General features: G+C 37.3%; 8 protein-coding genes and 1 long non-coding RNA gene across 11 annotated transcripts in view; 3 read left to right on the forward strand and 6 right to left on the reverse strand.

The window, feature by feature from the left end:
* LOC112568482 (ornithine decarboxylase-like) overlaps positions 1-63 on the reverse strand; it is a 14313-nt gene extending 14250 nt beyond the window's left edge. The window contains exon 1 of the mRNA XM_025245790.1: positions 1-63. This exon is cut by the window's left edge and continues 156 nt beyond it. Within this exon, the coding sequence (XP_025101575.1) occupies positions 1-50 (50 nt within the window). The 5' untranslated portion in view covers positions 51-63.
* A 4675-nt stretch (positions 64-4738) lies between these two features.
* On the reverse strand, positions 4739-7602 carry LOC112568484. Its single transcript, XR_003100107.1, has 2 exons — positions 7393-7602; positions 4739-6275 (listed from the first exon to the last, which is right to left on the reverse strand). It is a non-coding gene; the product is annotated as an uncharacterized LOC112568484 (long non-coding RNA).
* A 207-nt stretch (positions 7603-7809) lies between these two features.
* Positions 7810-22011, reverse strand: LOC112568602 (ornithine decarboxylase-like). Its single transcript, XM_025245977.1, is given in 10 exon segments — positions 7810-7832; positions 8135-8191; positions 8194-8256; positions 8259-8286; positions 8379-8544; positions 8799-8936; positions 9233-9405; positions 9576-9652; positions 10066-10162; positions 21834-22011. Coding segments are annotated over 10 exon segments (963 nt in total). The 5' UTR covers positions 21975-22011.
* LOC112568481 (ornithine decarboxylase-like) lies at positions 18021-21547 on the reverse strand. Its single transcript, XM_025245789.1, has 9 exons — positions 21307-21547; positions 20791-20866; positions 20444-20616; positions 20163-20300; positions 19660-19825; positions 19241-19394; positions 19013-19140; positions 18482-18693; positions 18021-18272 (listed from the first exon to the last, which is right to left on the reverse strand). Exons 1-9 carry the CDS (start codon positions 21342-21344, stop codon positions 18215-18217), a joined length of 1143 nt encoding a protein of 380 aa, XP_025101574.1. The 5' UTR covers positions 21345-21547; the 3' UTR covers positions 18021-18214.
* Positions 22012-23149: 1138 nt separating the features above from the next.
* On the reverse strand, positions 23150-27817 carry LOC112569437. 3 transcript variants are annotated; one of them, XM_025247204.1, is made up of 4 exons: positions 27646-27817; positions 26693-27037; positions 26447-26500; positions 23150-23602 (listed from the first exon to the last, which is right to left on the reverse strand). In XM_025247204.1, exons 1-4 carry the CDS (start codon positions 27704-27706, stop codon positions 23484-23486), a joined length of 579 nt encoding a protein of 192 aa, XP_025102989.1. In that variant the 5' UTR covers positions 27707-27817; the 3' UTR covers positions 23150-23483. The 3 variants fall into 3 exon arrangements, with proteins under 3 accessions (XP_025102989.1, XP_025102990.1, XP_025102991.1); XM_025247205.1 differs by lacking the exon at positions 23150-23602 and adding an exon at positions 25314-25557; XM_025247206.1 differs by lacking the exon at positions 23150-23602 and adding an exon at positions 25314-25611.
* A 1113-nt stretch (positions 27818-28930) lies between these two features.
* LOC112569205 lies at positions 28931-35589 on the reverse strand. Its single transcript, XM_025246932.1, has 9 exons — positions 35426-35589; positions 35148-35194; positions 34587-34687; positions 33706-33842; positions 32590-33327; positions 31864-32075; positions 31223-31705; positions 30547-30941; positions 28931-30140 (listed from the first exon to the last, which is right to left on the reverse strand). The coding sequence occupies exons 3-9, from the start codon at positions 34684-34686 to the stop codon at positions 29743-29745; spliced, it is 2463 nt and encodes an 820-aa protein (XP_025102717.1). The 5' UTR covers position 34687; positions 35148-35194; positions 35426-35589; the 3' UTR covers positions 28931-29742.
* Positions 35590-37304: 1715 nt separating this feature from the next.
* Positions 37305-41846, forward strand: LOC112569513. The gene is made up of 8 exons (XM_025247319.1): positions 37305-37354; positions 37650-37738; positions 38133-38255; positions 38746-38946; positions 39262-39387; positions 39652-39846; positions 40196-40286; positions 40538-41846. Exons 2-8 carry the CDS (start codon positions 37672-37674, stop codon positions 40632-40634), a joined length of 900 nt encoding a protein of 299 aa, XP_025103104.1. The 5' UTR covers positions 37305-37354; positions 37650-37671; the 3' UTR covers positions 40635-41846.
* A 1566-nt stretch (positions 41847-43412) lies between these two features.
* Positions 43413-48650, forward strand: LOC112568604. Its single transcript, XM_025245979.1, has 6 exons — positions 43413-43684; positions 43875-44219; positions 44635-44922; positions 45034-45333; positions 47247-47404; positions 48645-48650. The coding sequence occupies exons 1-6, from the start codon at positions 43606-43608 to the stop codon at positions 48648-48650; spliced, it is 1176 nt and encodes a 391-aa protein (XP_025101764.1). The 5' UTR covers positions 43413-43605.
* A 507-nt stretch (positions 48651-49157) lies between these two features.
* LOC112569515 lies at positions 49158-51268 on the forward strand. Its single transcript, XM_025247322.1, has 4 exons — positions 49158-49263; positions 49669-49745; positions 50042-50082; positions 50417-51268. Exons 1-4 carry the CDS (start codon positions 49229-49231, stop codon positions 50576-50578), a joined length of 315 nt encoding a protein of 104 aa, XP_025103107.1. The 5' UTR covers positions 49158-49228; the 3' UTR covers positions 50579-51268.
* The last annotated feature ends 5635 nt before the right edge of the window (positions 51269-56903 follow it).

A 56903-nucleotide genomic window follows, 5' to 3' on the forward strand; every position in this document is an offset into this window, starting at 1 on the left:
ACGAGGTCTATTTCAGCCTGGAAAAAAACAATCATTTTCATCATCATCATCGTCGTCGTCGTCGTCGTCATCGTCATCGATATGTTACTTCTTTCAAATCAGCCACGAAACAACAACAGATTGTTTTCAATCAATCGATCAATAAATCATAATATTACCTGGCTGGCGCAGTCAAAACCTGCTCCAAGATGCGCCAACAGCTTGACCACAAGTGGAGAAGGGTTGCACTTGACGGCTTTGCAGACAGAGATAACAAGTTTGACTAATTTGTGCATGTTGTATGGACAACATAGTCATAATACAACACAAGCACAACAAGGCTACTGCAAAATAAACTAATGAATCTTATTTTTTTTTTTTAAAAAGTTGTGACTTGTAGCTTTTGCCTATAACTGTTTACTTCAATCAGTCTTTTGGAGACGAAGTTTTGTTAAAAAATGTGCAAGCAAAAAGTTTCTTTAATGAACTTTATCCTGTGATGTGCTAAAACTAAAAGATCGAGTATTGACACAATGCTGTGTTACATATGTTTAAAGCCGAAAGTGAGCAAACGGAAATAAGCTGACTGTTACCATAGAAAGGTTGTACCCGGGGTATCAGTCTCAGCCATTTCTCGTACTTTCCCACCACGTCACCGAGGTCAAAGACATAAAACGCATCTTCTTTTTTCTGTGACACAGGTCAGAGTGTTATCAATTTTACGCAAATATACTTAACTTGAAACATTTTTAGACAGGCAGCAGTTTCATAACTTTTATATTTTACATGCTTAAGTCTTAGCAAAGCAGATTTAAATAGCAACCAAAAATATACAGGAAAAAACCCCCAGAGATTATCAATGTCACAGATAGTCAAATAAACCTTAGTTTTAAACATCGAATTTTACGAATAGGTGCTTAAATAAATATTAGAAATATACATCGCTAGATGTACTGATTAAGCAATAATAAAGATTAACCAGCAAGGCAGCTTTTTGTGACAGTCGAGTATTTAGTGCGTTTGATCTCTAAGCAGAAGTTCTGGAATTCGATCGAAGCTCGTTTTGTCCGGTAACGATAACAATCCTTCTCTGTATGCGTTCTTTCTTTCTTTTTTTTGCAAAAATTTGACGGGACACATGACTTCTGCATGTATTTCAACCCTGCAGGGGGACTTATACGAGGTCAAATTATACTGGTATCTAAAATAGCTAACTTTTACATTTACCTATAAAATTGCATTAAGAAGCAAAATTTCTGCAACTGTAAGTACAAGACCCTCTTACCTTTTAGGTAGCTGAGTTTCGTCATAACTGTTACTCATCTATACAGTTCCCTCCTCCTTCCCCTAACTCACGGTCAGTTTTCACCTTTAAGGAGAAAACACACAAATATTGTGACGATGAGCCTCGTTAGTGTCTCACCTGCTGTAGCATCTCCTCAGCTTTTGCCCGCATCACCTCCAGGGTAGGCAGCATGTGACCAGGGACCAGCTTTACCTTGTAGGTATTTCTGGCCTGACATAGTCTCTCGTCCGGCCTGTCACCCAGGGTAACCCAGTCCATGGTACTTCTCTACAGGTGTACTGATGTATGAAATATTGTATTATTTTGATGGTACTCCCCCTTCAAAAAGTGCAATGGCCCCTTGAATAAACTACTCATGACTTATGACTTATGACAAAAAAAGTGCGAATTAGTCTTATAGTAGCTTGAATGTTTCACTGTTAAGTATGAAGAAAGCTTACTCAAAATGTAGCGAGGGTTCTCGAATACTACTACTACTAATAATAATGAGTACTTACAATGCGCAGACCAAGATATATTCTACTCTCTAACCATTGAGTGAACACCTTAGTAGAGAAAATGACCACCAAACTCAATCAAGCGTTCAGTTGACTACTAGCTTTACAAAAGCAGTGAATTCCTGAGGTAATGTGAAGCCTACCTTTCAGCAGCTCTGCACACGGAAGACGGAGTAACACTGAAAGAAAGTGAACTCTGTGCACAAAATGGGCCTCACCTGACGACGAAAGTGAAATGACATTAGCATAATATAGATATTAGCTAACGATACTAGCAATCCGCAAATTGTGTGTGTTTAGAGGGTCGGTGTGTGTGTGTGTGGAGGGTCTGTGCGTGCTGCATATATTTGCATGTGCATGTGTCTGATGTATGAAAAGGCAATAACGAGTGACACCACACTTATACAAGACCCAAGTCCGGTTTCGCTATAAGGCGAACTAGACAGATAAATAGGGCGCAGTCACTGATGGAGCTGCGAATCAATGGAATGCTGTTTTATTTTTAAAGATAAATAATGTTAGAAAAAATATTATTTTCATAGAGTGACATTTTGAGGGCACTTTCCAATTCTTGTAGGTTAACTTAATCACTCTAGTTTTTCTTTACCTATATTGCAGGTAAGCCCCATCAGTCGAAGGCACAGTGACCAGCTAACAAGCAAGGAAGTAGAAGTGGAAGAGTTTCAGGACGCGGGGAGGGGTGGCTTCGGTGGACGGGGACGGGACTGGTTGGGGTGGATACCTAGGATGAATACCAACCTCATCTTTCTCTCTTCTGTCCTGAGTGAGAAGAAGTTCCTCAGTTATATTGTCTTTTTGGCTTGTATTGATACAAGTGGTTAAGAGTGGCTGAGTTAGTGACTGTAAAGCTTACCAACACATTCCATTGGGAGAGGGGATCCGTTAAAGTTGCATACATAATCTTTGGTATTAATCATGTCACAGTCACGCCTGGTGACGTCTGTAGACGAGAAGGCGACGGGGAAAAAAATCTGAGTGACTAAGCCTCTGCTATAGGTGTGAAAGGAAGGAATGTTACACGTGATGCACATTCACCTAAGTTATAATGTTCCCTTCGTGACCAAAAAATCGTTCTTTACAGATCGACTGGCATTGTCTGTGGACTTGTCGAATGACTGCTAATTGTTTTGACTACATGTGGGCTCTTGAATGCAAATCTGCTGAGTCCTGAGACAGGCCACGACAACCATGAATAGTGATAATATGTAAGCCTATGTTTATTGTTTAAATTTTAAGAATGCAATTTTACTGTTTAAACTGTGGAATGCTGGTCAGTGAAATGACTGAACACACAAGTGAGCAAGCAGATTATGATCACATTTACTATGATAATACAAATCTGACCCAAATGTTAATTCTAACTGCATTTTTAACTTATCTATAAAACACACACTAAATGTGTTTTATCTGAGTTGTATATCTGTTCTGTCACTAACGTAAAGAATGCAACGGGATTTACACGTTTTCAGAAAATTGTCTCAGCGAGACTTTACACCAGTCTGCCAACCTACAGTATATTTTCCTACAAAGGACGTTGTGTGGACGGGTCTTTGCATAGTTTACAAAATACCAAAGGGAAACTTAAACACAGCACACAAAAAAATACAAACAGCAAGCGCTGAATAATGACGAGGTGAAGAAAAGGTCACGATCTTTTTGCTGTTCTTTTATGTCAAATTTATGGTTAGGTTTTATGTCACATTTAATGTGAGGTAATGTAATGCTAATTTCGGGTTGTGTGGTTCGCTGAAGCATAACTTCAAGGGTTTCTAAAACTTGTTTTCGTTATCATTCAACTAAACTCTGCAAGGGTTAGAAATTCTGAACAGGAGCTGGGTGAACGAGAGGTTGTGTCTGTTAAAAAAAAAACCACTTTCTCCTGCCTGTGCGGGTGGATTAAAAATTTTTGTGAGATATTATTTTATTTTTTTCTCTATTTTTCTCAATGCAATTGTAGTGAAAAATGGCCCTAAGTCAAAACAACTAATGAGGGCCCTATTATACATTGATATGTAATCACTTTTGTAGAAAGCGGCTGAACTGTGTTGTGCCCTGGCGGTGGTACGTTTGTGTTGATTGTGCTTTTATGCTTTTAACAACCGAAGCAAAGAGAAAAAAATTAAACTAGCACCGACAAACGTACATTTGGCACCTCCAAACACACTCACAAACACAAAATTTGTAGAATTCCAAGTAACAGCATGTCGGGGTAGTCTTAGACTACAAGCGCTGGACTCTTACGACTGTAGAGAGAGTTGCAGAGGTCAATGAGAGACACCTGTCCGCTACTAAATTATGGCTACCCTTCACACTCCTATGTATGACATCTTTGTTAGGCAAGTATTCCACAGCATTTAGTACACCCCGCAAGATATATGTGACCTCTAGCTCTATACACAACGTTTGTGTGACTACTAGCTCTATACACAAGATATAATAATATGTGACCCATAGTTCTATGACCAGATGGATGTGACCGCTATTTCTATACAGAAGAGATATAGGACCGCTATCTCTAAACACCAGATATATGTGACCGCTAGCTCTATGCTAAAGATACATGTGACCGCTAGCCCTATACACAAGAAATAAGTGACCACTAGCTCTATCCACCAAATATATGTGACAGCTAGCTCTAAACAATAGATGTAGGTGACCGCTAGCTATATACACAAAGTATGTGACCGCTAGCTGTATACACAAGGTATGTGTGACCGCTAACTATATACACCAGATGAAGGTGACCGCTAGCTATATACACAATGTATGTGTGACCGCTACCTGTATACACCAGATATATGTGACCGCTAGGTTTAGCATGAAGTGTGAGTATAAAGGATCTGACACAGATTAGTTAAAAAATTATCTTCAAATGACAGTAGTTTATGTTACATTCGTAAATAAGTTTATAAACAGATGGAAGTGAAAAACACAATTTTTTTCTTTCAAACTTTAAACAGAAAAATTTATTTAGAAACGAAATTGATGACTATTGGGTAAAATTGATTTAACCTGAATAGGAAAACTGAATCCAAAAGACAAACTTCCATTTCCTGAATCAGTTACGAAGAGAAGTCCCTTAAATGACAAACATAACAGGAATCTTCCAACATGGATGAGACTGCGCATGCGTAGTTTGACTAAAAGCAAAGCAAACAATCTACAATACAGCAAACATTTAAAAAAAGATAACTGTATGTAATAGTTGTTTGAAAATTTCTTATTAAAGCCGACTTTGGAGAAATTTGTAATACCCAAGTATCTATTTTAAAGCGCTATCATTTTTTTATATTGCTAAGTACAAATATTGAGTATTTTTACTAACATTTTGTTCAAACTGTTGATTACTACTTAGGAATCTTCTTCCTTAAGTGTCCATAGATATATAAAGATGTTGTCTGAGATTTAGAATGTCTTTCGTTTCATTTATTCCTACTCATTTTTCATCTTTTCTTCTGTTTCTATCTAATATTTTGTGTTGTGTTTCCGTCCATTATGCATTTATTACTTTATAGAACAGTCTATTTTAGCAGTATTGTAGCTGATTTTTATCAACTTCGTTTAGCAAAGGAAAACAGCTTTTTATGTGAACAAATGTAATTTCAAAAACAGGTAAAAACTTAAAAGCACATACCTCCTGAAGAGAGTTCTCAAAATACATAATGAAATATAATACAAATATAAAAATATAAATAATTAATAAAAATATAATACCAACTACAATATCAAGACAATGAAAAGCAAAAACTGGAGAACAAAGTACAAAAGCCTTACAATACAAAAGGGAACAAATAAAATGAGACAAAATAAAAGTACATCATAAAAAACAATACAAAATAAAAACAATATATTTGAATTCACAACGGAGTGACTCCTACAAAGAAACTCTTTTACCATGTTCCTATAGTGAAATATATTAAATCTTATTTTTTTCCCCGTGCCACACACACAAAGCCTGTAAAGAAAATTTACGGTTCCTTAACAAAATATAGAGGTAGTTATTCACTCCACCCAAACAAAAGCTTCATTTAAACATTAATATTAACAACAATTGTATTACAAAGTTTTACATATTTTGCGTAGATTGGGTAGATTTGGGTATCATGAAAATGAAAGACAAGTAAAATATAATAAATACAACAATGTTTCCCCCCTTTTTTATTATCAAATTACAGATACGAAACAAAATAAGGAGTTGTGTCCCAACAAGTATAAGGTCTCTAAAAACATCGAAAACGATGATCGAGGCAAACATTTACAATGCAAGCTTAGCCAAACAGTTTATTTGTTTAAAACAATTAATAAAATCATTTCATATCTAGAAACTGGTTTTTAAGAAAAAGTTTGTATGGATAATTTTGCCGTGTGCGTTCACAGTGGTCATCTGTCTATGAATCCAGATTGTAAATTAAGTCAGCAGACACAGAGAACCTGTGGGATGGGGTCTCTTCTTCTCGGGAAACACGCGCAGCCTGCAAAAAACAAGTAAAGACTTTAGACACAAAATTATATTCACTAATGTGTTATTGTTATGAACACCTCATCAGCCTGTTACTTCCCTTGGCTGCAAGCACAATGGGTTTAAAAAGTAGTGAAACTTAGAGATATGACATGGGGAGAGGTGGATGAGTAGAGCTTAGAGATATGACATGGGGAGAGGTGGATGAGTAGAGCTTAGAGATATGACATGGGGAGAGGTGGATGAGTAGAGCTTAGAGATATGACATGGGGAAAGGTGGATGAGTAGAGCTTAGAGCAGACCTGGGCAAGGTGCGGCCCGCCTCCTGTCTCTGACCGGCCCGCCCGCCAGTATTTCTATATACACAGCATTGGGTAAAACTGAGTTAACTATATTAGTCTGGCCCTCTAAAACAATCCCAATTTCTCATGCGGCCCCTTGGGAAAATTAATTGCCCACCCCTGGCTTAGAGATATGACATGGGGAGAGGTGGATGAGCCGTCCTGTGGAGGGAAGGGCAAGGGATGCTCAGAGATTTCTGCTCCGCCTTGTGTCCCTTTTTACGGAGCAAGGTGCTAGATTTATCGTTCAGGGGCTGGTTCCACGACACATTTTTAAAATGTCAGGGTTAATTTAAAAAAACAACAACTTAAAATATTACTCTTATGCCTATAATAAACTAATGAATTTTTTTTCCGACAGGAACGAAATATGACTTTTACAGTCCACCTCTTTTCTTTTAAATTCTAAAATGTTCTAAAGCTGTGTTGTGCGCTGTGTTGCTTTAAACTAGTATTAAATAAATGGTTTTAATGTTTTATTGTTTAAAATGTCTGAAATGCACATTTAGCTTCTGATCTGTAATCTATTAAAACAATGATGTCATTAGGTACCAACATTTCAAATTTATGTATAGATGAAGTGAACCATGTACTCAGAGGGAAAAAAAAAGTATTTATATATATATTCAAATATATTCAATTTGAAGCGGACACATCAAATCCTACAAGCAGGATAATGTTGTTTACAACTAACGTCATTAACGTAACCAGCTGTAAGTATTAATAAATGCAAAAGAAATTAAAAAAGGTAAAGAACTAGAAAAGAAAACCATAAGAACAGTATCTCACCAGATGTCTTCAGCACAGTAAAGGAAGACCTCAGGCATGGGCATGCCATTGAAGCCGCTGTACAAGCTGGTGGTGTAGTAACCCATGTTACGGACACACAGGTAGTCGCCCACCTTCATCTCAGGTAGGTCCACCTGGTCACGGATCAGATCCATTCCGGCACACGTGGGCCCCCACAGGCTGCATTTAAACCTCAGATGGCTTGGATGTGCCTGCCAAGGTAAGATAAAGATCCATTCATCGATCCGCTTTTTGTCTATATATATATATAAGTAAATGTACGTGTGTTACTTTGTGCGTGTACTTGAAACAAAAAGTGAAAATAGTCAGACAACGTGTACAGTACTGTGTGAGTTGAAGTAGACATGCATAGATAAACACATGTACGTTAAAACTTTTGTAGTGATGTGAGCGAAATTAGTTGTTTAAGTTGTGCATGTCTAATTTCACATTATTATATAATCAAATTTAACCACCACCACGATACACACTTCTGTAACATCAGAGAACTCACATGAAGAGGCTCTACAGTCAGCTTTAGTGTCCGAGTGAGGAGAAAGTTCAGGAACGATCCAAAAACACCATCATTCAAAAAATATCTGATTTTTTTGTTACCGTTCTTTGGCATTTGATTTTGTTGGTCTGCAAAATAAAAGGTAAACAAATACATCAATAAATGATAGAAAAAAGAAAGAAAAAAGGTCGATAAAATGTAAGAAAGTAATAGAAAGAGTCAACCTACCTGGTGTGTCACGTGACTCGACACGTTTCCCTATGACGTTGACGGCGAGGGTGAAGCAGAAGCAACAAAGTATGTTCCTGGCTCGGCGATGAGGCGGATGTTTCTTTCTGGAGGGAAATACTTTGTAGAGCCTCGTTCACTACCTTGGCTGTCTGTAAATTAAAAAAAAACCCAATGATTGAAAAAAAGATTGAACTGTATGTTTTCATATTGTGTTGGTCGTAAATATTACTTGTTTTCTTACCATTTCGAACTGTTCTGTTTCGTGCGTGCAGCCCAGGAATCCTCCACCGATGTCAAGAAGCTGAAAACAGAATCCGAGCTCTTCTGCCATGTCAAAGGCTTTTGCTGCCATTTGTATAGCTGCTGAGTAGGCCTCAGGCTCCATCACACCTGTGCCCACGTTGAAGCTGTAAAATAGAGACATTATTTTAGTCAGTCTGTATGTTTGTCCTAAAGTGTGTATCTTTTGGTGTCTGTTAGTTTACGCGTTCATCTTCCTTTTATCTGTCTTTGTAGCCATCATTCGCATGTGTGTTTGTCTGAATGTCTTTATCGTTACTTTATACTTATGTTCGTTCAGTCGTGTGTCACTTGGTATCGTTCACTCAATACTCCTACCCTCTCATGCATTGTATTTCCATCTCTCCTAAGCACCACTCACCTGATGCCAATGACACTGAGTTGCAGCTCCTGTGCTTTCAGAAGCAGGTGTGGAACATCCTCCAGGTGACAGCCATATTTGTTACCTAGCTCTATATGCTTCTTGAATCCTGACTCGGGCAGAATTCTCAGTAGAAGACTTGGTCACATGACAAAAAAAGCTTAAGTCAATAAACCATGCAGACTATTCCATCTTGGACTACAGAAAATTTAGAATAAACTTGTGTGAGTTTTAAAATAGCTAAGAATGATCACTCAGTACATGATGTCTGGTTATCTACCCTTATAGCAAAAACTTTATGAGATGGTAACATTACTAGGCACTCAAGGTGTGAATGGTGAGCCTCAAGTGTGGTAGCATTTTCAGTAAAGCCACATTTAGTATCGATGTACATTTGAGGAGGTTAGTGAGGTCACGTGGTGTCTGCTACTAACCGACATCGTGGGAAAGCGTCTTTGATTTTCTGCAGCTCATCCTCGTTGTCAAAAGTCATCATCTCCACACCTTTAGAGTTAGCGAAATGGATGAAGGAGTTTTGTTTGCATGGATTGGCAAACACGATACGGGAAGGTGCAACACCCATCGCGAGAACGAGGTCTATTTCTGCCTGGAAAAAAACCCATCATCATCATCATCGTCGTCGTCGTCGTCGTCGTCGTCGTCGTCGTCGTTGCTATATTACTACTTTTAAACCAGCCAATGAAAAAACAAACGAGAGTTTTCAATCAATCAATCAATCAATCAATCAATCAATCAATCAATCAATCAGAATATTACCTGGCTGGCGCAATCAAAACCTGCTCCAAGATGCGCCAACAGCTTGACCACAAGTGGAGAAGGGTTGCACTTGACGGCTTTGCAGAAAAAGATAACAAGTTTGAGTATTTTGTGAATGTTGAATGATAAACATATTCATAATATTACACTCTGACACAGCAATGCTTTAAATCTCTAAAAACTTAATTTAAATTTAGTTGTTATAATGACTGTGTGTTTGTCCAGCATTTTATACCAGTCCTATAATAATAAAAAAAAACTGCAGCCCAGTAATTTTAGCCTTAAAGTATTTATTTATATTAGTTTTTTGAGTGTCAAGTTCTGCTCAAAAAATGATACAAGAACAAGTCGATAATAAGAACAGCATTTCTATAATGAATGTTATCCTCTGATTTAATAAATTTCAAAGAGAGAGTAACGATACGATGGAGTATCCAATGTGTTCAAACCCAGAAACTATGGACACATAAAGAAATAAGCTGACTGTTACCATAGAAAGGTTCTACCCGAGGTATCAGTCTCAGCCATTTCTCGTACTTTTCCACCACGTCCCCGAGGTCAAAGACATAAAATGCATCTTCTTTTTTCTGTAACACAGGTAAGAGTTTTATCACATTATTCGGGTCACTTAAAATATATAACTTTGCGGGTTACATTGACCTAGTTAATTTAAGGACAACATTTTTTATAGCTGTAAGTACAAGGGTGTCTTACTTTTTAGGTAACTAATCTCGGGTAATAAAGGTGTGAGTGGCAGAGGTGTAAATACTGTACTTAACGGTCCCTAGCATGATTATGTCAACGTGTGAGCTTATGAATGAAGTCTTAACAGTTACTCCACTACCCATCCTCCATTCACCTGGCTACAATGAGCCTCGTTATCGTCTCACCTGCTGTAGCATCTCCTCAGCTTTTGCCCTCATCACATCCATGGTAGCAGCGTGTGACCAGGGACCAGCTTTACCTTGTAGGTATTTCTGGCCTGACATAGTCTCTCGTCGGGACTGTCACCCAGGGTAACCCAGTCCATGGCACTTCTCTACAGGTGTACGACAGGTGTGACTACGTCTGACTGCAACACCTTTATGAACACCTCGTCACCTCGATGTTACACGCCCACTCCTACAACACACTCTCATTCCCACACAAAGTAATAACACAAAGGTAAAGATTAAAGTTTTAGTTGCATCAGTGGTGAGATAATGAAGAATGCTACTGGTGCTACGAAGTTTAAGGTAGGTATTTATGCAGACATGAGAAATATGCTAATAAAAAAGTCAAACGCTGACCGAGAATGACACCAAAGTTGCCGAATAGTTGTTTATAGAGTGAGGGAGAGAAGGATGACACAGAAATTTTTTTAGACAAGTAAGTAGCAGTTCATTCTTATCTTCATTCAGTAGTAGTCTATTTTGGAGCATCCATGACTTTGCATCATCTACGCATTTCTTAGTCCGTGCTCCAGAGAGTTAAGTAGGTGGAACTGACTGTTAAAGCTGTGTATCATCAGCATAACTCACATTTGACATGACATGACATCACACTTGTCATCGTTATCACTGTGAAGTAGATCATTCACAACTTTCAAAAGAGCAGACTCTGTACCATGTCCTTTTCTATAAGCCAACTGGAAGGAATTATGGAGATGGTTTTGCTCCAAGTGCACAATAAACTGAGAAAAACAATCTCTTCCAGAACCTCAGACAAAAATGACAGGTTCAAAACTGGTCTGTAATTGCTTAATCTGTCATAATCTAAAAATGGTTTCTTTATAAGTGGTCGGACAATAGGGGATCTGAACTAGAGAGAAGAGTGCCCAGAAGTGAGAGAAAAATAAATAAGATTATTTAGTAACAGGACATCTAGACAATCAACATCAGAGAGGAGAGAATAGGAATAAGTTCACATGTTTTGGTGTTTGCTCCTCACACAAATTTCCATAACAAATTGTTCACTAACTGGCTCAAGGCAACAAAAAAGACCGTTGTAAAGTATATCTGACACAGACGAAGGTGAAGGTGGAACAAGAGCAAAGTCAAGCTTCTGGCGTATTAATACAAACTTTTTGGTGAAAAACTCCGCAAATGTCTGTGGGAGAAAACACTGACAGGAGGGACTAGTAATAGTTTTGCTGTCATTAAATAACTGTTTTTGTTTTAAAGGCAAGTATTTAGTAATTTTTTTCCAAGTCAAATGTAGACTTTGCATGGTGGACAATGAAACACGATTTCTGGACGCCTGAAAGATCTGACAGTGCAAGTGAGTATGTATACTAAACAAATGGCTACATTCTTTATGCCTTTGCGCTAACTAGTCAGACTTGTATAAACAAGTACAAATTAATCTTAAAGTGGGGCTTTTTGAATTTTTAACTCTAATGATCTCACTCTAAAACCTTAAATGAACATCTTAGTAAAGAAAATGACCACCCAATGTAATAATGCGTTCAGTTGACTAATATTTTCATAAAAAGAAATGATTTTCAGTGGTAATGTTAAGCCTACCTTTGAGCAGCTCTGAACACTGAAGAATAAACTCTGTAAGAAATCTGTGCACAACATTTAACTCACCTGACGATAGGTGAAATATAAGAAGCAAAATGTAACCTATCAGCAAACGATACGAACAATCCCCCAAATACAGTGTGTGTGTGTGTGTGTGGAGAGGGTCTGTGTGCTGGATTTCAGTGTGTGTGTCTGTGTGTGTGTTTTCGTGTGTGTTCTGAAGTATGAAAAGATCAGTAAAAAAGACACTACACTTAAATGAGATCCGGGATCGGTTGTACCAGAAGACGAACTAGACAGATGAATAGTGTGCACTCACGGACAGGGGTGTGGCTATAAATCGTCTACTTTTTTAAGATGAGTAATGTTAGGGAAAAATATCATTTTCATAGAATGACATTTGGAGGACACCTTTCATTTGCGTGTAGGTTGACTTCATCACGTGAGTTTTCCAGTACATGTATAAGCCCCAGTATTCCAGGGCACCCTGACCAGCTAACCATCAGTAGAGTGCAGAGAGGTAGAGGTGGCGGGAGATGGAATGGTGAAGTGGGCTGGTCTAGAGACTGGACGAATCCCTAGGATAGAATGAACCACATGCAGTCTCACCTTTCTCTCTTCTATCCTGAAGAAGTTTTGTATAGGAAACATCTTCTTAGTTCAGGAACAACAACTGTTTGGTGTTCAATATTTTTTTACACTTACGAACTTTGAGGGAACTTAGATAACATCACGATTGAATTCTTAGTTAATAGTAGTATTAATGCCTTTAGAGAACAAATATCAAGGTACAGTTCAGTTGAAGTTAAATAACATATCTATCTTTTTTGTCAAATTCAGATAAATTTATTTAATTCACTGTCACTGTCTTGTTAGTACTGTGTACACTATTCGACCAAAAAAAAAAAAGACTTAGTAATCAAGGACGGAGAGCGAAATACTTGAAAAAAAGTTTAGTTTGAATAAGCCATTCTTTGACATTTCTTGGTTCTAACACTTCTCGAAATGAGTTCATGTAGAAAACCACTTTTCTACTATTTTTCACACACATGTGCCTGTACAAGTACACACATACATCATCACACACACTAATACATACACACTTTGTATGAATCGACCATCGAGTCTAATCTAAGTGATCACAACCTTGTCCGTAAAATGAGAAAGAGAATTCTGTAGGTGGGAAGGAAAAGAAGAAAAAAAAAAACCTGAGTGGATCAGGTTGTCACTGCTATTGTGTAGAAGGAAGGAATGTTACATTTGATGTACTTTTATCCAGGTATAATGTTCGTTTGTCAGCAAGAAGAGTTTTTCTTAATTTTATTTTTGCTTGAAGTCTGGCGGTGGTCACGGGTCAGAGGACCTCTCCCCCCCCCCATAAGCGTCAGGACCACTCGAAATGTCGTGCCTTTGTTCTGATGATGGAGTACAAGCAAAACAAACACACCCATACACCCCACACACACACACACAGAAAACAAGCATTTACAGAAAACAATCGTTTGTATGAGGGTCCTGTTTGATTCACAACAGGGTCTTTTTTTACGGTTCCTTTCTGCATTCTCGCAATTATTTCTTTACATTCTGGACACATTTTTCTTTGTATATTTTTGATGATATAACCAGGAATTTAAGTTAAAATATTGTCCTTAGACATCGATACTCACTTGGCACACCTTGAATAAAAATCCGTGTAGGTGTAACATGTTGTAGCATCTCGTTTCGACACAAAAAGTAAACTGAAAGTGGTAAATAGTCAGAGAAGAGCAAATTTTTAACATGGTATGTCGGTTGGCAGTAATGGAAATGACAACACAAGACTCGTGAAACTACTTAACAGCAGCCAATGCAGTAAAAACAACAATAAATGCGACTTCATATATATATATTAAATAAAGGAAATTTTGTTAGTTCACCTTTCTTTATCTTTCGGAAACATAGAACAATAAAATTTTTTAGTTCCAGAGTGTCGACAATTACGTTCAGCGCACCGTTAATCACCAGGCATCATCGCGAGAAGAACGGAAGTCAGTCCAGGGGGCGTGGCCGAGGTCATACAGGTCAGCGCGACTTCCTTTTCCAGATTGGTGGGCTCTCTTGCTCCTCCTTAGGGAAAGGAAAGTAAATCAAAGCAAGAGGGAAGCTTGATAGAATTTTCTCAAGTAATTTCAGAAACAATAATGGGTGGTTTGTTTTCGTTGTATTGTGATACACATGCAATAAAAAACAAAACAAAAAACAACAAACAAAACAAAAAAAAACAAAAAAAAAAAACAAGAATTTTTCTTCCTCGTCTGCCTGCTGGTGTTCGATTTTTAGTTTAGTCGCTTGTAATTTAGGTTTGCATAGATAAGTTCAGAATAAAGCATAAATTTCATTCTTATAAAATCTGACAACTCAATAAGATCTCTGCCATGCCATTGATTCTAGTTCGAACGAAGGAATATTGCTTAGTTATATGTAAATACACAAACACATGTGCACAAATCATTACTCATGTATAAGCTTTAACTGATCTTACCATAACACAATGTAATAATAATAATATTGCAGAGAAAAACATGTGAAAAACTTCTCGTTTGTCGAGAGTGGGTTTTGTCTCCAGTCTAAGTCGGTACATACAGTCGCGCATTCAACCTGATTATTCATCCGTGAAGGTAACATGTGTAGCACTCACACACAAAGGTAAAACGAAAGTAGGAAAGTCGGTTTTGAGAAGAATGCAAATTTGTAACTGTGGTATGCAGGTAAGTAAAATGACTGAGCGCACAAGTGAAGAAGCAGGTTATGATAACATTTACTATTATAATTTTTTCGATAGTTCAGGTTGCTAATAATTAAAGATAATATCAACTGACCGTAAGGGTTATTTCTATTTATTGATATATTTTGAACATTATTTCTAAAGTACTTCTACTGACCATTCTGTCTGTGTGCTTGTCTTAAAGTGTGTATCTTTATTATCTACTTTTTGTGTCTGTTCGTCCACACGCTCATCGTCTTTTTTTCTTTCTCTTTAACCAATATTCCCTGTATATTTATTTTGAATTAAGAAGCGATTTTTTTTCGCACCTGTAGGTGCATTTAGGTAACTAATATAGGGCACTAAAGTGTGTGACCGACGTGTCAATATTATACTAAACGTTCCATACCACGATTATGTAAACGTGTGGAGAATTTGGTCACAGCGGTTATTCACCCACCCACCTCCGAGCCACCACTCCAACCACCATACGCCGGTGTAAAGTATTGTCTCACCTACATCTTAGCTTTTGCTCGCAGCACATCCGTGGTGTGACCAGAAACCAGCTTTTCTGGTCTGACATAGTTTGTCGACGGGCCTGTCACCCAGGGTCACTGTGTCACTGTGTCTGACTGCAATACCTTCATCTCGCTGTTAATATATTAGGAAAGGAATGCAGTCTCAGCAGGTGTAGGCAGAACTGATCAGCTAAAAGCCGTTGTTCTCAGCCGTGCATATGTCCAATTAATTAATTCGATAAGCTTGATAAAAATGTCAGTTAAAGTACTTAGTCAGTCTGTGAAATTGCTCCGCTTGCTAAAATTATCTGAACGACTAGAATGGACATGAAATACGTTATGATTCTATAGTAGGGCGTGAAGATTGATTAGAAATGCAGACAGAAAAGAAAAAGAATAAATTACTAACGAGATTTTAATGGCAACAAAGCCAGTCCCCAGTCAAGCCAACAACAACAACAGCTACGTTTAAATAAACAATGAATTAACACCAAACAAGTCGCAGACTTTTGAACTTTGTGAACAATTAGTCTTTATGAGAGTGAAAAAAATAAATCCTTTCAAAATGGCGACCTGCGGACCCTACTTACAGAGGTCTGTCCTTCCGCAACAACCACAGGCAATGAGAAGGTGTTTAGTATAGAAAACTACAAAAAGAGACTGAAGTCTTGAGACAACAAGTTGAAGATGGCTATCGCTCATTTACAAAGCATATACAGAAGAAAATTTCATTCCTAACAAGCAGTCTTTTCGACCTGAAAAAATCATGAAAAAGAACTATAAGCACACAGACAAGAGAAGGTACTACTCTTACAAAAGAACGAAAAGGAGAGATAAACGTTTTGAAGCAATAGTCCAGAAGAGATTGTGTAAGTATACACAGACTTAGAATAGGTAGGCGCACAAATCTACAATAAATTTTTTTGTTCATATGGACATTCAAAATCAGTAAACCTTTGTCTATGAATTTAAGCAATGCAATTTTTGGTAAAAAGAGTATAACATGGGAGTGAGTGTATCCGCTGATCTCCCTTTACTTGTGCCCTTTCATTGATGTGAACACACTTTTCACACCATCATGGAATAGTTAGTGATTATATTGTTTTATTTATTCTTCCCTGCTATTTTTTTGCTTTTATGTATTCTTCTTCTTGTTCCTATTCACCCCCAGTGGAGCAAAGGGCCACAACTACACCACGCCATCGGATCCGAGTCTGGGCGTCCCTTTCCAGTTGGAACTTATATGAGTGTTATGTGTTTTATATTTGTCCATGTAGTTGGGGTTTGTGTTGGAGAATCCTCATACACATTAATAACCACACACCCGCACATCCCTTCATGCATGAGAAAAACAACAAAGACCAGGTGAGTTCACCATACATCTTCAACACAATAACGGGACATTACGTTGAGTCCATAGGAGCAAGCGATTGGTAGACATGTGTACACACAATATCACTGTTTTAAATTCCTTGAATTAAAGCACAACGCAAAATAAAATACAAAGTAAAATAACTCTACAATACAAAATCTGACAAATAAAATATAACAAAGTACGTCATAAAACAAAATACAAAATGCAAATAATATATTTGTACTCACATGTTTTTTTAACATGTTCCTAGGGTGGAATGTATTACATCTTATTTTCTTTTTACGTCCCACACAGAAAGCCTATAAAAAAATTTGCGGGTACTCAACAAAGAGATAAACGTAGTTATGTAATACACCCGAAAGAGAAGAACTTCATGTAAACATGAATATAATTTTTTTTAAACTTTATTTCAGAGTTACAGACATTTTAGATATATTTTCTTTTCATAAAAATGAATGGCAAGTAAGATATGATAACTATAGCAAAGTTTTCACTTTTTAAAAGACAGTCTGTAACTCAGTCAGTCGTCACATAACCGGCACGCGGGCCGTAGGTTGTGCATCCCTGACATAGGTAATTGATATTTCTCTACCTAATTGTTCAGTAGATTTAGAATAAGGGAGATAATCAATGCATGAATAGGAGGATTGGTTGTCTTTCCCTACGCGATGGCGAGTTCGCGCTATTCCCGACGTAGTGGCGAATGAAATTTAAACCAGTATTTAAAAAAAATTATATCTATTAACCTACATTAAAGAAAACTATCTGTGATACTCCGTTTTAAAGAGCATTTTAAAAACATTTACGTGGTGTGAATTTTAACAATTATAGGTTTTATTTACATACAAACAGCCATTTATTCTCTCGTTCATTCGTATTCGTTTGTCACCTTGTTTCCTTTTTCTCTCGAGCTATTTCAGTCTTCTATTCGTTATGCTCTGTTGTTTTCCCGTTCATCATGCCTTTCCTACTTTGTGGAACAGACATTTTTGCAGTAAGGAATTGTTTTGAGATTTTTACAGTTCATATAGCAGCTAAAACACAAGAGGTTCATCAAAACATTAATGTTAAGCATAACTGCATTAGAGAGTGAGGAACATAGTGTTGATTTGATTATCTCTAAAATGAAAGGCAAGTAAGATATAATAAATATAGCTAGCCCTTTACAAATTAATTCATAAACCAGTCAATTCAACAACAGAAGCGAAGGAGTATTGTCTCCTTACAAATAAAAGATATTGGCTAAAAAAAAAACAACAAAACACAACAGTACGAAACAGTAATAGAAACGCATATTTACAATTAAGTTAAGCCATACTTGATTCATTATTTTAAGTGATTAAATAAGTTGTTTCACATCTAGACACATCTTAAAAAAATTTTTGTAATGAATAATGCTGTTGTGTGCGTCAACAGGGGTCAACTGTCTATTAATACATTGCTTGGCTTTATTTATCTCCATTCAAATAAAGCTTGTTTTGCGCTTGTAATGGCTTTAGTCAGCAGACTAAGAAAACCTGTGGGATGGGGACCTTCCTCTCGGGAAACACGCGAAGCCTGCAATAACAAATAAAAGACTTTAGACACGCCCAAAAATATCGGTAAAGATAGAATAAGATTTATAAAAGATACATTAACTACTTGAAGAGAAAAATAAGCAACCATCACAACAACGCCACAAAGTTCACAAATATTAGCAAAAGGAAACTAATTAACAAAAAATATAAAAAGACCAAGAAAAGACAACACTAAGAACAGCATCTCACCAGATGTCTTCAGCACAGTAAAGGAAGACTTCAGGCATGGGCATGCCGTTGAAGCCGCTGTGCATGGTGATGGTGTAGTAACCCATGTTACGGACACACAGGTAGTCGCCCACCTTCATCTCAGGTAGGTCCACCTGGTCACGGATCAGATCCAAGCCATCACATGTCGGCCCCCACAGGCTGCATGTAAACCTCTGAGAGTTTGCAGGTGTCTGCCAATGGAAGTTGAAGATTCGTTTATCTATCCATCTATCCATACATCCATCCCTTTGTTATTTATATGTTCGTGCGGAATAGTGTGTCTATCTGTGTGTGTTTTGTGTGTGTGTGTGTGTGGATGAAACAGAAAGAATGGAGAGAAAAAGTGTGTATTATTGTGTGGGTTGAAGTATACCTGCATACAGGCACACGTGTAGTAAAACCTGCGCAATGTTTTCTGTGAAATTAGTTTCTTGAGTCACGAATGTATATTCTGATATCACTTCATATCATGTAGACACATACACACTGCTGCAAACGTGGAGAACTCACATGAAGAGGCTCAAAAGTCAGCTTTAGTGTCCGAGTGAGGAGAAAGTTCAGGAACGATCCGTAAACACCATCATTCAGAAAATATCTAAATCTTTTGTGACATTTGCCTGGCATGTGGTTTTGTTGGTCTGCAAAATAGTAAAACAAGTAAATAAATAAATAAATAAATTATATTAAAAGAAGAATGATGATTGACAGAATATAAAGTAATACAAAGAGTCAGCATACCTGGTGTGTCACGTGACTCGAGACGTTTCCCTATGACGTTGACGGCGAGGGTGAAGGCAGAAGCAACAAAGTATGTTCCTGGCTCGGCGATGAGGCGGATGTTTCTTTCTGGAGGGAAATACTTCTGTAGAGCCTCGTTCACGACTTTGGCAGTCTGTAAATTAAAAGAACTAATGACTGGAAAAAAAATTGAAATGCTTGTTGAATAAACATCGGTAGAGGGAGCCTGTAACACACACACACACACACACATATATATATATAGTTTTGTCCATTCACTGCAACACGTACAATAATACACACATCAACAGGTATATACATGTCTACATACACAGACATAACCTTGCATCAGTCCAATCAGCAACTAGCTGAAACTATTTCCGACATTTGTTTTAGTAATAAATTTTGTTTTTACTTACCCTTTCAAACTGTTCCGCGTCACCTGAGCACCCCAGGAATCCTCCACCGATATCAAGAAGCTGGAAACAGAATCCGAGTTCTTTTGCCATGTCAAAGGCTTTTGCTGCCATTTGTATTGCGGCTGAGTAGGCCTCAGGCTCCATCACACCCGTGCCCACGTTGAAGCTGTAATGGATATGTAAGTCTTTAACTTCTTTTTCGGACATTATTTCTTTAGTCTTTGCTCCTACTATTCTTCCTATCTGTGTTTGGTATAACGTGTATATGTTTATTTTAAACTTGTTTGTTGAGTCGGATGCCTTTCTCTGCCATCGTTCATAAAAATACTGGTACCATCTCATGCATCGTCTTTTGTTTGTCTCTCTATCCAACATTCGTCTAACGGCTATTTTTAGTTTTAAGTACATGTGTTGTGACAATATTTCCGGTCGTTAAACTTGATTTACTTTAGATCAACTTGATAACCCCTCACCTGATCACCTTTCTCCTGACGACCGCTCACCTGATGCCGATGACGTTGAGTTGTAGTTGCTGTGCCTTCAGAAGCAGGTGTGGGACGTCCTCCAGGTGACAGCCAAATTTGTTGCCTAGTTCCCCATGTTGCCTGAATCCGGACTTGGGCAGGATTCTCAGGAGCAGACTTGGTCACATGACACAAAATACTTTAGTTAGAAAACTTTGCAGATGATTATATCTCGAACTGCGCGTGTAGGTTAGTTAATTTGAACTTGTGGTGTATAAGTATGTGTATAAATAATGTTTTTGATGGGCACTGAAACTAACCGACATCGTGGGAAAGCTTCTTTAATTTTCTGCAGCTCAACCTCGTTGTCAAAAGTCATCATCTCCACACCTTTAGAGTTAGCGAAGTGGATGACGGAGTTTTGTTTGCATGGATTGGCAAACACGATACGGGAAGGTGTAACACCCATCGCAAGTACGAGGTCTATTTCTGCCTGGAAAAAAACAATCATTTTCATCATCATCATCGTCGTCGTCGTCGTCGTAGTCATCGACATACTATTTCCTTCAAATCATCCGACACAAAATGACCACTTCCAATAAATGAACAAATGAATCGATCAATCCATCAATCAATCAAGAAAGAAAGCAAAAAATCATAATATTACCTGGCTGGCGCAGTCAAACCCTGCTCCAAGATGCGCTAACAGCTTGACCACAACTGGAGAAGGGTTTGCTTGACGGCTTTGCAAACAAAGACAACAACAGTTTGTGTATTTGTGTATGTTGAATAAAAAAACAGGAATGACTTCTACAGACACAACAAAGCTCACAACTAAATAGTCGAAAGTATTTTTAGCTTCATTTGTAGTTAGTAAAAAACAAGGACTGTGTTTGGGCATCATTTGATGGACAGCCTTTAAACAATGGACTTCAATGAAGAAATTTGTGCCTGTAGTTTTTTTTTTCTAGTAGTTTTTAGAGGAACCATGTTTTGGTTCTACGAGGTACAACATTCGTCAGTGATGAACAAACGCTCCTTTAATAAATTTCATAAAATAAAATAATAAAATGTAATAAAATCATCCGGTACACTAGAGTTAAAAGATCGACTTGCGACACGATGTAGTGTTTAAAATGTGTTCAGAGCTAAAGAAAGAAAGACGAAATAAGGTGACTGTTACCATAGAAAGGTTGTACCCGGGGTATCAGTCTCAGCCATTTCTCGTACTTTTCCACCACGTCACCAAGGTCAAGGACATAAAACGCATCTTCTTTTCTCTGTAACACACAAAAATGAGACAGGACACAGGACTGGGCAAAGGCCGGCCCGCGGGCCGGATCCGGCCCGCCTTGTCTCTGACCGGCCCGCCCGCTGGCCCGCCCCCCAGTATATATATTATGTATACAGTATTGGGTAAAACTGAGTTAACTATATTAGTCCGGCCCTCTAAAACCATCCCAATTTCTCATCTCCCCTTGGGAAAATTAGTTGCCCTCCCCTGCTGTAATTGTATCCTAGACACACTTTATACTGGTCACTAATTTATCCAACAATTAATTACCTTGGTGAAAATTAAACAAAGAAAACAAAAGTTTTCACCTGTAAGTAAAAGACTTTCATACTATTTAGATAACTGAAAGATATGTGACAGACATGTTGATATTGTATGCAAAACTATTTTGACAATCAGTTTTGTTATTATCTCACCTGCTGTAACATCTCCTCAGCTTTTGCCCGCATCACCTCCAGGGTAGGCAGCGTGTGACCAGGGACCAGCTTTACCTTGTAGGTATTTCTGGCCTGACAAAGTCTCTCGTCGGGACTGTCACCCAGGGTAACCCAGTCCATGGTACTTCTCTACAGGTGTACGACAGGTGTGACCAAGTCTGACTGAAACACCTTTAGGTAACTGTTATTGCTTGACTGATGGTAATCACCTTCATCATAATAATAAGAAGTCATAATATATATATATATGTGTGTGTGAGTCAGACATGTTTCCATGGGTATCTATGTTAGAGGTGTGTGTCTGTGTGCGTGTGTCATTGCGAGATTCGGTTGTGTGTGTGGTGAGATGTATGCGCGTGTATGTATATATGCGTGTCTGTGTTAGAGGTGTGTGTGTGTGTGGAATGAGACAGAGAGAAAGGAATACAGGAAGAAGGCAGAGAAATCCAGTTGTAACTGCTTTAGAGCAGAACTAACTTTCTAAAAGCCGTTCAGAAGCAGTCTGTAAGTCTGTAGGCGGAACTCACACTACAGGGCAATGCCAGGGGTTAAGTCTGGTAACATTCGCTGTAGAAATTATTTTTACTGCCATTATTATAATCTCGGTCGGTACGAAATATTCGACAACTACGGCATTGCTTACTTCAAAGTGAAAGCAAATGTAACATACACCCTGACACCTACCCGAGCACAGAGAACACCCGCAATGCATACAAAAAAGGTTCAAGTGAAATTCTAGCCACAAATTCTAGACCACTTTATGGGGCAACAAACTGAGTGAACACAGATGTGAACGGGTATGAGTATCGACAGGTGTCCTACACATTTCTCAGCTTACTATTTCTATCTGTGTGTCGTTTACCCGTACACAACAAAGCCCACAACTATGTACCATTAAAAAAATTGGATCAAAAAGAAGTAAATACTAAAAAACGGTTTGTACATTTTTTCAAACCTAGTACACTGGAAGCACACATTAGGTTTTTGATGTGTATTGTCTACAACAGGGATGCACAACCTACGGCCCGCGGGCCATATCCGGCCCGCGAAACTTCTGCCCACAGTGCAGGAAATCGGCATGTTAGTAATGAAAGAAGACCTTAAAAAAAACGAAAAAAGGAAGAAGAAGTATTTATCCCCACGTACGGGTGTCTCTCAATCTTTCTTTCGATGGACGAACATTTCGATTCAGTACTCCGACTTGGTGTCTCTACGATGAGGCCGGACATTCAGAAGTTGGTTTCGGGTAAACAACTTCAAATATCCCACTAATTACCACATAATTGATGACAACTTGTTTCTAATAAAAAATGGTATCTGCTTTTTTTTGTATTTTTGCGGTGAAGTGGCCCGCGACACTGCTGTCCGAAATGGATATGGCCCGCAGGACGAAAAAGGTTGTGCATCATTGGTCTACAATAAAAGTATACTAATGTTTTCAAAAAGTTTAATTATAATTAAATTAAAAATAGGAAAAGTTACAATAAAAGTGTAATGAAGTTTAATTAAATTAATTTGTATTTCCGGCTGGTTTGCTTAGTAAACGGAAAATGTCGAGAGGTATGAGGTGTCAAGGTTTAGATATAATTTCTGACCACTTATGTAGTTTATATCAAATTCTCGTAATCACTACTCTTGCTCCTCGGTTGTGTCTAATTGTCCGTTCACTTGTTTGTTCTTCTGGTGTCTTTCCGTTCGTCTGTCTAGAAGCCTCCTTAGTAATCTTACTATAGCAGGGTGAAGTATACCTGTAAAATAATTCAACAACCTTTATCGGAAATGTTCTTTGTAGAATCCAGTCCTTGAAATTATCTCATTTATTGAAATTAAGCGAAAGCTTAGGAGGTACATTACTTACATTATGATCTCATCCCTAAAGATGGTTGTGACAATGATTAAAAATTAAAGCAGAAAAAATTGTTAGTAAGAAAACAACAGACTCCAGTCAAGCTAACAACAACAAACCAAGCAGTAAATAAACAAAAATAGATTATGTACAAAGCAGTTTTTTCTTTAGTCTATATGTCTATTTACTGTTTCCTGAGACCTGCACAAAGAAGTGGAAACAAGTCTTACAGTGGTCCTACTTGAATGTTTGACCAAGAATCAGTCCAGCACAACAGTGGTTTATTATAGTAATGACAAGCTTACCTGTCGGTAACCCTCATTACACGGAAGAAGACAGCAGAAAGTTGTTTACCGACTTCTGCTTTTATAGTCTTGATACTACAATCCATAAATAGTCTTTTGTGTGGACCTATGCATGTGTGTGCGTCTGTGTGTGTATTTATGCATGTGTGTGGGTCTCTGTGTGTATCTATCTGTGTGTGTGTGTGTGTTTGTAGAAGGAGGGATGTGTGTCTGTGTGTATGATTGCTGTGTTGGTGTGTGTAGAGGTAGGTCTACGTGTCTACGAATATGTGTGTTTAAATCAAAACAAGACAGAAGTTTAGTGAACATTTTCTCTTCAAACATGCATGCGGGTTGGGTTTCTTTTGCACTTTAAAACTCGGGCAAAGCAAGCAAGAACATGTATCTGTGTCTTTTGTCCTCGTATCCTGGCCTGTACTCGCCCTCCCACACCCAGGCTGTCTGTCCTCTACTCAAGAGGATCACACAGAGATACCCCCATCATTGTCCAGCCTATTGAATCAGGTTTGCCTTCTTAAGTTTAAACTAAAAGTGCAGTTCTATTACCATCTCAAAACTTAATAGAACATCTTTGATGGAACTGATGTCAGTTCAAACGAATTAGTTACATGTAAACAAACACACAAACACACATATCCTTACAAATCATATGTCATGACTTTGTTCAACAGCGCTGAAACATGTATAACAATAAAACAGAAAGTAAAGAACCATGTCAGACAAGTTTAGAAGATTTCTGATGATAACTAAAGCTACTCTTTGTGAAATAATGTTTCTTTGTCATTTTATTCCTCGTCATTAATTAAAAAAATTGTTTGTCTTAAACAGACTTTTTTATAACATTTATTCACGTAACACATGAAATACAATATTTTTATATATATAACAAACAACATATACTCATAAAGTGACAGGCATAGTGATAAGCAGATTCTAATTGTATTTTTATTTCGAGTGGTATTTAAGTAAGATTCAGGAAGCTTTCAGGTCATCGTGACAATTTGTCATTATTAAACCATCCTTGTAAGTGTCAAGTTAAACTAATTATTTATCCCATTGTATTAAAATGGAAATTGAATTGTGTTGTTCTGATTCCTCTACTTATCATCGGAAACACAAGTTGATTGCAAGTGCAGTAGCTGAAAACTAAAACTAATAAATGTGTGTGTTCTCAACAATGAAGATTGAAACGGAAGTAATAATAATAGCATAGAGGTGAAGTGCAACAAAAACAAGATGATGATGGATGGATGATAAATGATGAATGATGATGTATGTATAATGAAAAGATAATGCATGGATGGAGAATGCATGGATGATAAATGATGATGGATGATGTTGATGGATGCTGCTGCTGCTGCTGATGATGATGATGATGGTGATGGTAATGATGATGATGGAATGTGTTGATGGGTGATGGTGATGGATGATGATGTACTCAGCTGTAGAACTGTCGATCGCGTGCTGTTCTGTTAACGACGCGAAGACACAAACAGCCGACGTTGACGTCACGCTCGCGCACGTCCGTATTTCAAGTCACGTGGGCCGAAAGCTGGTGATGCAAAACGGGATCATAGGTTTCCGACGATTTCCGGCTGAACTAAAACTAAAACAGCCGCCCGGGCGTGGTGAACAAATAGGAAATAAAAAAATTGATGACGAGATGTGTGCAAATGTCGGCCTTGCCCGGCAGTAATGCGATTATGTGTATACTTGTAACATGTTGTGTTGTTTACTTACATTTTAACGATCTCTGATTTGAAAGTTGTTATGTGTAGTCTTGCATATGGATAAACAAATAAACAAGCTGACAGATTAAGAAAGTAAATGTGTATAGATGTATACGTGTATACAGGTAGTAGGAACAGATGACATTGCGGGGACAGACAGACAGACAGACAGACAGACAGACAGACAGACAGACAGACAGACAGACAGATAGACAGGCAGGCAGGCAGGCAGGCAGACAGACAGACGCGATGAGAATGAATCTTGAGAGACTTTAAGAACAATATCAAGATTATCGTGTCATTTACTTTCTAGGGGCCTTTAATATCTCGGTTTGAATATCAAAAAGAAAATTGGGAACATAATGGAAACAAATTAATAGTTGAAAGTCTTTCAATAGTAGTTTTACCTTTGTACGGGTATTTCTTCGTATAAGATTAAGGTGGAAGAGTTTTTAAAACTTTATGGGCGATAAGACTTTAGGAAAAAGAGTACAAACGATTTCATACAATATTTTTGCGTTGATAAAACACACTCACAACATTTTAGTTAAAAAAAGTTAAATTTACTTTAGTTTATCACAGAGAAGAAGGCAAGAAAATGAGAGAAAGAGATGATAGCAAGATTAAAAATGAGAAAGAGAAAAGGAGAGATGGCAGGAGTAAGGATTTAGTGAGAAAGTATAGTCAAGAAGGAACTGGCAGATACGTCACCTGTCGTGTGATGTAACACATTGCTGGTTGTGTGAATTTCTTCAGTAGATTGTTCTGATGAAGAAAAGAGAGAAATGTTAAGGTAAGAAGAAATAAATCATGCAATAGAACAATCCAGAAAGAAAAAATAAATCTCTAAAATTTGAAAGAGGAATGAAGAGAAAAATGGACAGGGAGTATGAGAAAGAGAACGAGAGTTGGAAAGGAGAAGAAGAGAGAGAGAAAGATAGACTAAATGCTACTCACCAACGAATGTCACGTTGAAGAACACTGGCGTGACGTTGTGTGACCAGACAGCAAACATCCATTGCCCCACGTGACTTGCTTCAAACGTCACCGTTAGTTTAAATCGTCGCTGGCCTTGACCTAGGTTCGCGCATTGGCAGTCGTCACGCTTGACCTCCCAGCAGTGAACGCTACTCACGTTGAGTGAACACCGTGTGTAGAAACTTGCTGCCGTTTCCTGAGCCAGAGCGAGGCTGTAGTTTGTCAAGTCATCTGCTCCAAGAATAGAGAAGATGATTTCCGAGGCTACGCCCTCGTCAACGATGAAAGGATTTTGGTAGTTGTGAAGCTGGAGTGTCAGAGCATCTGGCAGAGAACAAAGAACTAGTGTTGAGCTTAGTGAAAGCAGTCTTGAACATGAGTTTCTATCAACGTTTGTGTCATCTATAGTACAGCTACAAGAGACATTCCATATGAGATCCAGTCATTATTAGATATGTAATATTGGGGAGATGAATGACATATGTTCATACGTAGACGTTCGTTGTAAAAACATTTTAATTAATCAATTGTGGAGTTGTGGTCCAGGTTGTCTTCCTGATTATCTTTCTCCGACAGCCTCTTGGTACAACATATCTGTTTTCAATGTTTTCGGCTGCCACCAGTTCTCTTTTTAAAGTCAGTTTACTGTGTGCATTAAACTGTATTTGGTTGTATTACAATATATTTCCTTCTGGACTTAATGAAAAATGTCCGCCTTTCTGAGAAAGTTGAAGTAAGGGTTAACAGCAAAGCAAATTTGGGAATCTTTTCAATCCCATTGCCAGGTCATGGCGGCCGGAATATGAAACTCTTTGCTGTCGCTAGTCATTCTCTACTTTTTAATTTTACTTAATGGCCTCTCTATGTTAAATCGTCCTTCCCTGAGCAAAGTTTCAAATAATCAAAACATTGACAGCCTGGGTCGAACTTACCTTGTGACAAAGTGAAATGCATGACGGCCACCACAAAAGTCCCAATGTATAGTAAAATCATGGCAAACTTTTTTCAGCTTCCAACTTTCTTTGACGACTTCGAAATGAAACTTTCCGTCTTAGGTTATTAATCTCGATGACTTATATAATCATATTGCCGGAGGAGCAAAAGAACTGGACCATCTCAGAACAGCACTAAATTACAAGTGGCTGTAATGGAAATACGTCCCGCACACTAATAATCAATTCTTTTCGGACTTAGTCAATTGCGGAAATATTACTAATATATGAAGCTAAATTTGACAGCAGGAAAATCAGGATGAAGGCGATTTAATGTTTATTTGCTCGGTCAGAACGGCCAGAAGACGGAAGTAGAATGAAATTAAAGACAAATCTGTTTTACTCATCATTAAGTGTTCGTTTCATTAGTGAAGAAGTGCAAAGCAGAAAAAAGCTCAAATATATATTCAAAGACCTTCTCTAAAAGAAAATTAAAAGCAATTTTAATTTGAAAAGTGCACCATCAATGACATTATGAGTCAAACATAGTCTCGATGGTACGTACCGTTTGCTTGATGAATAGTCATTTTCAAATAAGAATACTGCTATTTATTAGACTACAAACAATCTACCGTTTTATTTTTATTTGTTTTTTCTGCTGATTTTACCAGATCAAGCCAAAAGATGTATAGTTGTCAGGTAATAACTTAGAGTGGGGCACGAAATCATCCACTTTTAAAAAAATCTAGGCTTAACTTTACAAACTCGTCATGGTCAAAGACCACTGAAAAAATTGCTCTATCAAACCTAAACCCTAATGGGAAGCGACTTTTAAACATCCCCTAAATTCGTTTTGATTTGAAAAAGCCGCAAGACCCAAAAGTTGGACCAAATTCTGGTGGACTGTGATGTAGACATCCTCTCTGGAAACATCAAAGCTACTCCATTTTTAACAGCCCAGAAGGTTCGAGGGGGACAAATGCTCATCGTTCTCCATAACAGGCAAGTGGGGTGGACCCTGTCAGCTGCCAAGTTTATCCATGTCCTTCTCCCAACGACAGGTACCGGTCAAAGGACGTCTGACTGACTGACACCTGTTTGAACTGTGGGAGACTGGTGTCTTCCGGAACTGAGCTTCCCTGACAACTACTCACGTTCACACAAATCACAAATCTTCCTTCGTACTCACTAGTACTCACTGACAGACATACAGTTGATGGCCTGTCTCACTACCATGCATTCGTCATGATAAACACCATCAACACAAATTTTGTTGCTCATTTTTTTATTTCATAAGGTTTATTTGCAAACAAAAACCAGCTAAGATTTATAATTCGTCAAAATCTCGGGCTGTTGTGTATTAAGCCCCAATGGATGTTTCCCACAAAGAAAAGAAGCTCCAACTCACTGCAGGCTGAACGAAATGCTTGAATTGTTTTTTTTTTGTTTACACAGAAGTGAAAACATTTTTAAATGCTAAAAACATCGTCTCTTTCTTTATATAGCATGTATATTCATTTTGTTTACAAATCTTAAAGTTCGAAATATTGGAGACAAAGGATGTTTTCGTTGTAGCTGACATTTATATATTACCCATGAAGGATATATTATGACGGCAGTAGGTCACAAATACCAAATGGTACACGAAAGCGCGCTAGAAAAAAAAAAACCACACACACACACACTATTTATTTCTTTTTTATAAATCTTTCATTTACTCTTTCACTCCTTTATTAATTTATTATTTTATCATCAATATGGTTTCAAATTTACTTTGGTTTCGTATTACATCTTTGATTCTGAATTACATTTTGTATTTTATAATACCCTGTTTATACTGTTGTAAATCACATACTTTGATTTACCGCTACTTTATAAAAAGAAATTTGATTGACCACATATAAGGATTTTTCAAAACACACACAGGCGCGAAGTAGTTGAGACTCACGTTGAGACAGTGTCACAAGTAAATAATACAGCCACAATGTTGACTTTAACCTTAGAAAAGTTTAGACAAGGCAGGTGTGTAGTAGTCAGTAGTATGAAGTAAAAGTAGTCGTTACACAAGGCCTGTTTGTGAAAGACAATGATGGGTGCTTAGCATCCTTTTTTAGTCAAATTTTCGTCTGAATCATTTTCAGGTGGAAGGCACACGACCACCAGCTGTGACGTACACCTGGACATGGCGCTCAGTCTTGTAGAGACGTACTGTCCCTTGCTGTCGTCGTAGTTGTGGATACAAACGACAACCTTCCTCTCCAAACCACGCACCAGCAGCTGTCTGGCGGCCCACACGACGTCACTGCGGGCAGTTGCCACGTCACCGATGTCTGAGTCCCTCATCACCTTCACTGGGATGTCAGCCGCTGTCATCGCCCTCAGTATGGCGGCATTTTCACGAAGTTCATTCCACGACAACAGCAACACGTCCCTGTACTGCAGGCTTGCAGGAGTCGGGGCGGCAGACTCTGTTTTTGGTGGTGTAGATGTATCCCCTAAAAAAAAATTAAAAATGTATGTTAAATTTTCAATCACAGGGTAGGATTAAGCCATAAATGGCAGACCACATGACCACGCGTTGACTAGTCGGTTGGATGGAATAAAGGTCATAAACGACATCCGGAACGTGTAGATAAACACACAGGAAACACATCAATGAAAACAGAATCCGAACCCTGCCTACTGCTGGGGATTCAGATTCCTGATGATGAAAGTCGTGGGTAACACGTGGGTTTTTAGTTAATGAAGCTACCATGATTCGAGTATTATTTTTACGGTATGTCGTTGGGATGTATATTACAGTGGAGAAAAGACTTAATAACTTAAAGGAAAAAAAAAACAACATAGCATTTGATAACTTGATGGATAGACAAAGTTAAAGAAAAGAAATCCCAGACTCACTTAAATGAAGATCCTTCAGCAGGAACCGGGCTACAGCTTTTCCACAGACCTCACAGTCTTCAGCTCTTGTGATCCGATGCTGCTGACTATCATGATGTATCCAGTGTACCGGTGGACCTTCTGTCTGATCGGGCGAATCCCGTTCAGTGTAATCCCAAACAGTTTCGTCCTTTTTTATCTCCACGGCCTGACTGATTTCTTCAGTAACATATGGTGGTGATCGAAGGGATCTCGTTAAATATTTTCTTTCCCAACCAGATGATTGCCAGTTTTCTGGCTCCTCTGGCACCATGATACGGTGACAACTTGCAGCCCATAGATGAAGACCGTCGACTTTTTTAGTAAAATGTTCCAACAGTTTGGAACAGAACTCTGGAAAGACGTAGTACTGAGAGCTGTCACGACAAGAGAAGCATAAAAGAGGTTATTTTATGAGAGTCTGCATTTGTAAGAATATTTGCATGTTTCCACAGGAAGACATCAAGAAGTAACACGAAAAGCTTAAAGAAAAAGAAATAAAGAGTGAGAGATACTAAAACAAAAGAGCGGGCAGACAAAGAGAGTGAAATGCAAATTATGTATCAACTTGGTATTGTTACACATTCATGCACGTACATGTAAGAATGTGAGTGTATATGGTTAGAAATGAACACGAATCAGAGAAAGTGCGACTTACAAATAATCAGGCCCCACTTCATCAGCGACGATGAACAGTGGCCCCTTTCTTGCCTCCTGTTTAAGCACATCCAAGGCTGTCTCCACCTCGTTCTTCTGTCTGAAGTTGCTATACAGGTATTGAACACGTCCAGGTGTGTCCACGTCCTGTAGCTGCTCTTTAAGTTTCTCTTGCAGCAAGTGGACTAACATCAGCGACGCCGCAATACTGCGGTCCCACGTACTCAGTACAAAGACCAGGTTGCCCTGTCGTAACCACTCTAAGGCCATAAGAAAAAGCAGTATTGTCTTCCCCGTACCAGGAGGACCGCAGAGGAAAACCCTAGGTGGCGCTCGGATCAGCAGCTCAAGTTGCTCGGGGAACAACATAATGTGAGCAGCGTAACAGTCTCCCACGTACGCCACCGCCTTGTCCAGCGTCTTGATGGACACACGAGGTTCGTTTATGCTCGGCACGGTCACTGTAGAGGCTGGGCCACAGAACCTGACACAAAGAGGTGTAATATGCTGAGTCTTGATACAATGCATAGGAAGTATAAATATTAATGGATGATTTTTTGCAAAATTAATAAACATAATAATTATTGTGTCTTTTTGGAATGAGTATTCTGTGTATTAATTCATGACCTCGTTTTTGTGTACCTGGCTATAAGGTTTTGGTACCAGTCAGGAGGGTTGCATGAAGTCTCGTCATGACCTGGCTGAGCCACGTGTTCCTGCCACCATTGCCTTAACGGGTCAAGTGCTCTATCTCCGAGCCGTAGGAACGATTTAGGAGAGCAAAGATGATCAGAACACAGAATACTTGAAGCGATGCCGATGGGATTGCTCACATGAAAACATTGGCACAGCTCCTAAAATAACAAGACGTAAAATAAAGACCATACATTACTGTAAAAACTCCTATATTAAAGATTGTTTAAAAAATAGCTGCGTAAAAATCTTACAACTAAAAAAGCGTAATGTCAATGCTCTAGAATTACAGACCATGTGCTGTTTGGTTTACATTTATAATACAGTAATAAATATTCTGTATGTTGTAAAAGTGAGTGTTTTGGTGCATGCTAGCATGGGTTAGCATGGTGTTAGTGGTTCCGTTTATGTGGAGAGGCCTGTCAATCACTTCTGTTAAAGTACTTAGGAAATCATAGTAAAAGAGTTATAAAAATGTTTGTTGTTTTTAATATTATCACCTTCCTCCTTATTTGTAAATAGCGTTCCGACAATACTAACTGATTAGAACATTCACCAAATTTAAGTAATTCTGTCTCAAGTAAATCATCATCATCATAATCCTCATGACAACGACGACGACGATGATTACAAAGAGGAGAAAGAAAATGGAAGTAAACAAAAGCTATTACTTACCTGCTCTAAACTGTTGCTGTGAGAAAAAACACTTTGTATTTCATGAGTCGTGAGGTTTGGACAAGCGATAATCTTTGTGATGTTCACTTGAGGAGCGATGTCTTGTACCAGGTGAGACAACATGGCTTCTCCTTTATTTAACTGCTCTGCTGCTGCTTTCAGCTTTTGTATTACTTGCTCTCTTACATCTTCTGATGGCGTGTCCGTGTTCTCATCTCTTTCACCTGCTAATGACGAGTTCGCATGAGGATCTCTTCCATCTTCGAGTGATTGTTTCTTGTATTTAACAGCCTTTACCTCGATTATGACGAAGCCGTAGTTTTTGTGAATGATCAGGACATCAAAGTCACCTCGTCTCCAGCTCCATGGTAATGCTTTGGGCAGGTTGCTAGGTAACGGAAGATGAGCAACTGCGGGTGCAAAGGACGGTTCACCAAGATATGAGCCAAAGGCAAACTGACTGAGACATACAAACACTTCATTGTGCACCTTCGAGAATTTCCTGAGACTGTAGAGCACACGCTGTAAAGCATCATCGTCGATAATGTCACTCTTCTGTAAACCAGGTGTGTCAGTCTGAGGCAGTACGACAACACTCACACCTGAGACAATTTTCTTGATTGTTGGCACACGCCTGATGTAGACAGGAGGAATGAAATAAGTTTTATTTTCAAAGTCGGGAAATGCTTGCTCAACCCAGCTAACCCAGTATCTGTGTGTTTCTTCGAGTATATTCACCTGAAAAAAATATTTTATTTATTAAAAAAATACAAGCATTGGTTGATTGAGTGACTGGCTTTTCTCTATAACTTCTGATATAGAAAAATACCATGACAGTTAGAGCATATTGATTCATTAATCATGGTGGGATTGTGGCCACAATGACGATTAGTTTGGGATATTTCGGTTTCACTAATGTTTGTATTTTGCCAAAACTTTTTCCAACTAATGATATTTTTGGGATCTCTATTTATCCCTGTGGACATATAATGTTAGCGCAGGTATATATGCAGATTATACCTAAATGTGTGCGTGTCTATATGCATATTTAAAAAAAAGATTGAAATAGCTTCAGCTATAACTTGGAGACAATAAAGTTGCCAATTTTCAACCAACCCATTGGCCTGTCTGAACAGTAATCTGTCGAAGAGCTTCACGGATTTGACATCGAGTGCCTCGGATCACAAAAGTCGTGAAACCTGCCTCACGTGACCTGCTGACACTCAGCTTTGTGCCTGACGACTTTGCGACATCTGAACAGAAAATGTTACATATTAAATAAATATCATGTAAAGGCATTTTTTTCTGCATAACACTTTAGAGACATTAAGCTATATAGTCATATTTTTAAACTTCTCAGGTGTTTTCGCTACAAGCATAACTGTCTTTGATTTTTTTAAAAACAAATTTACAAGTAGCGTCATCGTTTTTCAATAAGGATTTTTATAAAAACAAAGAAATAGTTCAAATTCTATATCATTGCATACTGCAGTAATATATTGTAGAAGTATATATATATCAGCCTTCCGGAAAATTTACTACAAAATGTTTAATTAAACAAAAATTATAAAGATTTTTGCATTCAATTCATTGTAAATTGATGTAGTACTTAGTTTAATCATTTTTTACTTATGTTTAATCGGCTATTTTGAGAATAGGCAGTCTCAGACATACCAGGCGATATACTATTATGACCTTTGCTGCTCTGTACAAGTACACAGTATTTACTATTTAGTGGTTAGTGGAGTGGTTAGCTCCTGACATGTTTAAAGACTTAAATGTTACAAAACGAATGATAGTGTACTTTTATATTTCAATATTTATATCACAATGTCTCGATTCATAATTATAGTACTACTGGCTATTTGACTACCACACCAACCCTTTAATTAGCATGATTACTACAAAATAAAACGTACGTTTAGTTTTTGGATTAAAAACAGTTAACTGATCTTTGTCCCCGAAAAGGCAAAGTCAAACTTGTACAGAGTTCTTACCTTGGATATTTACCCTGCCAAGCAGGTCGTCCTGTACATCATAGCTATACTCTACGACTGCTGTTGTCTTCTTACGACATTTCTTCTTTTTATCTTCCATGCTGCGACAGACAAGCAAGCATTTATTACTGTTATGTCACCTTATTTAATTTTACCATTGTATAACATCAGCTGTATCTAACTAATAAACTATTAAAGAAGTGTTATTGAAGATTCTCTGTAATGTCCATTTTGATTATGCCGGCTATGATTACTGGAAGAAATCATAAATATTCACTTTTACATCTACTGTGCATTAAATACATGAGATCTTCAAACACTTTATGGATGTCACATCGGAAATAACCTGGATATACATACTGGATCTTGCCTTGATGACTTTATTTGAATCTACTATAGCACGCATTTCCTAAAACATCCCTAACACTTATTCCGAGAACTGCAGTCTACCTCTTGAACCGAGTTACAGAGTCATTTATGACTTAGGTGATGATATGCATACATGACAAGGGAAGTAACTACAAAGATCTCAGTCCCGTGGATACTAGAAGAGTCACGTACCTTACTTGTGATTTCCATTACTTTTCTTTCAATTCCCAGAGAATTATCTGAAAAGGAAACAAACTCAATGTCTCATTATTATAACAAAGCAATTCAAGGACTGACATAAAAAAGGATTATAGAAAAAAGGCATCTGGTAATATGACACATTCACATATGAATAAAGATAGTGTTTGAGCATGAACACACTAACACGCATACTTACGTACATGCCTATGTATGTTAATATATATTTTAGACAAAATAAGGATATATAGTTGTGTAAAGTTATTTCTTACCTTACCAATAACCAGCGAACGAGATATTATTTTATAAGGTATCGTCATGTAAGCACAGACTTTAATTTGTCTTTCATGACAGTATGACCAAGGTCCGACACCTGTCTACCATGCTAACCCTGTCAAAATGACTAACCCTCTCCAGTGAAAGCTTTGTTGACAACATGAGCCAGTGTAGAAAAGGGCTCAGGCCTGTTTGTGTGGGTTCACGATGTCATGGGGTCAACATGAACTCCTTGAAGGTGACCTACACAGCAGTCACCATAATAAACAAAACGAAAGTAGTTCGTTAAAGAAAATACCGTTTGATTGTTCAAACAATCGTATCCTGTTCAGAAAATGACTCAAAGTACAAGTGAACAAACAAGTTAAAATAATATTTACTGGGCTGATATTTTTTCAGTTGTGTTTTCTAATAAAGAGAAATAACATTAATGGACCCTAAGAGATATTTCCATCTGTATTTTTAACTCAGTCAAACACATCTGTACAGGTTCATGAGAACACATAATGGATCGGCTAAGTTATAATGCTAAATTACCGTCACCTGTTTTCACCAGTTTTTCGAAAACTGCACTGAGGAAGTCAATCATACCCGTGAGCCAACATCCACCCTGTTGTGCATTCCATGGTCAGGTCTTAGCACAGTTTTTTTCCAGAAAATTCAAAGGGAAACATAAAAATAGAGCAGGAAGGTCTACAAATCTCAAGCTGAATACCAACGAGGTCAACATAACATTGAGGTCAGTCTACAAAAGCTTGTAGTGACTCACCGAAACTATCTGCTGATATCTTGTGTCAAGTGAACTTTTCACACAACACCGGGTTACCACATGCACAGATTAAATCAGATTTTTTCAGAAATGGTTCTTGTCAAGTGTAGTTTTTGAGTCCCTGAAGCAGACCTCACAGGGCCCTAGGTTTTTGTCACGAGACAAGTTTGCTCCACGGGGTATAAGAATGTCTGAACAACAATGAGTTCAGGTATATTTGATAATCTGTGCCGACTGCTGTTGGTACTGCTACGATCGGTCGGTTGCCTCGGTGTTTGTCTGATGTAACCCATTGTGCATTTTGTTGTTTGTTTTCTTTCCCATTCACTTTTAGCTTTTATGTAAAGTGGTCATGCAGGGGCCGTAGTTAAGAAGCGAGAACAGGAGTCTTCTCTCTATACCTACAAAGCAGTGTTAAGACCTCGAAAAATCACAGGGCTTCTTTTCACCGTTTCATAACTACGACCTTAGTAATAAATGACCACGGGAGTCCAGACACTTTTGTAATTAAAGAAACAAAATTATTTTCCTTTACATTTCCATAGTACCCCCGGGCAACGACAAACTTTCGATTCAGGACTATGGCACCTAAAACTGCTATGTCTATGACAAGAGTAGTCATTATGTTTCTTCACCGAGCACATGTGACACTGCTAATCCCACTGTCATACATTATCTGTATTAAAACAAAGCATTATGGCTTGTTAATATCAATTTTTATTGTTGGCTTGCTTTTCCTTTTTTATTCCAATCTTTCTTCATACTTTTATTCCTTTAATTCTTTTTCGTTTCTTTAACGTCTATATTTCTCTCTGCTTTGTGTAGTCAGCAGTTTTACTCCCTGTATACAATATGTACATTATAGTGTGTTTGTTATATGCCAGAAATAGATTCTCGTGGTCCGAAGAAAATGGCTTAAGCTTGAATTAAGGAGTGTATATTTAACAGCTTTGTTGTGCAGCAACACAACCCACCACCCCTGTACGAAGCAGGTACCACTTATCTTCAGTCAGGTCGCTGTTTGTCTGTTCTATTAATATAAGGGGTGTAAGGCTGGATTTCTGACAAAAAGAACAACTTTTCCAAAACTACTTACCCGTGTTACCAGCAGCAAAACAATCAGTTGTGGAGGCGCTGCGGTCTGTGCTCAACGAAGGTAAATAATGTTATCTGTGAAACATGTTTGTGTCTTGTCTTTTCTCTAATTCTTCATCCCCTAAACTTTAAGAAAACATAGCACCTTGAATCAAAACCTTGTTTCTTATAATTTTGTTATAAAATTTTATATTGTATTTATGAAAACTCGCAGAGATTTATAAAATAAACACACACACATAAAGTACACGCACAAGTAAGATCATAATATGAAGATATAAGTAGTCTTTTGTTCTTAAGTATTATATACATTACATTTGTTAACATGGCAGAAATTTGGTGTTTTACATGTCTAGGAAACCTGGTGATACGACAAGAATGACTGTTTCTTTTATCATGAAGAACGGTTTTATTTACATTCAACTGGTTCTTGTCACCGCACAAGGTATAGTTGAATCAAGCTTAACTATAGGCTATATAGTTTATAGTCTCCAGTTGAGGTCTAGGTTATGTAAACCAAATACTTTTCTTTTTTTAAATTGCAAATTTATTTTCAAATGTAAAATCAAACATCATCGATTTGTTCTCGAGGCAAATGTGACCAAGGACAAAAGATCAAAATTGTAATATTAATAAAATTTACAAGTATGTCAATTTTTTTAAAAGTCCAGCTAAAAGCTGATCCTGGAATCAAATGCAAATTAGTGGTATTCAATTACTTTTGTTGCGTGGCTGTTTTTTTTTCACTTGCATGTTTCTAAATGGCAATATATTGAAAACAGTTTGAAAAAAGTATAAAAATTACTTAAATCATTGTTAAAATCATCTATATGTTGCAGGGAGCACAGACACAGACTGTGTGGCAAAACATGGAAATAACTTAATGTGCAAGTTTCCAGAAAATATTAACAGTACACGAAAAGATTTTGCAGTCTATTTTTATCCAGACACAGGGGGTGAAGGTAAGAGATAGTTATTTGCGTATTCATTAAAAATTTACTGTTTCTTAAACACTCAATTATAAAGAAAGACTTTGCTGTCTAACATTGGCTCCCCAAGACAAAACATTTTCTGATTTTGCTTCGGTCTTCTTTTAACCAGCGCTATGAAATTAGCCACTAGTAAGAAACATTTATTTAAAAAAATTGTTTGTCTGCTACTTTGCGAAAGGGACTGAATAACAATTTTTAATTAATTGTCTTTCAACTAAAGAGATGTAATTTTGTATTGTAACTAGTGTCTAACTAGACGCATGCATGCATAATGAAGACAAGAAATTACAACTAATTAAAACCCAAAGTAAATAAAATCAGAATATTTAAACATAAATCAAAGCGTTATGCTTTTGTGTTTATTTTGGTATTTCTCATGAAGACTGAAAATGGTGGGTACGCTAAAAAACGTGCAACAATAGAATCTTCCATTAATGGTTATTCTGGATACATTCCACAGAGCCCCTTGTGGACTGTGGGTGGATGGATGCGAAGTTTGACTGCATAGAGCAGGAGGGCTTTAAGTGCAAGCAGCCTGTGTCTGACAGTGCAAACATCACTGTACCTGTCAGGTTTGTAAACAGAACCGGCAGTTACAGGTGCAAAACTGATGGTATTCGACTGGAGAACATGAATCCTTGTCGTTTTAATGAAACTCAGGGTAAGTACCATTGGCACTAATAACATCATTATATGTCGCAATTAGCAAATAAGTGAAAGTATATATTCGAGCGTTAAGTAAAACATATAACACTATTTTGTTATTGGCTATTTAGTTACAAATGATGGGACATCTATAGTGCAACTATGAGGAAAAAATATAACAAGTAGATTATTATAATTTCACACACACAATATTAACATATATATATATGTACGATTAAAAAATATTTTACACATTAAATTATAATGATTCATTTTACAATGTTAACAACCACAGAAATAATGTATTTAGGTTTCGTTTGTGACACTACAGTCCAAGTTTCAGAAAATAAACTAAACTCATGGTGTGAGGCGCACTCAGCCTTAGAAGGACGACAGCTGATTGTGAATTGTGCATTTTCCATCGACGTGGAGAACTTTACTGTGGAATACAACAAAAGTAAGGATTATTTTAGTTCATATTATTACATCGACACATGCAGTTTTATTTTTATGCTGATATTTACTTAATATTTCTGCATCGTTGTGTGCGTTCATTATCCTTACGTGCGGGCGTGTGTTGTGTGTGTGTGCGCGTGCATGTGTAAAAATATTGCTATGAAAGAGACTGGCATGAATAATTGTTTTTGATTTTAAATGGTTTCCTAACTCCTTTCAAAACGATTGACATATGAAATAAAGAAGATATTTTATTTCTTTGCAGCTGTTGTTGCCAGCTACACAAAATCCTTTTGTCAGACCTCAGATGTCTGTAGCTTTGGTCACAACCCTCATAGCGCTATTGTCAAGCTTGACAACCCAGGGAATCTTCACGGTGAACTACGCTGCCACCCGGATCATCCTACACTACAACTTGAGGTCAAAAGTTGTAGTGTAGATACAAAGAGGGACACTGAAAGTAAGGACTGTTGTGGATGTTGTAGCTCGTAAGGGGAGTTAAATAGGTTTCGCTTTGATATAATTTTTTTTTACTAGCTAATAATCATTATTGAAGAGACACAAGATTTATCCAGAGCATGAAGTATAAGACGTGGATACACGAGATTGTTTAACTCTAACCCTGATTATACATCTTTTCGTCATTTAAATTTTTACTTCAGTAGTTTTGACCGTTGTTATGTAGTTAAGATTTAAAAGCTTTTTATATAATAGTGCTATGTGAAAAAGATCATTTAAGTTAACAGATTTTAACAAATTGGTTTGTAAAATGCACTTTAATAAATACAAATTTAAAAAATACTTTTCAGCGTTTCCTACTGTTACTGTGGTATTGCCAGTCATTTTTGTGTTGACTGCATTGTCAGTAGCTGTCGTTGCAGTAATTCTGAGAAAAAGATGGTAAGGAAAAAATTACTTTGTTTGCCTAAAATAGGTTTTGATTTTAAACGTTTTATATATATGTGTAAAGTTTCACAACGACTCCAACAAGGCTCGCTGATCATAAGACCTAAGAGAACTCTGACCATCCAGCAGCGTTTATAAATAACTGCACTCCAATATAATTGACTATCAGTACGGCTTTGATAATGTTCCTATCCTGCAATTTCTAGTACAACAACAACAACAATAATAAGTATTTTGTGACCCAGGAAAGCAAGAAATAAAGAAAGGAACCAGAAGAAGAACGCCTGGAGAAAACTTCCAATGTCTGACAAGAGTGATTGCAGTTCCGCAGAAATGCCTTGAAAAACTACAATCACAATGACTGTACACATTGCATATCTTTTGTCAAAAGTTTGCAGGTGTATCCTAATTTCTGTTCTGCATACTTTGTTGCATACTTTTGAATGGACAAACATCTGATTGATGAAGGGAAGAGCTATGTAATTAACTGTGCAGTTAGCTTTAGTTGTAGCTAATGTAAAATTGTGTGTAATTGGCTTTTAGTTATCAGATTTTCACTTTATGGAGAAAACACAGTACTGCTAACATAGTTTGAATATCATTCACTACAATTAAGCACACCTTTGTATAGCATAGCCATGGTAATGTGTACAGACTATACAAATTCATAAACCATGCAGAATCTGCTGTTTTGATAAAGTTGTACCTGTTTAGCTTTGTTGCCTTATTATCTACCACGATGTACAGAACAAGCAGATAATGTGTAGAATTTGTTTTTAGCCTGACATTGCAAGAACTTAATGGTGTTTCTTATTTCATGCAATTTTTGTGCTTCCTAATTAGTTGATTTTTAGTAACTTATTAGTTCCCTTTCATGACGTACTTGAAGTTTTCATATTAAGGTGAAAACAAAACCCAAGAACTCAGAGATAAAGAGAAAGAGGAAATGACCAACTTGTACTATGTTTAACCCACTATAGACGCCTTTTATTTTCGTTTTTCGCAAAAAATAATACGCTTACCTAGCCCTAAAGGGTAAATAAAAAGGCGCTTAACTGATTTTTAAAAGTCTTGTGGGTCATTTATTCAAAGCTTATATAAACCTGTACTTTGGGAATTCAATGTTGAAGCTAAATCAAGTGAAAGCCATGGACATATCCCTAAAAGACAATTATAGAAATTTGTACAGCATCAGATACCAATAAAGCATACTGAACTCTGCAGTTTTTTATTTACATAATTTATCACTACAATAAATGAAGATAAACATACGCTTGTGAAATGATAAAGGTTCTTGTAACAATAATATACTGCTCTTACATTCTTACATCTTATTTATAAACACAGAACAGATGGTATGATTTATTCTCAAGTGAATAGGATCCTTCATATATTTGGGGTAGTGCTATTTTGTCAGAATGGATCTTGTGTGAAATAAATTAAAACGTGCAACATATAAAGAGAAAGAAAATATTTTACAAATTCAACTGATATTTTACTTAACTCTTGTATATGTTTAATTAAGCAATACATTTGTAATAAACAATTTGCTTGCGTGGACACATTTTATTTTTTATGCTTTGATATGTTTGAGTGTTTTTTACTTATTTATTGAACTTATTATGCATAGTTGTAGGTACATGCTTTATTACACTCGAATAAATGCAACTTCCTTAGGGTGCTGTAGATAAATATGATTTAAAACTATCATTAAGCTTTAGGGACAGCAAACCTTTTGCAGTGTGATGTATCTAATCAAAGTGTGATAGCTTTACTTCGAGTTGAAGTCTACATTTTTCAGTTGAATTGAAAAGAGGGATAAATCTGTTTCGAATGATTGAATAAATCTGAGAGCAAAATTTTTTTGTTTTAATCTGGGTCAAGACCCACTTCCAATCTTGATAAAAAAAGCCTTCAAACATCATCATGCATAGTTTCAAATCGATCGTGAAGTTGCTAATTAGCATATATTCCCAGATTTCCCATTGGTGGTGGACTTAACAACATAAACAGATGCATATACTGTCCTGGCGTCTATTTGTTGACTTATTTAGCTTAAACACATTTTAAACAGGCGCATCCATGTACAAACGTGACGTAACGAGTTTGACCTTTTTCTGTAGGATGGCTGAGGCATGCAAATCGACGATGGAAGGGATGTGTTTATTCATATTTTGAGTTATATCATCGTGAACTGAGCTTCATTAGCAAAAATATGCCATATAGTTTGAGGAACATATTGCAGGTCAGTTCAAGAGATAAAATAACAAGGAAGTATTTTGGGTTATTTCTGAAAAAGTGACTTGACGTTGAGCGACAATTTTCGGCAGTATTGGCTTTTACATGTGTAGGACTATGTGCTGTCTAAACGTTTGCCATAAAATATAAAAGTGTATGAATTTAATGGATGTTGATTCATTGAAAGCCAAAAAAAAAAAATTGGTTCATGTAATATACATTCGGTTGATTTTATTCCTTCCTACATTTATTCATTCCATTTAGAAAATATTTGCTGACAAACATTGAAACAGTCTTTTTTGAGGTGCGGTTAGTTTATATAGCACATTCTGTTTTTGAGATACCAATTCGATTGATATAATACACATATATCAATAAATGAAAACAAAATAATATTATGGCAGCCTATGTTAATACTGGCAGTCTATCCACACATAACTGAGCTCAAAGAATGTTTTAAAAGTCTCATTATCTGTAAATTATATTTTATGTTTTTATCATGCAAATATTGTTTCACTCTTTGTTCTTTGCCGTTTACTCAAACGGTTAGCTAAATCCGTGTGTACATATTATTTAAACACTATTTACACATATTAATCCGAACACGCATAAGTACCTACTCAGAAGCTCTTTTTCAACATAAAATAACTCTAAACTCACCTATCAATTACACATACTATCATAACCTCTGTATTTTTCCCTGCATTCATGCGTGCGCACACATATATATATATATCCTAGAAATTATAATTAATGTATAGTGTGTTAAATCTATTATTTCTGATATTTCCCCCAAAAGCCTACCATCTTACTGAGTGCACATCGCCATAGTTCATAGCAGCTACAATGTATTTCCTTGCTAAAGGGAGTTGGCAGCTTGTACTAAACCAGGAATTGAGAAAATTTAGGAACTTGTATACTAATAAAGATTAGTGAGATTAATACAGATTGACCCACTTAAAAGAAGGAAATAAAATTGGTCAATATTTCCCCGTATACTCTATTAGGAAAAGTGAATGCCTACAGTGAGAGACTCTTTCCTTGTAAATACATAAAGTCAACGAAGAAAACAATCATGGAGGTTGACTCTACTAAACTTAGTCTCTATGTTATATTCTTCTTACCAGCAATTATCGCTTTTACTGCTTCTAGCTGTGAGTATTTTTATATATTGTAGAGATATAAATGTCCTTTTAATTATGATGATGATCGATTACATTTACTATAAACGAGACATCGATTGCAAAGTGAAGTTTCTGAGAAACTGAGTCTGAGTATTGCTTTTTCTTCTCACAAGAGCTACCTACTTAATTTAGAAATAACACTTAGCTATATTTGTTGCAGGTAATGTGACAGGTGATGATAAAACACAACAGGAAAACATCACAGTTGTAGAGAATAGTCAGATTAATTTCACATTTGAGTTACAATCAATAGCCGAAGAGAAATTTCGCATTGATGTGAAAGTGTGTCAAGATGCTTTGCTTCACAGAGTCTGTGGCTGCCGATGGTTTGCTGTTAATAAACCCAAATGCAGTAATGAAAGAAATAATTTTACTTGTGAGGTTGACAACTCAGGAATGCACATGTCATTTCTTGTCAAACGCACCGACAGCGACATCTTTTGGATGAACTTGGGTCATAGTTCTACTCCAGCTTTACTCAAGCACACTCAGTTGCAAGTCACCTGTATGTTCATTTTAGTGATGATTTTTGTTTTCACATCTTCATTATTAATTGTTGGCTGCTCTTATTTATAACACTAAAGTTATGTTACTATAATAAGTATAAAGTAGAATTCAGATGTAAAACTCAGTGGCAAAGCTTTGTAAACCTTAGTTTGGAATTTTTATTTTAATTTATTCGTGGATATTTTTTATTAAATATTACTATTTTCCTCTGGAAGTTCCTTGTGAAAAAATCGTTTTAGAAATGACAGCGTTTTCTGGAAATTTCTAATAAATTTATGACATTTTTAAAAGTTTAAAAAAAAGAACGTTAATTGAATAATGGGTTAACTTTGTTAATCAAGCATGCAGATTGTCCAACTTTACCACCAACGGTTTATTAATTTTTCCGTTTTCTTTGCAATTTATATCAACAGACCCTCCACAAATCACGCAGCTTTTTGTAAATAGAGAACAGGTTGACGGGACCCACATTATTGATGAGAAACAACAGGTCACCATCTCCTGTATCTTCACCAATGGAAATCCTCCCGTTACCATTCACCTGCTGAATGACACTGGACACACGTTGAGTTCAACAATAAACACCAAGGGACCCCTTGTTATGTTTATTGGTGTTTACCATTGTCACGACTCGTGGCCGACCCTCAGCTGTGAAGCGCCAGGCTCGGAACTGAACATTTCTGTGAACATTCTTGTCAGATGTGAGTTTTTACACTATGAATGATAACAATGATGATAGTAACAATGATGTTGATGAAAATGAGGAAACTATGAGCTGTGGTGATTGTAGAAACACACATTGCCTTTTTCAGGTCCACCTCGGCTCACTCTCATGTCCACACAAGTCGTGGAGTTGACAAGTGTTGCTGATGGTCTCAGTGTTGGACTCAGGTCCTACACAAGCAACATCACGAAATATCTGACGAAGTCTGATTCTGGTGAAACCATCAGGGAAGTGACCTATGAACTGAGCGGACATCCCCCGATGTTCAACTTGACTCTGAGGTTAGCCCCCAAATCATGGACTGGACTTGGAAACTGGACGTTAAAGGTCGAAAATGAGTTTGGGGACACAAGCATCACTTTTGAATTCATCAGCACGATAACTCAGAGTGAGTATTAGTAACACTTTTCTTACTTAAGATTTATAAAAAAATAAAGCAATTGTATCTCTGATGTTATCTAGTCATGTTACATAGCTATATTTATTTTAAAGAGCTAATGTCATAATAACTCTATAGATCGATACATGCATACAGGCATAGATAAAAATAAAAGTAAATAAGTTAACTGTGGATGTCGATTCAGCGCAGAACTAAAGTTTCCATCACAAATAAAAACCACCGGTTTTCCTTTCCTGTGAAGCTATTGTGTATTGTTCTGTCGGTTATCACAGTACTGTTATTATATGTGTAGAGATGAAGAACTGTGGACTCTAAGCACCTTTCGTAATTATGATGAGGAAATATTTCAACCATTATTCTCATATACAACTAAACAAAAGTAAAAACACTGTACAATATTGCTGCAATGAAATATTTTGATGAAATCGAAACGAATGTTCAAAATGTGCCGGAAAATATGAGAAAAAATACGAGGTAGAGAAATGGATAAAATATACGTTGAAAGTAGAGAATAAAAAAAGCAAAGAAAGAGACTGTGGAGAGGCAAAGGGAGTTCCGACGAAGACTGGACCAATGGAATGTAACTTTATGGTAGGGAATACTAAGAATGGTTTGAGGATACCATGCAGGAGGGTCAAACTGTGTTACAGCAGGTTACTGGCATAGTCACTTTGTGTTTAACTAGTTGGTGGAGCTTAAACACATAAATCAAGGAACCAAACCGAAGGTGAGTCATCTTTTGAAACTTAAAAAAATGTGAATCATTATGTAATGAATTTGTTTAAGCCATTAGCATTAGCTTTTCGGATAAATGGTAAGTAAATTAAAGTTCTTATCTTCTTGACAACAGATGTAAAACTACGGAGATTTTTGAAAGATTTTTAAGTTGTAAGAAAAGATATTATTAAATGCATTATAGGGCGTTGGCTGTGAAAACATCTTCCTTGATGGATTGTTGTTGATAAATTGTATTGAAGAGTTTTATGAGGGTCTGATATTTGTCTTGAATGATGCATAAAGTGGAGTTTCATTCATGGTCAGTTAAATTATTCTTCCATGAAATTCCTGAATTACTTAGTGACTTTACAAATGAAGAAAAAACTTATACGCTAAACAATTAAACCTGACATTTAACATATAGACAATAACAAATGACAGGTTATCCGTGGCTAAGATATTAAAATATGTCGGCTAAAGCTGTCCGATGCACTTCTGTAACTTCTGTAACCAGTGTAGTGTCTTAATTTGTAACCATGTGCGTAAATCAACGAATACATAAGGGAGAAAACACCGGAACCTTTAGGATACGTTCCTCTTTCGATTGCTTCCCTTTAAAGACTGAAAAAAAATCAACCAATAAGATATTTTCACGTCTTAAAAAACGCGAAGGTTTGTTTGCTTGAGCGCCTTACTGATATTTGTTGCTAGCCACGCACTTTGACGTGGATTTGTACTAAAACAACAGAAAAGGAAAAGAAAACAGTAAGTAACATTTAAATTCTAATGTATATTCTAATAAAATATGATCTTGTTTGGTACTTTATCTTTGTATATATTATGTAAAAATATTTTTCTTAATTTCTGACTTTTGACCTTAGGCCCGATTTCTGAATTGTCTGTTACTATCTTTGATGTGAGCTTACTAAAGAAATCAGAACCTATAAATTCTTAAAATTAACACCAAGCAAATGCTCTTTAAACGGTGTATTACATATATTTGTCTTTTTTGTAGGTTAACAAATATATATTTTTTTTAAAAAACCTATGAAAATTTGCTTCGCAGACATTCAGTGCTCCTTAGTGAATGTTTGAGCATTTCTCGCTGATTTAAGGTTCATGAGTTGGTTTCGAAATTTTTTAAAAATTTTTAAATGAAAAAAAAACCCCTCTGTTTTGTATAGCCGACCTTTCGCCGAGTTCAGAAGATCCGCAAGAGTCTGTGACCACTCTTGCAATCATATCCGGGTGTCTGTTGAGTGTCGCCGCCTTCAGTGTTGGCATCCTGCTTCTTTGTGTCATTAAGATGAGACACGGTGTCTGGGGTCAGTCTACAACAGCGGTTCTCAACCTTTTACATGTGGCGACCCCCCTGACGAACACCGGTACGTCCGCGACCCCCCTTAGCCGGCTAGGTCGGTGGAAGAGCGGGGGGGGGGGGGGAGCTTTAGCTAACCTAGAACGCCGCGTCGAGGAAATCAATGCAATTCAACAACGGAAGAGCAAAGTTCGTATCTGCAAGAAGTATAACTGTTAATGAAATTTTACTAAAGTAATAAATATTATTTTATTGGACACTCACTTTGATTAATGAGAAGGTTTGAGCCTGCTTGCTGTTGCATAAAGAAGCGAACCTGGGTGCGATGTTCGTACCCACTGCTATTCGCAGCTCAGCCTCTGCGTCCACACGATTTCTGTATTTCGACTTCAGTGCTGCCAATGCTGAAAATCCTTGGCTCACACATATACGAAGTTGAAAATGGCAGCAGAACTTTCATTGCTTTCTCAGAAAGGAGAGGATATTCACCGTTGATGCTAATCCAGAATGTTGTCACTGGTGTTGTTTGGAAGACCATTTTCAGGGATTGGTCACTCGAAAGGTCGATGAGCTGCTCTTCTTCTTGCGTGGACAACCCGCTTGTGCTAGGATCAGCCAGAAATGGATTACGAATCCAATCGTATTTAGTCACATCAATTTCAGCGAAATAATGCTGAAACCTTTCTTGCAGTCCGTTTAGATGGGCAATAATTACATTCTTCACCTGATCAAGATTCAAGTTGTCAGCCTTGCACTTACACAAGCACGGAAACATATCAAAAATATTTTCTTGGTGTATCTTTTGCGTCCACAACGAAATTTTTCGGACGAAAGCATTCATCTTGTCAGTTGTTTGTAATATGGTGGTGTAATATAGGGGAGTCAGCGATGAGAGATTGGGGAGAAAGAGGGCAAAAGGCGAGAGGAGGAGATTGGAGGCTTAATTGTTGAGAGGGAGATTGTGTTTTGAGTTTTGGAAGTGAGAAGTCACTGCATGCCGAGACAGTGTACTTGAATAGGAAGAAGAGATTTGGAGTTTGAGCCCCCGCACCACTCGGTTACACAATGTAAACTAATTCCACTAATACCAGTATAAGAAACTTTTTTAAAAAAATGACCACCTTCGCGACCCCCTTGTAGGCACGTCGCGACCCCCCAGGGGGTCGCGACCCACAGGTTGAGAACCGCTGGTCTACAACATCATCGCTTAAAACTTTGACAGCAATTCTTATTGACTACTACACTGTCTTTGTCTGATCCATAGAGATAGACGAACTGTATCCACCGTTTTGTTTCTCTCTCTTCTGGTCTGTATTCCTCCTTTTGTCTGTTTCCCTCTGTGTATTTTCATCCTCATATTCGCCTGTATATATCCTTCTAACACTATTTACCTCTCTCTCTGTCTGTATCCCTCTCTCCCTCTCTCTGATCACCCTTGACCCTATCACATGTCCTTCTGTCGCTACCCTTGTATTATTCTATGTTTTCTATTTAACTCCTGTATTTGAATTCGTCCATCTGTATCCATAAGCCAGTCTATAGCCTTCTGTTTCCATGAGTCTGCTTTCATATTTCCACTCCTTTGTCAGTCTTTATCCCTATGACTGTCCATTATCTCTTCGTTTCTCTGTATTTTCTCAGTATCTTAACATATATATATACAAGTATCTCTGAAGAAATTCACCAAATAATTGGTTTTGTCATGTAATTATTGCAAATTACTATAATTACAGGTGGATGAGAGAGAGTGCGTGTGTGTGCGTGTGTGTGCGTGTGTGCCTGCGTGCGTTGATGGATGGATACATATTTTGAGTATGAAGGCCAAAGAAAAAAGCAACACATTAATTTATGATTCTTTGTTATTCACCAGGGAGACGTCGAAGGTATGTAGGCACAGCGTTCAATATCTGTATTTTACTGCATTCTCATACCGTTTATGCCCAGAACATACAACTAATACTTCTCCCTACATTCCATAAGTAAAGGCTTTTTTCAAAATATTCTCTCAATATTTGCTGAGACTCTTCTTTCAAGACTCCTATATTCTGCAGCAAAGTTATTTAATTAATTTGATGTGAAATCCTTACTTTTTATTTTAATAAATAAAATATTAATGCAGGCTCGTTTTTCAGAAGTTCAAGAGTTGTTTTATTATTGGGTTGTGTGCATTTTTAAAATTGTATTATCATGCTATTTTCTACATATACTCCAAGACAACTGAAAAATTAACCACGACTGGTATTCAACTGTCACATCCAAGTAAGTTTTATCTTTCTTTCTTTTTTAAGCCAGTTTCTAGTTCCTGCAAGTGGTAGCCGAGACAACACCGAGGAACATCAAGTCGGTGGACTGAATGAAACTGGAGGTAGGAAACTTTATGTTTTTCTCTTGTTGCCTCGCAAAACGCATTCCTATATATTAAATTTTGTATCACAAGACTGTTTTATTTAACTTTCGTTGAATGTAACATTTTAAGTGTTGTAATCAACCTTGTTCCAACAGCGCCCCATGGCTTGATTCAATTAAACACCATAACTATTCCAGTTAGTCAAGTACTTTAGCAGTTCTACATCTTTTGCCAGTTTTGCATAATTTAACCTACCTAAATGAAGTAAAAAAAACATAATTTCCATGTGTATTTGCGTATTAATTATTATTCAGGTTTTCAACCCATCAGTCATACTGTTGCTTTTGGAGCAGAGGTGAGTCTCCTTAATGTAAAACAATATTTTATGCATGTAGAAATATGTAAGACATTTGAGGCAGTCATATTAGTTCGAAACAAAAATAACAATCACTAAAACGTTTTTCAGTTTCAGTGATTACAAAAGGTGTTATTTTATTTTTTGGTAATTTTATTTATATGTTTCTAATAACTCTACTAAATAAAAAAATTCTTTCATTTATAGTCACAAAAAGAGAATTATTCGTAGGCAGAAGAATACAAAATTAATAACAGAGGGTTCAATCTACTTTTCAGAATAATAAGTGAACGAATCAACTAAGATTGAATTATTTGTGTTATTTTGCTAATAGCTCATGGAACCTACTCCAAGTCCTCGTCGTGCCGATGGTTTGATATACGGAGAGCTAGAGTTCTCGGACAGAACACCATCCAATGTCATCATCGGCTCCTTGCCCAATACACAATACGCACAGATTAACTTTGCAGATTTGGATTATCCATCTCAGAAATAATTCTTTATGATCAGACTTGAATCAGAAATATCTAAGACCACCTGAACAAGTCTCAAGAATTAATCAGAATAAAATTGGACATTTTCAGCCTGGTGTCAAAATAAATATTATCGGCAAAATTATGTTGTATTATAAAAAAATGTTAATTTTTATTTTCTATATTTATTTATTGAATAATCTTTCGCAATGCCTCCTAAACATTTATTTTAGGAATATTTGTAGTATATTACTATCGTTTATCAGCTGTGGCATTACAACGCCCTCAGTTATCTGCATTTTGTGTTTCTCTACCTTTTGTACTTCATTTTACCCTTTTCTAATTATTAAGCACTGTAAATAAACATTGACTTTTTAACTTCTAAACGAGAATAACAAAAGGTTTAGTTCATAAAACTATTTTCATTGGAACAGCAAAGTTGTCAATCAAATGTTGATATAATTAGTGATATCTTCTGTTCACAAACCGCACCTCCTGTTGATACAGTTGTGCACAATTTGCTTCTGAAGTAACATTTTCTGTTGAGCGAGTATGCCAACGCATAAGAAAATTGAGTCTGGACTTTGTTTTCAGGGTGTACACTCTTCTTTCAGAGATATATTTTAGATATAGTTTCATCTACCTTTAATGTTTGCAAAAAACAGCAGGACATATATTTACTTTGAATTAAATGGATTTAATTTCTATGGAAAGACGACTTGCGTTGTGTCTGTGTAAAAATAATTTTACTTAAGCTTTCCTTTTTTATTTCAGACCCTTCTCTCCCACTTCTTCGAAGATAGCGCGCGCGCGCGCGCACACACACACACACACACACACGCAAACACTATGCATAGACATACATTACAGTCAACAACAAACGAAACTGTAGTGTTGAGAACTCGAGACCTTACCGAGCATTTCAGAACTACTCAAAGGTATTCAGTGCTTCTACGCAAATTTGACCCCGTCTGACCCCGTCTCTCCTTATCTCACCTCCTTTGTCTGAACTGTCACTAACAACATAACCTAGAATCATTGTAGACTACATTTCACGGTCTGTGGTTTCCACCATGTATTTTCGAGACTGTATTTACAGAGACTGTCACAAGTGTAAGCTTTTGTTGTCGACATTTTCGAGAAATCAACAGCGAGCGCCAAGTCTGTAGGAGGTAAATATTTGGCTGTTGTCAAGGGACATGTCCTGAATAACATATTAAATTATCTACACAACAAAGGGCTTAGGCCGATCATATTTTGGACTTTTGAAAACCTGTTTGGAAAGAAATCGTTTAGACGTTATTGCTTTGATTCTAAGGTGAACCTCATTCAGTTGAAAATCAGTGTCGATGGAAGAGTGCCATTGTACTGTGTGAGTTGTGAACACCACAAGAAGGGAACTCAACCATGAATTTTTTTTAGCTAATGGAGCCTTTACTAGGCTCATAGCTCAAAGGAAAAAAATCGTAGTTTCATATAGGGTCTGGGATTATAGTGCTTATACTTCCTATCATAGTAAAAAAGGAATTGTTTTCCAGATGTTTTTATTCCCTTCATTAACAATTCCCATAGGATTACATGCCGAAAGCGTAATAATAACAGAAAATATATTTTCTCTCTAATTTCCTTTCACGAAATTGGAAAACTGGAAAAATTAAAATGTTTCCCACCTGCTCAGTGGAGTGTGTGTAGTGTTAATAGACTGATAGTAACATATATTCATCTGTCACACTCTCATTCTAGAGAACACCTTGCTGGACTTACACCTGACTCTCCGTTTCTATTATCAGATGTTTTACATTCTAACGATGTACTCGTATGATGCAAATTGTATTTTAAGGTAGGAATGGTTTTGTGAAAGCAAATAAAGAGACATATGACAGTCCATTAAGATATTGCTCATCATACCTCTTTAACTAATATTCTTTTTAGCACCGAAAAAATGTCAGGCCTCTTAGTAATAAATCAGACAATTTACTCTGCTGCTGCTGTCGGGAGCCAAGATTGATCCCCGATGGGCGTATTTTTAAACAGTTTGATTTTCTCTTTAGTTCTGTGGATTTTGGTATCAAAGTGTGATAAAAATGCTTAATAAAGGTTAAGATCATGTGTGATGTTGACATCGAGAGTACATCTTCAGAGACCTGCAGGATCCCACGACACACTTTTACAACCTTGTTAATCCTATCTAATTCCACTTTATGAAATCGTATCATACAAGTAGGGAAAAGGATATTCATGTAGTTAATGCAGCTTTGTTAGAGAAGATAGACCCGCACACCCAGTTCCCTAGAAGCCAGATGCACCGGAACTCCTTCCCCTCGCCCCTCAGTTGACGAAACTGTGTGATGGCTCACTGCTTACTGATCTTATTTGTGGGCTGGGAAAGTTAGGCGAGGAAAGAGAGACTGACACCACCTTCCCTAAAAGCTGAAACAGGAAATATAAGTTCTCTAACACCCCTAACCCTAACGACCAAAATGTCCCGGGATGACCTTAACCTATTCATCTAATCCTACTGTAAGAGACATTCTTTCTTTTATGTTTTCAGTAGTCTTCTGTAAGGTCTAGTGTGTATATATTTTGTGTATTCCTTTCTGCTCTTCTTCCTTCATCTATGTATATCTGTAATGTACCTACTAAACATACCCGCTTCGCACCATGCTGAGCATGAGTACAACATGCTAAAGCAGACACACCCAGTCTACATTTACATGTCTCGCGATGGACATAAGGGATGTTACTTTAGATGTTACTTTAGATGTTCCGATAGTGACAGTGGGGACACGGTAAGGTGCTTGATCAGAGCTGTGTCGATACAAATTTTGCATTCGATTAAAATTTTTTTTAATGAAGTTTGATAAAAATTAAAGCGTAGATGAAAGAAAGTGAAAGTTGAATTACCACATACAGGAGCATGAAGACATACATGAACACAGGCAGACGCAGTGAATATTCTTTCATCTTTTTTATATAACAGTAATAAAATTGCTATAGGTATAATGGATACATTATCTATCACATAAATAATACTTTAAATCAATTGTCTGATCAGCTGCCAAAATTTGGCGTTGCATGTAGGTGGAACACGTTACACCAGACAACGGTGTTTGCCCGGTGTCTTGATGATATAGATGATATTCTATAGATAATATTCGTGACTAGCTTATGGAGCGCTTGAAAAACAAACGCCATTACTATTAAACAGACATTAAGTAAAATACAAATATCGACTGTGAAAATTGTGTTTATATTTTCTTACTTTCTCTCTCTTTTACACACACACACACACACTTAGTTTGAGTATTATCATAGATACGTCAGTACCCAATTATTTTGTTGTTACCTGAGATTTGCTTCTGCAGTTTTTTTGTTGTGATATAGATTATACTGCTTTCGAAAAGTAAGTCGACAACTGAAATATGAAACACATATACGCATATCTTTTTTATGAGTATTCTAAACTGAGTATTCTGAGTGCTGCAGGCTGTTAGACGAAGTTCTTAACAACAAACCTGATGTTATTACTTAAAAAATGGTAGCAAATGTTTTGATCATGCAAAGTAATATGTCAAGACTAGTCTTCTTTTCGTCCGGGTGGAGGGCAGACGACCACGAGCTGTGAAGAACACCTGGACATGGCGCGTAGTCGCGTGAAGACATACTCGCCTTTACTGTCGTCGTAGTTGTCAATAATAACAACTACTTTTCTTTCCAAACCACAAACCAGCTGTTGTCTTGCTGCCCAGACAACATCGGTACGAGCTGTAGCTACATCCTCGATGTCCTCGTCACTCATCACTCTCACTGGGATTTTAGCGTTTCTCAGCGTCTTCAGTATAGGGGCGTCCTCAGGAAGCTTGACCCACGACAAAATTAACATGTCTCTGAACTGAAGGTTCTCTGGGGGTTTGATTTTTCCTGTATTGAGTGTTGTCGATTTAGCCGCTACGAAAAAGAAAAACAACGAAAATTACGCCAAAGAAATTTAGCTTTAACTAGTTAAAAAGACGGAAACATGGTTGACAATATTGTCAGCATTTACGTCAAAAGAAAAGCAACAGTAGATTTGTAAATCTAGACTTCAAAATGATCACAACTGTGACATTATTAAAAGGAATTAAGAAAAATTGTTGATGCTGTGAGTTTTTCAGGCATATCCGAAAAATATGTGGAGACTTGGCGATTCAAAAACCTTCTTAAACTTTAAAGTATTAGACACCTAGTAATAAATAATTAGCAAATAAACTGGCATAGAATAAAGCACATTGAAGGTCAGTCAGCCAGTCAGTCCGTCGTCCCTTGAACGGCACCTAAGTTTGGGGGGAGGATCAGATGGATAGACGATACAGCTGACAGGGTCCACTACTGTTGCCTACTGTGGACGATAGTCAGCAAGTCCAGTACAGGACGACCAGTTCAGTCTTTGACAGTCGTAAGCCAGTTCTTCCTCTGACTACCGTTACGTTGGCCACCATCCAAGGTGCCTTGAAGGACAAGTCCTAGACAGGGTGTCGTGTCGGGTCACATGACTCAAGAAGACCAGCGTACGTCGCCTGACTGTTTATTAACAAGATTTCCATGAAGGCAGTGGGGCCATTTTCCTTGGCTATGATTCTTGTGCGAACATGGTGATTTACAACATTGCAAAGATAAATAGATCCTACATGAACCTACTTTCCGTCTGTGTAGACCGCTTTCCTTGGCGGCAGATTTAATACCAGGCGGTATTGGTTAGCACAAAGTCTTTCAAGCTAATCACTTAGTTTGTAAGTATAGCAAATCAGGGCACCCAAATGCTAAGCTTATGGTCTTATGCAAGTTTATCAGAGGTATATGTGGTTCTCACCCCTAACTTCTCGTCCTGCGGCTTCTCTGGCGCAATATATACTTTTTACATTGAAGGTACACAACAAGGTGATACGTGAGTTTTATATAAATATATACGCTTGTTTACCTGGTAGGGGACAATCTGTAGATTATTATATACAACTTAGGTCGTAGGAGTTAGGCATAATTTTTCTCAATTTCTGTGTCCAAAATTCAGCATTAATAGAAGTGTTGCTGAGCTAATATTTTTATACTATGATTTTGTAAAGAAACTGTTGTTTTTTTCAGTGACAGAGTACATGTTACCTTTTTTAAAATCAATGAATTTGGGGTTGTTTTTTACTTTTCTTTCAAGCATTATTTTAATGCATAAAACATAGTTTTGTGAATAAAAAGCGTGATATTACCCACCCAGTCGGAGTTTCTGAAGGAACTTAACCACGTCTTTTGCACACACGGCACAGTCCTCTGCCCTTGATGACCTGTGGTGTTTAGATGAGTGATACACCCACCTGACGTCCAGGCCATCTGCAAAATCAGGCACACCTCGTTCAGTGTACCTGTGGACAGTACATTCCCTTTCTATTTCCACTGCCTTTTGGATTTCACGGGTCACAGATGGCGGGCTGCGAAGTGGTCTTGTGAAGCTATGTAGTTCCCACCCCTCTAACTCTTCGTCCTGCGGATCTTCTGGCGCAAGATTATGCTTGCAGCTTGCAGCCCACAAGTGAACACGATTCTTAAAGCGATCAACAAGTTTGGTGCAAAAGTCAGGAAAGACGTAGTGTTGGGACCTGTTGTGACAAGAGCATTAATTAAGAAAATAGTTGTTTATATATATATGTATTCTCTCAATTAGAAGAGTTCTAAAAAGTTTTGATAGTAGAGGATAACTTACATACCATAGCATAACATAAATAAGAAATTTGTTTTCCTCGTAACAATAAATTTGCCTTACTAGTTAAAGTCTAAAATAAAATATCAATTTTTGTCTTACTCTAGGGCCACTATTGCTTTCAAGTGTTCGTTATATAACAAACACCACGTTTAATAATCACTTACTCGTTGTCAGGCCCCGGTTCGTCGACAATAATGCATAATGGTCCTTTTTTGGAAGCTTGTGAAAACTCGTCTAAAGCCGCATATACTTCTTCCTTAAGTGTAAAATTTTTTTGAAGGAGCTGAAGTTGTCCCGGTCTTGCTTTTTGTTCAAGTAGTGTGTGTTGTAGCAGGTGGTACAACCGATACGACGCTGCATCGCTGCGGTCCCAGGTACTCAACACATAGACGATGTTATTCTGTCGTAGCCATTCCTTGGCTTTCAGAAGGAGGACAACTGATTTTCCAGTGCCAGGAGGTCCGTCGATGAAGACCCTAGAAGGAGCTCCCATCAATAGTTCCATTTGCTCCGGGAAGAGCGTGATATGATGAGTGTAGCAATATCCCACGTGGGCCACAGCATGTGGCAGTGTCTTCATGGAGACACGAGGTGTGGATATACCCGGTACTGACACTGTA

The sequence above is a fragment of the Pomacea canaliculata genome, linkage group LG7 (assembly GCF_003073045.1).
Source record: "Pomacea canaliculata isolate SZHN2017 linkage group LG7, ASM307304v1, whole genome shotgun sequence".
Lineage (NCBI taxonomy): Eukaryota > Metazoa > Mollusca > Gastropoda > Architaenioglossa > Ampullariidae > Pomacea > Pomacea canaliculata.

Excerpts from the sequence above, each read along its gene's own strand:
- LOC112568481 (XM_025245789.1), bottom strand. The coding sequence starts at position 21,344 with ATGGCTGAGACTGATACCCCGGGTACAACCTTTCTATG. Across the intron at positions 19,826-20,162 it reads CTCAACGTCATCGGCATCAG|CTTCAACGTGGGCACGGGTG; the intron begins GTGAGCGGTCGT and ends TATCCATTACAG. Across the intron at positions 19,141-19,240 it reads CGAGTCACGTGACACACCAG|ACCAACAAAACCACATGCCA; the intron begins GTATGCTGACTC and ends ACTATTTTGCAG.
- LOC112569437 (XM_025247204.1), bottom strand. The coding sequence starts at position 27,706 with ATGATTTTACTATACATTGGGACTTTTGTGGTGGCCGTCATGCATTTC. Across the intron at positions 27,038-27,645 it reads GCATTTCACTTTGTCACAAG|ATGCTCTGACACTCCAGCTT; the intron begins GTAAGTTCGACC and ends GTTCTCTGCCAG. Across the intron at positions 26,501-26,692 it reads CTTCAACGTGACATTCGTTG|AACAATCTACTGAAGAAATT; the intron begins GTGAGTAGCATT and ends TTTCTTCATCAG.
- LOC112569205 (XM_025246932.1), bottom strand. The coding sequence starts at position 34,686 with ATGGAAGATAAAAAGAAGAAATGTCGTAAGAAGACAACAGCAGTCGTA. Across the intron at positions 32,076-32,589 it reads ACAGCAACAGTTTAGAGCAG|GAGCTGTGCCAATGTTTTCA; the intron begins GTAAGTAATAGC and ends TTGTTATTTTAG. Across the intron at positions 31,706-31,863 it reads TACCAAAACCTTATAGCCAG|GTTCTGTGGCCCAGCCTCTA; the intron begins GTACACAAAAAC and ends TCTTTGTGTCAG.
- LOC112569513 (XM_025247319.1), top strand. The coding sequence starts at position 37,672 with ATGACTGTTTCTTTTATCATGAAGAACGGTTTTATTTACATTCAACTG. Across the intron at positions 38,256-38,745 it reads TCCAGACACAGGGGGTGAAG|AGCCCCTTGTGGACTGTGGG; the intron begins GTAAGAGATAGT and ends TACATTCCACAG. Across the intron at positions 38,947-39,261 it reads TCGTTTTAATGAAACTCAGG|TCCAAGTTTCAGAAAATAAA; the intron begins GTAAGTACCATT and ends GTGACACTACAG.
- LOC112568604 (XM_025245979.1), top strand. The coding sequence starts at position 43,606 with ATGGAGGTTGACTCTACTAAACTTAGTCTCTATGTTATATTCTTCTTA. Across the intron at positions 43,685-43,874 it reads CGCTTTTACTGCTTCTAGCT|GTAATGTGACAGGTGATGAT; the intron begins GTGAGTATTTTT and ends TATTTGTTGCAG. Across the intron at positions 45,334-47,246 it reads CATCAGCACGATAACTCAGA|CCGACCTTTCGCCGAGTTCA; the intron begins GTGAGTATTAGT and ends TGTTTTGTATAG.
- LOC112569515 (XM_025247322.1), top strand. The coding sequence starts at position 49,229 with ATGATTCTTTGTTATTCACCAGGGAGACGTCGAAG. Across the intron at positions 49,746-50,041 it reads TGGACTGAATGAAACTGGAG|GTTTTCAACCCATCAGTCAT; the intron begins GTAGGAAACTTT and ends ATTATTATTCAG. Across the intron at positions 50,083-50,416 it reads CTGTTGCTTTTGGAGCAGAG|CTCATGGAACCTACTCCAAG; the intron begins GTGAGTCTCCTT and ends TTTTGCTAATAG.